Raw genomic sequence first — 72,089 nt, forward strand, 5'->3', positions numbered from 1 at the left:
CGGGGCTGTGTGCATACTCAATATGTTGTTAATACGCTTATCCTAAGAGATAAGTGTATGCCTTATGTGAATAATGTGAAATGTATGAATGATTGCTTGATGGTGCGTGAACGATCTTCGGATATTGCACGTACTGTCAGGTTGTAACGCTATGTATAAGGTGAGTATGATATGTATGCTTATGTGTATGAACGTGATAAAGTTAGTAAAATAAGGAAAGAAAGGTTGTATGGTTGTATGGTTACGAAAAGGGTACCGAGCCCTAATAATACTCGAGGTATGATGTATGGTTGTATGGTAACGAAGAGGGAATCGAACCCTACTAATATTCGAGAACTAGGGAACCGAACCCTACTAATATTCGAGGAAAGTGGGTACCGAGCCCTAATAATACTCGAGGAAAGAGGGTACCGAGCCCTAATAATACTCGAGGAAGGAGGGTACCAAGCCCTAATAATACTCGAGGAAGGAGGGTACCGAGCCCTAATAATACTCGAGGAATGTAGGGCGTAATGCTCTTTATAACGTAAAATATGAAAGCAAGTTAGTACAAAAGAAAGTATGAAAGTATGAATGAAAGAGTATAAGTTTGTGTGTATTGTATAATGTATGATCAACTAGAACTCACTCAGCGTAGCTGACTTTTAGTATGCACGCAGGTGAGTAGGATGAGGCAGCTCGCTTGAGGGGACACGTGGCACTGAATAAGAGGCTGGCATCGGAAGACTCAAGACGTTTACGTTAATGTTTTGTTTATTTTGAAAGACAAGTTGGTTGTTTAAGACAAGTTTTGGATTGCTATGAAATGTTTTATTAAAGTTATATTATTCCGCGAATGTTTTAATTAACTCTGATATTTAGAACTACGTTTATGAGTAAATCCAACACGAAAGTAGGGCTACCGGTAACAGGGCCTTACATTAATGCACGGCCGGGGATCTCTTCCGGTTCAATTTCCTTCTTTTTGACCTTGTAAAATATTCTAGAGAAAGCAGCTAACGGTCATACGTTAGACACATAACCAACAAATCATTGAACTAGAGAGAAAGCAGCTGACGGTTATTACCAGTTTCTCTCGAAGGTAGGTATAACCCCCTCGTCCCATGTGATGATCAAAAACATTCTTTGCTCGAGCTCCCTTTGATGAAGCCGATTTTTTCTTCAACCACACATTATAATCATTTCATTATATTTAAACAAAAAACATAAACCATATATAGTCGATCAATCTACGTTTGCGGAGTAGAGAATTTATACCTGAAACTGCTCTGATTGTGTGTACTCAACGAAGCGATCCAGTATTCTTGCCTGATCATCGTCATGTGTCCCTTGGGTATCGCCTTGAGCTTTAGAGGTTTACCGATGTTCGGCATTATGTATTTGGCATACATTTTTCTTCTGAAATCCCGAAGAAGGTGTCCGAGCCGATTCATCACAGAAGACCTGTGAGACGCCTCAATCTCAAAATATTTCTGCATAATATAATACAGTAAAGGTAAATTACATCTCAAAATATAAAATGCACAAATAAAAATAAATAATAACCATTATTTGTTCCCACAGTTTATCTCTAAGCTCCTTCATGACCTCCCTCCAACTTCGATGTCTCAAGCCAACTATTTCCCTTACAACATCCCCTAAGAAACTTGCAAACTTTGATCTGTTTTGGCCAGTGAACCTACCCAGATTATCAAACTCCACTGCCAGTCTAACACCACCAGAGTTTGCATAATCGGTACGTAGCTTAGGTAACCTCGTCAACCCCCTTGTAGATTTTTTCATAGTAGCAAAACTGTTGATAGGTTCGATAGCCATCGTCGCTATATCATCGTCTCCTTGACCGTCGTCGTCGTTGGCTTCCTCGCTGGAGTAGCCTTCAGTGTCGTCTGACTGAGCGTCGTCGTCGTCGTTGGCTTCCTCATCGGAGTATAAAACATGTTCTTCTTCGATTCTTTCATCTATAATCTTCATCTTCGATTGTTTTTTAATAATTTGGAGTGTAATTTGGAGTATAAATCACTGTCGTCTGATTTGTGGAGTATTTTTAATAATTTGGAGTGTAATTTGATTTTTGGAGTGTTAAATGTAATTTGGAGTTTTTGAATATTTAGAGCCAATATTTTGGAGCTTTTTGAGTTTTGCCTCCCTTTTAATTAAGAACCAATAGATTATTGGCATAGTTTTTACGGCAGAGAACCTGTGGCTGAAAATAGACACTTTGACAGAAGAGGGTTGGATAAGCGTGTTACTTGCGTATTAGGATATTTATATATGTTTATGTACATTAGCGTGTTACAAGCGTAATAGTGTTTTTTAACAAAGTGTTTTTTGTTTTATTTTTAGATTTAACCAAGTGTTTTTTGTTTTTTCGATTTGTTTTAAGATACTCCATAATTACCATTCATTAAAAGTTTTCATACAAAAGGCATCATTACAATACATTCCATGAAACAAAATAAGAGTGAATAACAAAATAGATGATACAAGAAACTATAAAAGTAAAGCATTTAAAAGCTAACCAACCAAAATCAACACAATAAACTAAAAAGTGTATCAATACAACCATACAAATATTATCCAGAGTGACCAAATCACAAATGTTCCAAAATTCACCAAATATTTCCCAAATGTTCCAAACATCACCAAATCACTAATCAACTTTTGAAACTAACAAAGTACCTTCATTGAAGTCATATTCAAATCTGCACTTATCAACAATCTGTAATTCATTTTCCTCCTTGAAATTTTTCCATTTTGGTAACCAATATCTGAATTTCAGTTCCGACACTTCACCATGAAGTTTCATTTTTTTTACGACCTTCGGGATTGACCAAAGTGATTAGCATTCCATCATAGGCATCAATCTTGGTAGCAATGTGACCCGGAAGACGCTGTGAAAAGCAAATTTCAAATATACTTGTAAATAAAAAAGAAATTTAAAAATTCAATTTACCAATTTCTTGGTGACGTTCATGTGGAAGATGATTTTAGAGTCATCATTTTACTCATCAAGATGAATTGGGTTTTTGGGAGGAACTACCTTGATTGCTTAATTGATAGTTGAGAAACAGTTGATTTGGACCAGGAAGGATAAATTCTATGTCATCTTCATGAAAGACATTAATATGAAATGTCTTATCTGATATAATTTCAAACACAGAAAAAGAACCACCTTTCAAGTTGGTTTGTTTAAAAACCTCAATCCATCCATCCTCTAGCCTACAACCCATTCCATCTCAAAGACATGAAACTTTAAACATATATCTATCTGGAGCAATAAGCTCGAAAAGCAAATTCATGTAATTGCCACCAAATTCTTGAATCACGTACCACTCAGGGAAATCCTATTAAACATGTTAATTAAAAGACAATTGAATTTGGAAACAATCATTAAAAACAGAAATTAAAACTTACCAAGTAATGGACGTGTCGGTTTCTGACTGGAATACATATCATAGTACCAGATTGATCATTTACATTTCTTTTGAAAGTAAACATATTCAACATAGATCTTGATTTAAGCTCAAAAACAACATATGTTCCAGCTTCTATACAACATTCTCTGATTAATTCAGTCCAACCGGTTCCAAAATAAAAGTCATCAAGTACTTTGATTATAACAACAGAAAACGTTCTACCACTTTGATCATAAATCAAACAACAGCCGGTATTCGATTTCATGTCAGCAAACATTGGTTGAACAACTTTAGGAATGAGCTATAAGTAACAAAAAAAATTGTTCTTAGAATGTATATGTTGCAAAACTTTAAAATGTTTCATAAAAAAAATTAACCAGATAACATTAACATACCATCCTACTCATGGAATCGTTGTCGATACCTACCAGGAACTTAACTCCATTATTGAGACGTGGCATTTTTATGTTCTTACCAGGATAAGTGATGTCTACGAATTACAGTAAATACGAATTACAGTAAAGCGAAGTATAAGTCGATTTAGGGTTTCGAAGTTAAAAGGGGTTTGAATTTTGGTTTTATTTATTTCTACATATTTAATTATATATATATTTTGGTTTTTTTTTATAACTTTTTAAAAATAGTATAAAAACATTTACTTTAAGTTTTTTTTTACTAACATTCCGGTATTAAATTTCGTTAAAAGTTGAGTTCGTTTAATAAATCGTATTTTTTAAATAAAATTAAAATTTTATCCATTATTGAAGTATTATCTTAACCATTAGTAAGATTTTCTGGATAAGATTTACAACTTCGTAATAGAGAAGCTCATAACATTCTAGTTTTATCACTATCATATGTAGTTTTGTATCATTATCATCTTCTAGGTTATCATCATCACCATATGTGTTATGATGATGATCAAAATCATAAAGTTATCATCGTTATCATGTATTATAGTGGTTACCATCATCATAATCATTGATCATCGTCACCATGAAACGACATCATCATCAGACGTGCGGGGAATCAACGTGGTCATTGTATAGGCTATCGTAGTCGGCGTTGATCATACGGGTAACATTTATCTCGCTATCAGTGTCGTCATCATATTCACACATCATCATCATCATCATCAGCATCATCATCCGATTGCCATGTACGGGATGTAGTCAGCATCGTATGGGTTATCGTAAACAAAACGCCCAATATTAGCGATCACTGTCGGCACCATCTTATGAATTGTTGTCGTCATCAAACGACATCATCAGTCGTACATGCTACCATCAGTATGACCATCGTATACGCTATCATGGTCGTCATCGATCATACGGGTTACATGTCATTAAACATCGGTGTCACCATCATCATCAACATATATATATATATATATATATATATATATCTGTGTGTGTGCGCGCGAGCGCGCCTGTGTGACGTATTTTCATATAGGTACATATAATTGGTCATCATCATATATATGTGTGATCATCATCATAGACGCCATGCTCGTCGTACGAGATACAGTCGCCATCGTATGGGTTGGCGTAAGCAAACCGTACCATATAGGTTAGCAGCATCATTATGATAACCACCACCAACCCAGGTTATTATATTAGCATTGTCTCGTCATAATTGGGCCAATCATCATGGTCATCATACGGGATAGCACCGTCATCATCTCATGTATTACACATCCGCAATCATACTACACACCACCTACTACCACCATCCACCGCCCACATTCGCCACAACGACCTCCAGCACCAACCACTAACCACACTCCACCACCACCCACCACAACCACCCACCTCACCACCACCACCCACCACCACCCACTAATATTATATATAAATATATATACATTTATTTATACCCATCCACCACCACCACCTACTACCCACCACCACGACCACTCACCCACCACCACCACCACACCTCCGCCACTGTCCACCACCATCATGACCACCGGAACCCACCACCACCCACTAATATTATATATATATATATATATATATATATATATATATATATATATATATATATATATATATATATATATATATATTTATATATATATATATATATATATATTTATACTATACAATACTAACCGTACGATTAAAATTTAAAATCACGCGCCTTCTTTTAAAATGGTCAAATAATTACCCTAACTCATCTACTTCTAGAACGGCGATAATTATTCCCAAAATTCAACCTCGTAAGTCAATATTCCTAAAAACCATCGACGATTCGCTTCTACTTTGAAGCACAAGCACAAGTCCGAGTGGTTTAATTATTCTGGAACGGAACCAAAATGAAGAACCCTAACTCATCTACTTCTGGAACGGAACCAAGGACGAAGCATAAGCACGATTGGTCTCAGAATAAAGATGGAACATGTGTTAATTTATGATTTTTTTAACGTTTTAGGTTTACTTAATCTTAAAATGTAAGCATTTGTTTGAATCTTCTTATGTATTAAAGCGTTTGATAAGCGTGTTGTTGTTGTAATACATATCTTTGTTTTTTTTAAATCTATGTATAATATTAAAGCATGTTATAAGCGTATTATTAGCGTGTTATGGCTTTGGTATGAGAATTTATCATTGTGATATTTGATAAGAGTTTTCCGTTTCCTTGTGATTCGTGTTGTTATCCCCTACCCCCGTGTTTTATTGTATGTATGTGATTCAGTTGTCGAAAAAACAAGACTGATAAAAGGAAGACTAAAAAAGTTGCTCCAGTGGGGAAAACAAAACATGTTGTGGAAGCAGACTCTGATTCAGACCTTGACACAAAAATCGACAGGTTGTTGTCAAAGCGAAAACAGGTGGAACACGGCACCTCTGGCCCGGACTTTCAACGTCCGAAAAAGAGAGCCATTAAAGAAAAGAAGTCAGCCGAGAGGGGAAAACCTTTTGTTGAATTTGTAGACAAAAAATTGAAGAATAGGTGTGCACCTATTAATATTGTTGATGCAGTGAAGGCAATGACCACTGCCCAAAAAACTTGTGTAGAAGAAATGGATTTCGGGTCAATGTTAAGACTTCAAGTAACCCAAACTCCAACAACTTTGGGATATTGGTTGCTCATGAACTATAATAACCGTTTAAATGAATTGAACATTGGGAGCGGTGTTATTAAGATAACACCACAAAAGTACATGAAGTGTTGGGGATACCAATGGGTAAGATTCCTGTTTTAGACAAGAGTAGACCAAGATTGGGGGAAGATATTACTACAGGTTTGTTCAAAAATCAATTCCCGACAAATTCAAGAATAAGTATAAAGCATGTGAAAGACAAACTGGCCGCGGATCAAGGAGTTGGTGAACTATTTAAGATTAATTTCCTTGTGTTGTTCAACACCTGTATAAGATTTGTGACAAAATCAACAACAGTCAATCAACGATTCATCACCGCAATTGATAAAACCTCGGATATTCCAAATATGGACTGGTGAAGCTATGTTATTGCAAACTTGAAAATGACAAAGGAAGAATGGAGATATATCAACAGTCAATACAACGGGCTGATCACCAAGAAATATTCTACTAGGGATTTGCACTGATAGGGTCGACGTACATAGAGGCAACAGAAACCACAGTGTCTGGCCTGTTTTAGCAGTCATTTACAACCTTCCACCTTGGATGTGTATGAAAAGAAAATTCATCATGCTTTCCTTATTAATATCCGGAGTTCCAGGAAACAGTATTGATGTGTTTTTATAGCCTTTAATTGACGATCTAGCATCTTTATTTGAGGTCGGGGAGCCAACATATGATGCATATAACCAAGAAATGTTTACACTACGTGCAGTTGTGTTATAGACGATTAATGATTATCCTGCTCTTGGTACACTATGTGGTTGCCCTTACAGTGGATTCAAAGGTTGTGTGGTGTGTTGGGGCGAAACTCAGTGTGTTCGACTTTATCACACAAATAAGCAGAGTTATGCTGCCCACAGAAGGTATTTATCACATGACCACCCTTTCAGAAAACAAACAAAGACGTTCAACGGAAAAGAGGAGATGAGAACCGCTAAAGAGCCTATGACAGGGGAAGAGATATACGACGAGGTCAAAAACATTAACAATGAATGGGGAAAGGGATCTGAATCCCTAAGTGGGAGTAAGAGGAAAAGGGATAACACAACGCCGCAGCCATATTGGAAGAAGTTCAACATATGGTACCAACAGCTCAGCTATTAGAAGTATTTACCTGTCCAACATTGTATTGATTTGATGCATGTTGAAAAGAATGTGGCAGAAAGTATTGTCGGGACGTTGCTGAACATACCCGGTAGGACAAAAAGACGGATTGGCAGCTAGAAAGGATTTGGAGTTTTTAGGGATTAAAAAGAAGTTGCAACCGAAAGCAAAAGGCAACAATACAGAAATGCCTGCAGCATGCTTCACATTTTTAGCGCAAGAAAAAGATATGTTTCTTGATACACTGTAAAAACTAAAGGCTCCACTAAGGTATTGTTCTAACTTCTCTAGTTTGGTGAATCTTAAAGAAAGGAAGCTACAATGCCTTAAATCACATGATTATCACATGCTTATGCAACAGTTTCTGCCCCTTGCAATACGGTCCATCATGCCAGATAGGCTTTGTTTTTTTTCAAGTCAATTTGTAGCAAAGAAATCATTGTAGAAGAGCTTGATAAGATGCAGGAAGAGCAAATAGTTACACTGTGCCTGTTGGAGAAGTACTTTCCTCCATCATTTTTTGATGTCATGGTTCACTTAACCGTGCACCTTGTAAAAGAGATAAAATTATGTGGGCCACCATGCTTTTGTTGGATGTATCCCTTTGAAAGGTGTATGAAGGTTATCAAAGGGCATATGTGAAACAAAACTTATCCGGAAGGGTGCATTGCTGAGGAGACATTGCGGAAGAAACAATCGAGTTTCTGAGCGAATACCAAAAAAACATCAAGAGTACGTTGGTATTCCACATGATAAGCATGATGATAATGGGGAGACAATTCCTGTCACAGGCGTTAAATCAGTTGAAGTTTCTCCTGATCTTTTCAAGAGAACACATTTCTATGTGCTGCAGAATACGCCTAAAATAGCGCCATATATCAAGTTAGTATTACTAACATATATACTCTAAATTATATATATTAATTCACAATATATTATATACTCCTACTTGCAGACAACACAATACCTCTTTGAAAAACCAAATGCATTGTAAACAACAAGCATTGCTGGAGAATGAGCATACTCTAAAGTTTGGTGACTGGTTACACGAAAAGGTAGATCAATTTATTAAGTCTTCTATAATTTTTAAAATTCTTTTATAGTTTCTGCAATGTAGGTGAAGAATCTAATCCTTGTAATGAAATTCAAGTTAAAAGAGAGCTATCGGGCTCCCCAGGTTCTTTATCGGAAACCGTAAAGTGGATTGCACACGGAGCACACCGCAACGTTTACAAATACGACTCATACGACATCAACAATTTTGAATTCCGTACAAAATCTCATGATGGTAGAGTTTACCAGAACAGCGGGGTTGGTGTAGAGGCGAATGACATGCGCATCAAAAAAGACGTGGTGACCTATGGGCAAAACTTTTATTTTGGGGTTTTGCAAGAGATATGGGTCCTAGATTATCGTACTAAAACAATTCCGGTCTTCATGTGCCAATGGGTTGACCATAAACATGTCAAACATGATATTCTTGGTTACACGTCAGTCGACCTAAACAAATTTGGCCACAAGGATGATCTGTTCATATTGGCCTCGCAAGCACGCCAGGTGTTTTATGTTCAAGATCAGCTGGATAGAAAAAAGCATGTTGTCCTCATGACTCCACCCAAGAATTATAGTCATTCGTATGACGAGGTCAATGAGGAATTTAGTACGGTAACTTTCCCTCATGAGGGTAATACATTTCCACTTGTACAACCAAATCAACTGCTTCGTAATGAGTCCCTGATTGATTACTGGAGGCCCGGGAAAAAGCCTAAAACTATTCGTAATGGAGATTGACACCGATGTCGGGGTTGTCGACCCAGCAGTTGTGTTCGTACGGCTAGTTAGATGTAAATAATGTATAAATTTAGTTGTGATACATGATATCACCATTCTTTACTTTGTACATATTAATTCAAACTAAAGAAATATTGGTTGTTTTTAATACTATTACTACTTATACGTACAGGCCGGTTTGTTGAATTCATTTCTTCTTCTAGCTATTTTGGTCAATTGGTGTCAAGTTCAAACATACATCATGTTACATCGATAAAAGTCACAATTGACTTGTAGTGTACCATAGTAAGATCAATAAAGTCATTACACTCATAACTGACTCGTGCTATATCAAAGTTACATTAATACAAAGAAAGCCCAAAAATGCATCATATTGTCTAGGGTGTTCATGGTTCGGTGACAGTCATCATTTCTCGTCTGATGGTTTTGTTTCTTGCACAACCTCTATTTGGTTATGTTTCAACATACTTTTCAACAGCTGGTTTCCTGCAAAACATTATCAACTCATTTTATAAAAAAGACAATTATGCCCTTCTTTTCATTAACCTGCATACCAAAATTGTACCCTCCAAACTTTGAAGAAGCCTTTGAACAAATAAAATTCAGTTTTGAAAAACCGCTTACAAACTCAATGCCATCACCAGTAACCTAATTTAAGATTTGATGATGGCATTGAGTTTTGGAAAGGATTTTATCAAAATCTAAGATCTTTGGGAAGTTTACGATCTGTGGAAACCTTAGATTTTTTTTGCTTGGCCAAGTTTGGAATTCACATAACATATATAAAAGTGTAATAAATTTCAGTCATTAGTTTTATTGCAGTCATTAAAGTCTATGTTGTTATATAGTTGGTTGTTGAGTGTATAAAACACTATAACTGCATCCTAATTACTACCTGTCAAAATGGTTACCACACGCTTTGGAAACGCACAGAAGCTAATTAATTTTGGAAATTAATTACATTTATACCTACTACCTGTCAAAAATATTGGAAATATATTTATGTAATGATAGCCTACATTCAAGTTAATTAAAATAAAAAAAAACTGGTATATCTTACTGTCTCAACTACCAAAAATTAAATTTTAGGTCTATTTTGTTATTCACTCACACTAACATCTATTTTAAAGTTAATTATAAAAAAACATCAACTACGCTTTAACCAAAATATAATAATAACATTTACAGTTAATACCAAAATATAATAATTACATTACATTAATATAGAAAAACTAATTACAAAAAACTAAATCCTAGCATCAGATTCCATATCTGAATCTACATCTGTCGGATTCTCAGCTTCTGGAGTCCGTGAGGGCATGATCCTCTCCCACATGTCGTCCGAGATGTAGGTGGAGTCCTTAAGCCTTCGGAGGTGAAGGTTCACCTGAGTATGGAATGCCCCATAAAGGGACACAGCCTTGAAGTCCTCCACGGAGTTCAAATCAATGTGTGCCACCTCGATTCCCAGGACTTCCATCACAAAGCTAAAATAATCAGCAGTCGTGTACCCAAGAAACCTAACCATTCGGTTAAGTTGTTGATACGTGAAGGTTTGAGGGTGGACATAGTTCACAAACCTCACCCTTTGATTCTTCCGGACGGCGCCAGAAGAAAAGTGGGAAACAATGGTGAAGAAGGTGGGGTCGTAGTAGATGGGGGCATGAGTATCTGGTTTACGATCGATCCATGTTGAAGCCATTTTTCGGAAATTAATCGGAAGAAGGTGATTGTGGATTGTGATTGTGATTTGCTGGATTGTGATTGTGATTGTGGATTGTGACTGGTATTTAAACACCGTCTGACGCCGACGGTACATCTCCTGACAATTTGAAATTTGCGGCACAAGAAACTGGAAAGACAATGATGACGTTAGCCACTCGTCAAATCAACGTGTGGCCATTAATTACGTTTGGACACACTTAAAAATATTTTATGTGACCATTTATCACTTATAGCCACACATAATAAGTGTATATGTGACAATAAAAAACTTAGAAAAAATAAAACAAAGATACTCTTTGGTCACACAACCTCTTATAAGTGACCATTAATTACATTTGGACACACTTAAAAGTATTTAAGTGTGACCATTTATCACTTATAGAACACATAATAAGTGTATCTGTGACAATAAAAAACTTGGAAAAAATAAAACTAAGATACTCTTTGGTCACACAACATCTTATAAGTGGCCATTAATTACATTTGGACACACTTAAAAATATTTAAGTGGGACCATTTATCACTTATAGTCACACATAATAAGTGTATCCGTTACAATAAAAAACTTATGAAAAATAAAACTAAACTACTCTTTGGTCACACAACCTCGTATAAGTGGCCATATATTTTAAGCGTTTTAGCCACATTACTAATATATACAATGGTTGTTCGTCATATTTCGCCACATTATTAAAAATGTGGCTAACAAATGTGACATTAGGTCACACAACATAATATAAGTGGCTATATCTTTTAACTTTTAGACACATCTCTTATCAATACAGTAGCCGTTCGTCACATTTGGCCACACTATTAAAACATGTGGCTAATTAAATGTCACAGTTTGTGGCTAATTAAATGTCACAGTTTGTGGCTAATGCATGTGTTTTTAGTCACATGTATCAAAGATCAAACAAACTATGACTGTAGGTCACATTTCGCCACACGTTTTTATAATGTGGCTAGATTTTGTCACAGTTTTTTTCAAAGTGTAGCGAAAAGTACCTGAGTAGGTATCGAATGGTCACATGAAGAATAACATGTGTGGCGAAAACATTCTGGAAGGTTTTCAAACATGGTCAAAGACCTTTTAGCCACACATTTAAGCCGAAGTGTGGCAAATCGCCCAGATCACATGTGTGGCTAAAAGTCGATTTTCACGTAGTGCCTGTTTTTATACTGTCACAAGACCATATTATACTTGAAATATATTATAAATTTTATACAATATAACTATTTTTTTATACTAACACAAAACCACAAAACATTGATTGTTATGCGAAAGTTAATTATTAGTGCCCTAGGAGATAGAAAGATAATTCACTAAGATCGAAAGATCATTCACTTGGATCAAAAGATCAATTACTCAAGGATTGTAGAATCATTCACTAGGGGATCGTAGAGATCATTCACACTTTAACAATTAGTTATGGCTTAGACTGAGAATATAAGAATAAGACTAATGGGTTGACTCTCTGATCATGGTTGGTCACTCAAATCACCATACATGTTATCAAGCGAGGCCCATAATAGTATTAGCCATATACGATTTATAGCTCAGGATTCGATACACACTCATGTAATATGATACTTGTAGTCCAAGCTAGATGTACGATGATCGAATCATACTTATGCACAAGATCATTACTGTTACTGAAGTTTTTTGGGAAACGATTACTTGTTACGACCCCTAAATTATTAATAACGAAAAACGCTTTCTAAATATGGTCTTTGGAATATCTGTGATATTTTCATGAAAAATGTATTTCTATTAATGGACAAAGAATTCCTACTAACGTTTTCAACAAGAATGTTTCCGTATTATGAACACGTAAACCTTTTTATTATTTTCTTGGAAAACCGTTTTACATTACAACTATAATACTTGTAAACTCACCAGTAGGGACGGAACTATAGGGGGTCAGGAGGGTCACTTGACCCTCCGGCCGGCCAAAATCTGTATTAGTAGAGGTATGCAGCTTGGTCGTTTTTTGTACTATGATCTTCAAAATATATTGAATTGGGTTGTTGAAACGAAGATAAAATAGAGAAATTGATTTGATCGGAAATTTGTTTTCCGACGAGGGTAGCGTGCAGAGTCTTTATTGTTTGGTGAAGAAGAAGGTGAACATATTAGTTCATATTTATTTAATTATTTACTAAACTTTAGGTTGTACAATGATGTGACTTTTCGTAAGGAAAAGAGTTGTGTGCTTTGACATTGAAATTTGGTATTTAATTGATTTTTACTTTATTTAAATTTTTTTTTGTATTATTTTATTATCTTTTTAATTGTCATTCAATTAATTACAAGATTTGAACTGATAAAAACATATATACACTAATATATAAATAATTTTGACCCCCCAATCAAATTGGCCTAGTTCCATCACTGCTCACCAACATATTATGTTGACGTTTTTTAGTATGTTTTTCAGGTTATTACTGAAGTCGTGGAATACAAGTACGAACCCCACATGCATCGTAGGATATCACCTTTTGAAGGATTTCATTGTTATAACATAAAGCGTTTTGAAATCTTATTACGTATTTTGAATAACTAATGTTTTTAAACATTTTACACAAATGGTATCGTGTATAAATTTGTGCTTCCGATAATCATAAGCTTACGGTGTAGATGACATCAGACGCCTGCGATTCCGCCTTGGCAGTGTGTGAAAAATTACAAAGTATCACAATAAAAACAAAAGGTATAACTACGTCTGGAAATTATAGCATGTCAATTTAGTCAAATCAAATTATACAACAAGTCAATTTGCGTCAACTCAAATGATAAAACGGGTCATACTGGTATTTGTCATACTTTTTCTTTAGCTAAAACGGTCTTTTATATAATATCTTTTTTTAAATAGTCAATTTTAAACCGAAACCATTTTACCAAACATATTATTAGGCGTGCAACAGAGTTATGATCAGAATCAAGAATTTAAGAAACACTATTTTCAAGTCCCGCAAAGAAAACGATTTTTTGTTCATTCTTAAACTGTTTCATTATAACTAATGTGATTACAGTCATTTGATTTGACTAAAGTTGACTCGTTAAAATTTTCAAATGTTGTTATACCTTTTTATTATTGTGATAATTTGTAATTGTATAATTGTAGTGGAACAATGAATCCCATGTCTCAAACTTTGAATACAACCTACTTAACGAGCCATATCTTTTGGGTAAAAAGCTGAAAAAGACTTCGTCAGCATTGAAGCTATATCAAACACGTATTTGTAAAGAAACATGTATCGTGCAAAGGATGAAAAATGTTATGCCAAGAGCCTGGGCCCAAGGCCTGTTGATATTAAAAAGTCATCCAGGTTTCTAGCTCTAGGATTATGAAATGGGAGGCACGCAATATTTTACACTTAGCATATTGTTTTGTGTAGTGGAGTTGGTTTTGACCTATTTTACTTGTTAGCGAGACAATCCATGTTATTTTTATCCAAGATCATTTGAAGTGCATAATAGCTGTCCTAAAGCATACAGAATAGGTGTTTCAAATATATTTGGCACGCTACTAACTTAAATTAATATGCTTGAAAAAGAGACCGGTTGGCCGAGCCAAGTAGCGGTTCAATATGGGTTCCGCTTAAAACTTGTGACCAAATTTAAAATTATAATATGTGTGTGTGTGTAAATGATCCAATACAATAATCATTTATCCTAAATTATGCACGTGACATTGTTGTGAGCATTAATTTCAAAAAACACGCTAACCCTAAAATCACAACTACGTGATATGTTCGTCATCCACCGCCTATGCCATCCTCTGCCAAAGTCCAGCAATTCCATACATTGTCCACCATCGCAACCACCATCCACCTTCATGAGCACCATCCTCTTCCGTCGCAACCATCAGTGTCTCTCTAATCGTTGTTAGCTACTCGACCGGGCCAGCTTGCACTTTTTTCAGGTTTAATAATTTAGTAGTGTACCAAATATGATTGAAACATCTATACCCAAATTTGTAGTACAACTATTGTAACAATTCAGATTTTTCTCATTTAATATGTTATCTGTTACCTGACCTGTTTTAATGTTCGGGAAATTTTTTATCCATAAATATTGCGTATATCTAGTATTTATTATTTTATTTTTATTTGTTATTATATTTATTTAATATATATAAACATATACAATTTTAACCCTAAACTAAATTTAACCCCATCTTGTATCCCTATCCATAGTTAAAGGACTAATTAGCAAAATCTGTAAATTATTATATCCTAACCCAATTACCCAACCCGCTTATCACATCCAAACCCGCAACTCGTGACCCGGTTTGATTGCTTGAACCTTATTTCTCGTTATAATCTTACAAATTGAATCATGCATCTTATTCTAATTGCTAAAAAGACCTCACAGACGCTCGTAATCAGGAAACAATAATCAAATTGATACGTATTGATCATCTTATTGAACCGTCTTAAGCAATTTCTTAATATACCACTTTAGAGTTTGTTATAATTCGATTAAACCTACATATATCACCCTCATAGCATCGCCGTCAAAACCCCTATAACCAATTAAATTAACATTGTTGTTTGATTCTTATTCTTGATCCACTTCTGGCCAGCTCCTTTTTGATCAATTTAGCTATCAATTAAACTGGGTTAGAGGTAATTAAGTATATGGGTTGATTCTTCTTTATGACAGGAACATTAACCCCAAGTTTAATCGGCCAAAAAATTAACGATTTGGCCGATTGAATTTCTTGAGTTCTTGTATGAACTAGGTTAATTGTTTGTGTGCATTTAAATTTTTGTTTTCAAATCTTACTTCTGTTAACCACCAGCCCAGTTGGCTAGTGCATTATGTTTAAGGTCCCGACCGCTGGAGAGCGCGGGTTCGAATCCACCGGCCCTATCTTTTTTTGAAAAAATTTTATTTATTGGTTAATTATTAATCATATAAAATCATTAATTAATATTATAAATATTATAAAAATATCATAAATAATCATTATTTTTACAAAAACCGACATATTAACTAATTTAATTTTCCGAACCTTGGTTAAAACCATATATATATGTATATGTATATATATATATATATTATATACATATGTGTGTGTGTATATTATATATACATATGTGTAAATAATAGTTATTAAAATTGATAAAGTTTTAATTTAAAATATATATTTAAAAATTTACCACGTCAATTAACATATTAAAATATAGTATAAGTTCAAGTATTTTATGAAAAAAATATATTATATATAAATATTATTATCTATTATTTATTATTTACAATATTAATTTAAAAGAGATCTTTATTAATAATAATAAAATGTAATAATTTATTATTTCACAAATACCGATCGACCTCGAATTAATATTTATATATATTATTTATTACAGCTATAAATTTATTAAGTAAAAGTATTTATATATTAACACCAATATAATTTTCATAACCGTTATAAAAAAACTTAAAATAACATATTTTAACTCTCCAATACCCGTTCATATTCTTTTTGTCCATCTATTAACTCGTAGTATTTCTCCGAGTATCATTCTTGCTTCGGATTTGTTCTTGCTGATTCTTAGCAAGCGTGACTTATGCTATTTATTTTCTTATCATATTCAAATATCCGCTTATTGATAAGGTGAGTATTCACTCCCCTTTTTACTTATTTTCAATACTTTTGGGGACATATGCGTATCGTATTATATTTATCTATTATTTACTATTCACGTTAGCAAACTGTTAACCTTATGTGTATACCAATTATTTGTCTAACTTGCTATATGTTTATTTGCTTAAGTGTCCGCATTCGGAGAGGTCCATCATAATCACAGTAATAGTATGATCATACGACCATCGTAGTAGCCAATGCCCACTTCGCAAGGCACGGTTTTACTGACACTCATTATTTGCTCATTAGCTTAATTGTTTATCTCACACGAACAGTTTTTGCGTTTTTATATTATATTGTATCTTAAATTAATTGGTGTTTTACTCACTCAAACTTGTGTTGACAAAACTATTTTATTTTATACGCATATACAGGTTATCGTTTGAACTGATATCAGGATTGGTGAAGATTTAGGATTGTTTATGTTAGAAGAAATATTATCAAGACAATAAATCAAGGATTAGTTTTAAATTTGAAACTTTGAATTATCTTGTTGCTTTTATTTTAAATGTTATGTACTTGGTTGTTTCGATTTATTTGAATAATTAATTAAATTCAAAAGATATTGTCACCTTTTAATTATTGCATGATAGTACCTGAGAGCTGTGACCAATCAGCTCACGTCCCGGCATTTTCGCATTAGGTTGAGGTGTGATAGCTATTATGCACTTTAAATGATCTTGAACAAACATAACCCTGATCATCCCGCTAACAAGTAAAATACGTCAAAATCAACTCCACTACACAGAACAATATGCAAAGTGTAAAAGATTGTGTACCTCCCATTCCCAATCCTTGAAAGTAGAGTTTAAAAGTTGGATGTCTTTTTTATATCGACAAGGCCCGAGCTCTTGGCTTAACTTTTTCTTATTTTGTGCAATACTGGTTTCTTCACAAAGACATGCTTGATATAGATCCAATGTTGATGGCATCTTCTTTAGCTTTCAGCCCATAAAACCTAGCTCGTTAAGCGAGTTGTTATTAGAGTGTGAGACCAGGGATTCGTCGTTCCACTACAAATATTCAATTACAAACTATCACAATAAAAACAAAAGGTATAACTACACCAGGAGATTATAATGAATCAATTTTAGTAGAATCACATAATACATCAAGTCAATTTGAGTCAACTCAAATGATAAAACGGGTCAGACTGGTATTTGTGATACTTTTTATTTAACTAAAACAATCTTTTTAATAACTATTTCTAAATAGTCAATTTTAACCCAAAGCCATTTTACCATTTAACATATTATTAGACATGGAACAGGGTTATAATCAGAATCAAGAATCTAAGAAACACTATTTTCAAGTTAATGACAACTAATGTAGGAGTTTAAGTTCAGCACACCAACCTAATGTGCACAAAATGGACCTGCAAAGAAAACGATTTAGGTGTCTTAAACTATTTCATTATAACTATTGTGATTACATAAACAATATGAAAATAAAAACCTAAATATTTCAATAAGATTCACATATTTTTTCTAGCCAAATAATAGAACACTTAGCTAACAAAATCAAACCTAAAAACTAAATTATTTAATATAACACCTACCGGAAACTAACACAAATGAAAAAGGAAATCAATCTAAATGTTAATTGTTATATGCAATGTATCGTTCACCTCTATTAACTCAACCAATTTCAACATGCCCTAAGAATCAACTATCCATAAAAACTAAATTATTTAATATATTTCTGCAAACCTAACAATTAAGATAACACTAGAATATTCATGCATACGAATAGCATATTTATCTTATCAAATATCAATAATACCTAATAGATAAAAAAACAAGGAGTACTTGTTTAATTGAATAAACCCATGGAACCAACACAATAGATGTTTACTTGAATAAACAAACCCAAGGATCCAGCACAAAACTGAACAAATTGAAAAACAAAGCATGAGCATTAATTGATACCTATGTTGCTAAATTGAAAATTAACTATTGTTCTAAAATCAAACAAAGATTCAGATATCAAATAGCATCTAGATATGTTAGGGTTCATACGACATAAACGAATTAGGGTTCATAATCGCACAAACCTGGTGGAAGAGGGAGATATTGGAAGATGAACATGGTGAACAAACCTGATTGCAAGGATGTGAGGTGTTAGAGCATCTCCAATGCATAACATTGGTTCTTGTTTCAAACCTCCAACTCAGCATCCACATTAGATTTCAAACCAACATATAAAAACCTTTATTTATTCTCCAATGATTATTAACTCGTTCTTATTTCAAACCGCCACCTCACTATCCATCTCAAACCTACTTTTCCCTTTATTAATCTATAACAATTTATATATTTTGTAACTAATTATTTTATATTTTGTATATGTTAAATAAATTAAACAGTGATAAACCATATTTTCAATTACTCTTTTAAAAAATTTTATCTTCTAAATTTTACTATGTAAAATGATTTTTTTATCATCTTCCTTTATACATTCAATTAAGAAGATTAATAAATTTGAAAAGAAAAAATATATACAAAGCACTTAACCATTCAATTCTTATTATTACTCACATCTCCCCACTCACCAGTCACCTCCTCTCTATTCTCTTCTTTTCTTTTTCTTCTTTTTCTTTGATAATTCTACAAAATGTCCTTCTCCAAACCGTTTTGGATTGTTGTCTCTCTCATCCATCTGGCAACCTCCAATGGTGAAGGTAAGTTCATGTGTTTAGTTTGAAATACAAAATGCTTGCCACATCACACCATTAGAGATGCCCTTAGTGTTGCGTTGAGTATGAATCGAAAACCGGTAAGAGTATATTCAGAGCGTGCAAATGAAAATTTAAGGATATAGAGTTTGATTGTGAAGAAGAAGAATATGAGGTATAAAAACTTGATTGAATGAGTCAATAGTCCGGGTATGGTGACCCACGAGACCCATGAAAATTAAAGCTTAAATGGGTTTAAACCGGGCTAAATCAATAAGAGCTCACCATTTAAAAATCGAGCAATCTGGTTGTTTGATAGGGGCGATCAGGGCGCGACACCTCTTCCTTTTTGATAGCCAATTATATAAATAGATAGATTATATCACATTATATAAATAACTAAATAAGTAATGAAAAGTTGCAATAAAAAGTGTTGTAGGAGATGCTTTTGATGTGTTTCTTTTGTTTGAGATCGTTATAATTCAAGGCACATGATCGATTAACACTTTACTATTGCAAGAGATAAAACTAACTCAAAAACTCATTACAATAATTCTTTGTTGATCACACATCTATATTCTCTAACCAAGCTCTATATATTTTTATGTAACTCTAACTTGATGACTAATACATTATCATATTAATCATATTACAGTTAGAAAACTAAGCCAACTTAATCGACATCTCAGCTTAGGTCCTTTACGGTTTGAAATTACCAACAATAGTCCATTTGGTGATGTTTTGAGTGTTTCTGGATTATAATCGCTTAAAGAAGTAATACATAAAACAATAATTAAGTATAAAGAACTAGTGATATACCCGGCACGTTGCGCCGGGCACCGGGCGATGATAAACCCAAACGTTATCGATCTTAGGCATTGAGGCGGTAAGTTGACACAAATTTAGTCGGTTTCTGTTATGTGCGTTTTGATACTGGAACTAAAAACCAAAAATAAAACAAGAACATATAAATTTTGAGGTGGATCAATTGAGTGGTGTCAGTCGGTAACACTCGGATGTTGGGAAGATCCAAGCATTTCCAATCCCAGAAGTTGAGGCGATAAGTCTACGCAAATTCGGCCGATTCTGTCACATTGGTTACGGTACCGAAATTAAACAAAATACAGTGAGTCTACGCAAATTCTTTCGGTTTCTGTTATGTTTGTCACGATGCCGGAACTAAAAACAAAAAAAAACAATATTCAAGGACCAATACGGTGCTGCTAAGTGGCCCTATCGGCACTTAACAGCACAAGAGGTTAAAATAAACTTTTTAAAAGATTTGATTCATAAATCATCTATGTTTAAAAGACAAAATTTGTAATTCTGTTTGTATAATAGTTAATTAAAGATAATCTTTGCTTTGTTAATATAATAGTTACTAAATAACGAAAAATGAAAAGGAAAAAGACGACAATCCTTATTAACAATAACAATTCACCTTACAAAAATTAGATACAAATAAATACATATAGACTGCCGTTTCCATTTAACATTAAACCCAAACACACGTACTTAACCCATGTTACATTCGGGAGGATATCCTTGAGGAAACCTTGTAGAATCCGAACAATAGTTATATACCATATAATTCTTTTGTACCCATTTCAACTTCTCTTGCTCACTACTATCCAACACTTCTGACAACCACGTGGTGTCGCCTGAGGCTGAGCCACCACCACAAGATGTCGAAGTGTCCGGCACCACCACACAAGCCTCCGCATTAAAGTTTCTATAGGAAGCAGTGAACGGTGCTTGACTCCAATCAGTCTTCACAAGCCCGCCCCTAGTCGCCCAGTCATCAGCATTCCATAAACTCGAGTATATCCTCATGGGTTGGTTTTTAGGAAATGGTACCCCGTTTGACTCTTCGTTCTTAAATTGTCGAATTGGCGTGCCATCTACTGAAAATCTGGTTACATCATTAGCAAAAAGCGTATATTTAGTGACATGTGACATGTTTCGGGTTGTTGATAACAATCTTATTTCCGAAAAAAACTTAAAAGAACATATGCAAAATGTATTAGACATGTTTCATTGGATTTAATAGAGAAATATATAATATTATTAATGATAGAACAACCGTAATTAAACTAGTATAGTAAATTAACACGAATATAATGTTATACTTAACAACTCATAAAATTTACTTTAATACGGATTTGAGACAAGAAAACTTACAAAATGAGTTGGGGATTCCAAAGAATAGAATATGTGTGGAAATCGGCAGTTGGGTCAAACCATAGATAAAATTGTTGCTCGCGGTTGCCTTTACCTTGGGTAAACACGTTTGTATGGACGATATACGGGTCTCCGCTCAAGTTACCCAAGAACTCAAAGTCTATCTCGTCCCAGTTTGATCCGGTTGAACTCAACTACAAACAATCATTAACTCATTATCGCACAAAATGAGACAAGAAAAAAAAATAGTAGTTTTAAGTTTTAACCCAACCATTTATTCATTTACACTTACATAATATGCAGTAACGGTACCAGCGGAGTTTCCTGGCACCAGCTTAAGTTGCATATCAATTTTCCCAAACAAGTACTCATTTCTCAACTGAAAACCCGAGCCAGAGAATTTGTCAAGGGAGAGAGTCAAGAGATTTCCGTTGTCAAGGATCTTCCCACGACCATCTCCCCATGTGACGTCGAAATCATTGTAGAAATTAGCCGAGACTAAAGACTTAACGAAAACACATATCGATAGTATTAATAATATAACATTCCTAGACGAAAACAAAGCCATATATGTTGTTAGAAGTGTTAAAACATATATTGTTGTGCTTTCTTATAAGCTATAACTATTTTTGATATTTATATAGATATTTTTTTGACCGGCAAAAGCAGGTTAATGGCAATAATAAACACACGAATGAAGTTATGAAACCTTCGAACGCGGTTTCTTAATGGGTGAAAAGTCAAATGCACTAAGTGGTTCCAGAAGGCGGCAGCGATTATATGGACCGGTCCCGGTTGGACATTTTCCAATGTTTGCCAACTTACCAAGGTAAAATGCTTAAATAAATTTTATTATATTTCTAGATTTTTTAATTAGATCTTTTGTTAAGGAAAGGATAAAAGGACAACATGGCTGAGTTTTTGTTTGTCATGGTTACTTGGTTAGGGTCGGCTAAAAAGTTTTATTGTTTAAAGACAGAATTACAAATTTTGTCCTTTAAAATAAGACGAATTACGGTTCGTATCCTTTTCTAAGTTTCCTTGCAGGCGGTGTACTTTAAACTTTTTTTTTCTACAAGTTATGTCCTTTACGCTAACTGGGTTAGAAAAACTCTGTTAAATCCCATCACGTGAGAAGCATGTGAGGGTAGTTTTGTCTTTTTGCCTACCCTGCAACTTCTTCTTCTTCTTTTTCTGTTTCACCAATGTGTTAATAGATCAGACACACTTTGTTCTACCACACCATCACCATAACCACTCCTCAAACACTATCACACGAAAACTGATGATATAATCAAATTAATCTTGCAGATACTTTATTCTAGCCCTCACCGTCATTAACCCTATAGTTAATTATGTTATAAGCCTCTGATTTATAGTGTTCTTCTACTCATATAGCCGGCCTACTTATTCTCCTAATAACCTTCGTATAATCATCAATACAGGTAAGTAAGCATTAAATCGTTTTTGAGCGTAGATCATTAACCCTATGGTTAATTGATCGTTTATAGTCAGGATTAAACGATTGATCGATCTAGGGTTAATGGTTTTCTGGGTTTGTGTCTGATCTATTAACACATGGGTCCTCACCAATGGGTTTGTGTTAATAGAAAACAAAAACGATGGGTCCTGCTTCTCGAATCTGCTTAACGATGAGTTTCTGGAGGAGGCGCGTGAGGTGTACGCGCCGGAGGTTATGAATCTGAAGAAGGAACGAGATGATGATAATGTTCAGAACCCGCGTACTCGGTGTCCTCGGATAAATCGAGAGATTCGGTTTCGTGCATCGTTGCCGACGGTTTCTACTTTCTAGAGATATGGTGGCCATGACTAATTTGGGATCTAATTTGGCCATGGATAAATATATCCTTCTGCTGCTGCTTCTGAACATCATCATCATCTCGTTCCTTCTTCAGATTCATAACCTCCGGCGCGTACACCTCACGCGCCTCCTCCAGAAACTCATCGTTAAGCAGATTCGAGAAGCAGGAGGTCAGAGTAGAACATAGAGAGAGAAGTGTTTGAGGAGTGGTTATGGTGATGGTGTGGTAGAACATAGAGAGAGAAGTGAGATGAGGCAGCTGGCGGCGATTGGGCGGAGGGTGGTGGTCCAGTGGCGGAAGAGGAGGAAGTGGGCGGAGGAGTAGATGGTTAAGAAGATGGAGAAGTGAAACCCTAGATTGTTAATTGATGAATCCAAAGTGTGTGTGTTAATAGATACAGAAACAGAAGAAGAAGAAGAAGAAGAAGAAGAAGAAGAAGTTGCAGGGTAGGCAAAAAGACAAAACTACCCTCACATGCTTCTCACGTGATGGGATTTAACAGAGTTTTTCTAACCCAGTTAGCGTAAAGGACATAACTTGTAGGAAAAAAAAGTTTAAAGTACACCGCCTGCAAGGAAACTTAGAAAAGGACACGAACCGTAATTCGTCTTATTTTAAAGGACAAAATTTGTAATTCTGTCTTGTTTAAAAGTAATTTTATAACTGGGTTGTTTCATAAAAAGCTACTTTTATGTATAAAAATCATAACACGTGGGAATATGATGACATCGTTTATACAGTTAGCCACCTCACATATACTATATTGTACTATGATTAGTCTAAATGTGAATCCATGTAGCTTAGGTTTTCTTAGCCAACAATCTTGGGTGTCGCAAGATGATTGGTTCGATTAAAAATAAATATGTCTATTTTGAAAAATAAAATAAAGTTAGCATGTCTATTTTGATAAAAAAAAATTTATGTTTATTGGCGAACCCACATACTCTGCTATATATACACTAACTCTACTGTTAAAATCATCACACTTATACTTTACGAGATTTATTTTAACCCAAAACATTTGGTTGGGAAATCTATCACTTCACTTTGGGACAACTATATAGGGGCAATTACAGAGGGATAAATGGGTATTAAGCCACATATTGTATTTCGGTTAGTCAAATTTCATATCTTTCTATGGATAGAAATTTAGTGCCCACCCCATTTCATTCAACGAGATGAGGGAGGGACCTTCCAATTAAATCTTATTAATTGAAATTGACTTTGAAACCAGTTTAAGCCAGTTGTAATCCAATACTAAGTTATATGTTGCAAATTTGATCTCGTCAACTTACCATGTAACATTGTAACATATCCATATTTGATTAGTTTCTAGCTTTTTACTAGGATCGATCCTTTAGTTTAACAAACTAATGTCCTACCCTTTAAATCAATATAACGTTGGTTACCATTTATCAGTAGTCGTAGTAAGAGCTAAAGAGAATTGATACCAGGTATTGAATAGAACATGAACGAACTTGTATTTGGCTAAACACCCAAACATCTTTATTGGGAAACTTCACAAAACTCAGTTGCAATAATAAACCCTACACGGTTTATATAGACTTAATGTTTGAGTCTAATTAGGATTCCTAAACAATCCGTCAATTAATTAAAATAAACCTAACAACCTAAACCGACATGTATTAGGAAGTATTATGATCCATATATAACTTGTGTCTTGCTCGCCAAGTTACTTGCATTGCACTCCAAGGCTTAATTAGAAATAGCCAACAAGAACTACTTCTAACCAAACAAATGTTGCTAAGTTGATGAAGCATTTTCAACAAGTTAACGATTTTTTTTTATTAATTGTATGATTATTAATAACATACGAAATAAAGAGGAGAGTGACGGTCAAAATGTGAAAATGGGAAAGGGGAGGGGGGGGGGGGGTTGTCACGTGGTCAATATATGATCAGACCGAGGAATGTTGGTGTGTTAGCACTTGGTGAAATTTAAAAATATTGGCTAGAATGAGTGCGGTTGTTACACGATTGGTCATGAAACGATCACATGATAGATTTTGAAACTGAGAGACAAGGGATGTGCTCCCAAATGCCTAAGTGTAATCTCATTATGCTAAATAACTCCCTATATAGTGGTTAGTGAGAATTTCGACTATATTATTATGGATGGGGTACTTTATCAATAACAATATTTGGCTTTTAAACATTGTCACGCAAAAATAGTTTTGATTCTATATGCGTTATTGCCATGATTTAAATGTAGTTTTTGGGTATATCAATAACATTTTCTTCACAATATGAAAGTGGTCATTCATATATATGTACCTCATAATCCACGAGTATTTGTTGCATTCATAACACTTGTACATAGACACCTTAAAACATGTTTCTTTCTTTCTTTTTTTTTTTTTTGGCTTTACGGCTTTAACCACATATATAGGATCAATCAAAAAATAAGTTATGGTAAAAAAAAAAAATAAAACAATATAAAAAAGGTAAGAAGAAAGAAGAGAACAACATATGCGTATGTTGTCAGTTTCTCAGGGTTAAAATTTTAAAAAATCAATGCACACTCATCCAAGTATTGCCTTGTTATGCAGTCATACCTTTTACTTTATCATAACTACCTTTTACAATAATTCACCAATACATCTTACTTACAAACACTCCTTTAAAGTGTTGTAGATATATTAGAACTTAGAAGATACATGTAACCATAACATGATTACATGAATATCACTAAAAATAGAAGGGTGTTCAATATACAGTGATGTCGATTAGGGTTTATGCAATCCTTTTCTATAAATGAATGAGCATGTACTCTCTTCTTCTTGATGCTAGTTCTCATATCTTGTATGCTATTACTCATATAGTCAGTCATATGTGCATTTTTGGTTGATTACATACAATCCAACCACCAATCAGAAATATGCTTAGAGTCATAGAAAGTCATCAACAACATACATGCTATATACACATGTGTGTTCACGATAAGGATAACAATGTTATGATGTACAAAAGTTACATTGATTTTGTTAAAACAATAACTAAACACAAATTTTAACATGCAACAAAGCACTACTTACTAAACCAAGAACCACATTCTTAAAACAAGATCTAAACACAAATTTATACAAGAAACAAAATAAACAATATCTAAACACAAATTCCTACATGAAACAAAACACTACTCACCAAACCAAGAATCACATGATATTTATGTTTATTCAAACATTTGTGCTACTCGGTAAACTACATATATTTTCTTTCATTAATGATGAAACTTAAACCCTCGTCCTTTAATTAAAAATGATTTGATAGGCTACGCTTTCAGGGGAGGAAGTTGCATGCGCCATGGAGGGCGTAGCTGGCCGACGTGGCATCACTTTCGCAGGCCACCGGTGATATCAAGCGCTAAACAAGTAAACAACGCGTCAGATGGGCCATGGAGATGCCAGAAGAGGAAAGGTGGCGGCGGCTTTAAATGTGGTTATGATATGAAGGGGTATAAAAAATCATAATGTCCTAAAAAGCAATGTTTTGAAACCCGGTTTATACCGATTATTATTATTATTTTATACATACATATATATACACACACACGCACACACGAATAGGGTGTGTATGTGTGTGTATTTAAGTTATTTGTGACGTCATCCGGGTCAACATCCGGTCCGACCTATGACCCAGTAAGATATCTGGATCTTTTATGTCCGGGTCTGAAAACAAAATCAAAAAGTTAATTCTAACACGTTTTAAATAACAATAAAACAATTATTATTATATCATCACTATAAACACGCTTTCAAAATTCTTAGCCGTTACCCTACACCACAATGTTCTTCCACCACCACCACCCCTCTCTTCTCTTCTTAACTCACTCCCGCCACTTCCACCGCCGCCACCACCACAACCACCGTCACAACCACACTCTCTCCCACCCAATCTACACCATCTGGTCCGCCAACACCAGCCTCGGCAAAACCCTAGTCTCCGCCGGCATCGCCGCCGCCACCATCCTCTCTCCACCGTCAAAACTCATCTACATCAAACCTCTTCAAACCGGCTTCCCAATAGACTCAGACTCCAATTTCATCTTCACCAAAATCCCCCAAATCCTCCAACGCCGTAACCCTAACCTTACCCTTACCGCCTCCAACCAAACCCTTAACTCCTCTTTTCCAGCCGCCAATTCCAACAAATTTGGCGCCAATAATAATAATGGATTTGGGGATTTTGGGAGTTATGAAGAGATGAAGGTTGGGGATGGGGATTTTGGGAGTGAGTTGGTGTGTAAGACGATGTACGCGTGGAACGAGGCAATATCGCCGCATTTGGCGAGCGAGAGGGAAGGGGCGGGGGTTGGGGATGAGGATGTGTTGATGATGTTGAAGAAGTGTTTGGAGATTGGAGTTGGAAGTGGTGGTGGGAGGGTTTTGAGTTTGGTGGAAACGGCGGGTGGTGTGGCGAGTCCGGGGTCGTCGGGTACGCTTCAGTGTGATTTGTATAGGTGAGTGTGTTGTTGGGTTATTGATTCTGTAAGTTGTGTAAGTAGTGACATTATGGTTTTAAGTTAGTTTTATCATTTTCGAATTATTGTGACCTTAATTAGGGGTGAGAAGAAAAACATTAATTGGTGATTAATTGCGGAAACAAAACTGAAAGAGCCCACCCAAATTAATAACCAGCAGTTCGGTTATACCTCATTCTCAAAACCGAAATGAACCAAACCGCACCAACAACCGAACCGAACGGCATTGAACTTGTTCGATTAACAAAACTTTTGGGCCAAAAAAATTAGACTTACATACATTTATAAGTGGTTACCAAATTAGGCCAAAAGTTAAAGTCCCAAATTCATTGATTTGCGCCAATTTTTTCAAGTCCAAATTTAAAACCGAAACCGGCCTATATTCAAACCGAACCCATACATAAAACCGAAAATGAAATAAACAGAAAACGATTCGGTTTTGTTTCGGTCTGAGCCCAAAACTGATCCAACCGACCCCTTTTAAGTATTCAATGATCAAAATTAAGTAATAATTTAATTACAGTCAAAGTAATCCATTTATAGTGGGTGTAAAAAGATAATAACTTCATAGTCCCGGACACTGCAAAACTATTTATTGCAACTTTAGATAAACTCATCAATATCATTACTTTTGCAGCACATACAAAGCTATTTATTTCTAATGAACTTTATGAAAAATATATGACTTAAATAAATCATTACTTATGGAGTTATTGGCCTACTTTAACATGTTTGTAGGCCACTTCGGTTACCTTCTATACTTGTGGGTGATGGAAGATTAGGGGGTATTTCAGGGACAATTTCAGCATATGAAAGTTTGACAATACGAGGTTATGATGTTGTTGCTGTTGTGTTGGAAGATCATGGCCTTGAAAATGAAGTACCATTGTTGTCTTATTTAAGAAACAGGTATGATCTTATTATATTCATTTCATACTCTTTGTTCTGTGTATCTTCATGGGTATTCAAGGTGGCCATTTTGACCCGTTACTTTTAAACGGGTCAGTCTACGTTATATATTATTTCTAACAGGTCAACTGATTAATATCACAAAGATTGGCTAAAACTGGGTAAAATGGTTTTGAAGTCGATAGCCATGTATTTTTTTATCCATAACTAAATCTAATTATTCAAGAAACTAGATTATTGTTAAATAAAATAAGTATTGTAGTCATATATGTAGGGGTGTAAGCGAGCCAAGTAGCTCGTGAGTTACTCGAGACGGGCTCGCCAAAAGCTCAAATTAAACGAGCTTGGTCCAAAAATAAAGCTTGGTTAATAAACGAGCTCGAACCATAGCTTCGCTTATCAAGCTTGCGAGCCTAAACAAGTCTATTGTTTGTTTAAGTTTTTATTTACTATATTAAATATTATTATGACATAGTAATTATTAGATATAAATTATGATAAAAATAACTAAGTAATATATATTATGTGATAAAAGTTGTAACCAAAGAATATATATAAATCAGTTTAAGTTTATATAAATTAGTTAAAATTGATCAACGAGCCAGGCTTGAGCTCTAGAAATGGAGCTTGAAACCAGCCAAGCTCGAGCTCTTGTAACTTAAACGAGCCAAGCTCGAGCCTTGTCAAGCTTCGGCTCGGCTTGGCTTGTTTACATCCCTGGTCATATGTTTTATATTCAATATTTGTTTTGACCCAAACCAGTTTTGACTTATTACCCAACCCACCCATTTTGAATCTATATTTTATTTCCCACGTTATTGATACCTGAACTTATATATAGTTCTATCTTGAATTTGTAAGGGTCCCGGTTCTTGTTCTTCCTTTTATATTCAATATTTGTTTTGACCCAAACCAGTTTTGACTTATTACCCAACCCACCCATTTTGAATCTATATTTTATTTCCCACGTTATTGATACCTGAACTTATATATAGTTCTATCTTGAATTTGTAAGGGTCCCGGTTCTTGTTCTTCCTTCTATCCCAAAAGATCCTTCAGACAACTTAATGGATTGGTTTGATGAGTCACAAAGCGCTTTCAACTCGTTAAAGGAGATAATGTTATCATCATATAACAGACGAATGGATCGACTACATGAAATGCCAAAAAAGGCTCAAGAAGTCTTTTGGTGGCCCTTTACTCAGCACAAACTTGTGCCACAAGAAAAGGTCACGGTTATTGATTCTCGATGCGGGGAAAACTTTGCAGTTCATAAGGTTTTATTCTAACATGTTATATTTTCATAATTCCTTTTGTTATTTTGGCGGGTTAATACTCTTTAGACGCTGGTTCGTGTATAGGTGAAGGGTGATGAGTGTATTACTCAAATGTTTGATGCTTGTGCAAGCTGGTGGACTCAGGGACCTAATGCTGCTTTACAGGTCATTCTATGATTTTGTGTATTATTGAAATATTTTTTATTAATTGTTGATACTTCTTATTGGTAATGGATATAACTTTTTTCAATGTATGTTTTTCAAATATTTTGTTCAACTGCAAAAGTTATATCAATGTTTTAGCAACTGCATAATGCACTAAGAGGTATCGCATAATGCCCTTGCACTTGCTTAACGTGTTATCCGGAAGATAGTTTCATAACCGCCGACCCACTATCTCATAAATCGTTAATGCGCAACGTACAAATCATTTATGTGGTTCTTGCTATTCTCAACATAAAACTGGTTCTGAAAAGACCGTGTCCCTGTATATATATATATATATCCTCTAAAATACAAGGGTTTCTTAGTTTAGTAGTAATTTGTTTTTCATGAGTTTGTATAATTATATTTGGTTGGTAAGTTATTCTTAATGGTGCTTACTTGTTTAGGTGGGTTCAGATTAAGCTAGCACGGGAAATGGGTTATACTGCTGCCAGATTCGGGCATGTAATGTTCCCTGAAAACGTTTATGAACCTGCACTCGAATGTGCTGAGCTTTTGCTTCGAGGTGTAGGAAAAGGTTAGTTTTTTTATGAACTAAAAATCACCATGGTAACTTAACTTATTGCAATTGGGTCAAACGTTCGGTCAATGTGAAAATGGGTTGGGTTAACCAAAATCTCTTTTTGTTCAAAGGCTTTTGGTGTGTGAGTTCGATTAAGAAGTTATATAATTTGAATAATAATGTAACTTATATATATTACTTTTGCAGGATGGGCGTCTCGAGTATATTTTTCAGATAACGGGTCAACAGCAATTGAAGTTGCTTTAAAGATGGCATTTAGGAAATTCTTGGCTGACAATAAATTGCTTTTGGATCTTCACCAGGATAACTCTGATGAAAGCAGTATTGAGCTCAAGGTATCTCTACTGTTATAGACGTATAGTTGATTTCTATATAATTTGCCCTTTTTTGTGCAACTTTTTTCATTTATGGTTTCTATAATTGACATATGTGTTATCAGATCTTGTGTACAACATAAGAGGTGTTTAAAATCCATCATCTGTTTTTTGCAACATGAAGTTTACAAGAATCTATATTTAATGTTTGGATAATTAGTTTGATGAATTGGTTATTTAAGTCTAAACTGATACTGATTATCTAAAACCAAAATATGTTTACGTTTTTTTCTCCTCATTATTTTAACCTAATGTGAGATTTTAATTTCCATCAAACAAACATTCTCCATCTTGTTTTCACAAAAATGTAATTTTTGTTCATTTCATCAGTTTTTTTTTATTAATCAAAAGCTATCCTAATATCCAACCATGTGACCATCTGATTATTACTTCAAACAGAAGCTCATCCAATACTATAATCTACTGCCTATTTTTATTTTAGTTCATTGGTTTAGATATATCCTTCAATGCATAAATCAACTTTATTTAGGTAAATCAACATTCTTTTGGCTTGCAGAACATTGACTGGGTTACTATAATTCATTTTACTGAAATTACATATATTTGACATATAACGTATTAGCTAATTATTAATTCATCTGTGATTAAAAAAAAATATTTATGTACATAGGTTATAATATGAAAGAATGTTGTGTCCGAAGAACCAAATCTTTTCATGTGGGTTAATTTTTGGGAATTCTAGCAATTATATGTATGTATCCTTACAAAGTCCATTATTATTCCAATATTTTGTATAAAAATGTATCATAAAACTTCCTTATCAGCAAAGCTCATTTTCAGCACTTGATTTTTTGTTAACCGACTAAAATCGTGTGACCAATAATCAAATTTCTTTCACTATAATACAGGTTGTAGCACTTAAAGGATCTTATCATGGAGATACATTGGGTGCTATGGACGCACAGGCTCCATCACCCTACACTGGTTTTCTCCAACAACCATGGTAGGTTAATCTTTTTTTATATGGGGTTTTTAATGTTTTTTTTCTTGCAAGTTCTTATTTAATTGCCTTGTTTAATCAAGTTGATGTTACATTGTACGATGTAAACTAGGTGTGTAACATGACCTCTATTTTGACTTCTGTTTTGACTACACTTTTAACTTTAAATGCCTCTTTAACTATCGACTTTAAGCAACATATGACAAAATCAACCATAATAATCAAATTCACAATATAACCTGCATACTAACTGATTCACTAACCAAAGCTGCATATTAAGGAAGCTGATTAGTTGCATCATTACACTAAAGAATTATTTACTTAAAAATATTTACAAATGTAATTTCAGTTTGATAAATGTTAATTTGTTGTATGCAAACTATTGAATGAGTCAATTGTTTAGATACATGCAAATTTGTTGATCAGTTATTTAATGCAAGTCAAGTTGGTTAAACAGTTATTTAATCTCTTAATCAGTTAGTCAGTTAATATGCAGCATTGTAATCATGTTAATCGTTTAGTTAGTCGGTTACTTAATCACTTAATAGGTTAGTTAATTCGTTAATCATGTTATTATGCAACTTCGTTAATCATTCAGTTAGTCAATTAATTAATCATGTTAATATACAACTTAGTAGGAGAGTTAATCATTTTAATATGCAAATGCAACTTAGCAGGTTAGTTAATCAGTTAATATGCAAGTTAGTGTGCAACTTGGTAGGTTAACTAATCATGTTAATATGCAAATGCAACTTACGTTGCCTTTGAAAAGAAGTGTTGCTTTCAACATCATGAAGGAGACCAAGACTCGTGGCATGATGTCAGCTCTGTCAAATACGCGTAAGAAATTATTGGCGGAGAATAAGGGGTTCTTGATGAAGGAGCTGTTCATGACAATGATGAAGGGAGTGACAGATCACATTAACAATTTAATATCAATTCTGTTCAAGTTAAACTCTGTGGGAATTAAATTTGATGATAAGACTCAAGCTCTACTGATGCTATCTTCTTTGCAAGGTAACTGGTTTGGGGCATTTGCGGTTGTTATAAGTTCTGTGGGGGCTGCTGGATTCGCATTTGAGGGGTAGGGACTTGGTTTTTTGGAGTATGTCAGACGTAAGAATTCAAGTGAGAGGGAATAGCAGGGACAATGTGAGCAAGGGTAGGAGTTTGTCTAAAACTCGAAAACCTGTGAATTGGTGGAGCTATAATGAGGTGGGATATGTTAAGAGTCAATGTCCAAAAAAGAAGGAATTCAACAGTTTTGTGGATGCTACTAGTGAGGATGTTATCGAGTATGATGCTCTAGTTTTCAGTGTGGAAAGTAGTTTGGACTCCTGGGTCATGGATTCACTAGCATCATTTCATGCAATGTACAACAGGAGATGATGAATTTAAAAGAGGGTGACTTTGGGAATGTTCGATTAGGTTACAGTGAGGTTCTTAAAATTACGGGCATGGAGAGATGTTTATATGAAAACTCCATTGGGAACTACATGGAACTTACAGAAAGTAGGGTGATTTTAGATTTGAGGGTGAAGCTTAAATTTCTCAGACAGTTAGATGAACAGGGATGCTTAATGAAAGGTGATCAATGGTAATCTGGTTATTGTTTCGGGAAAGAAACGAGGATCGACCTGCGGCCACAATTATACGTCCGACTTCTACCCAACCTAAAACACCTCTCACATCATGGATGCTTTAAGTTACCGAAAGTCGCTGATGATAATGAGGGACATGCTCAAATAGCGGGTGACAAAATAGCGACCATCCATGATGATTTGGAACCGACCGGCCTACATGTCATTCTGGTTAAATGGCAAATGTAAATCATTCCAATGAAGCTTCCTAAGTTGAAGCTGATTACACAGTTGATAATCCCATTTGAGATGCAATTCAGTAGCGACATTCTGTTTTAGCCCGCGACTGTTCTATGAAGCAGGTCAGGCTACAATTGAATGGCTTAATGCTTGGCGTGATAAATTCTTTGTTTTTTTCGACTTGAGGACAAGTCGATTTTCCAGGCCGGAAGTATTGATACGATCCCAGATCTTGGTCAAAACGGTTATCGAAAGCGGGGGAACATGAATACATGTATTGTTGAAGTTTAGGGCTAGTTATTATTCTAATAATTCTTATTTATATCTTTTGTTTTAGTTGATAGTGATGTCAATGATTATGTTAACAAAATTACTAGGTTAATTCCTTGTAACCGGAGATCAACCCATCTCGAATAGAGTCATTATCTTTTCATTTTCTATCTGTGATTTTGGTTTCTATCAGTATCTCTTTTGGTTTCTATTTGTAATTTCGGTTTCTATCACTAGTTACATTACAATAATAGTCTTAACATTTTGAGTAAAATTGCTTAGAAGGTTGTATTCATTAAAATTAGCCGTTATTTAACTTCCAACCTGTTTGACCATTTTGACCCATTTCATTTATTAAGCTAAAATATCACTTTGGTCCACCTATTTATAACCCGGGTGTTGCTAAAATTTAATTTTAATTTTGCAGGTATACTGGAAGAGGACTTTTTCTAGACCCACCATTTGTTTCCATGCAAGATGGAATCTGGAAAATAACCGTTCCTAAAAATATGCATTATGAAGATGTGATTTTGCAAGATATGTGTAAGTGAAACACTTATGAGTTATGACTTTGTAACGTTTTGAATATATTTTTTAAATTTTTTATTTGTTTAGTAACAATTTCTTTCCTTTTCATCAGCCTTTAACTCTCATGATCAAGTTTTTAATAAAAGCAGAGACGATTCAAATCTTGCTTCCGTTTATTCAACTTATATATCACAAGAATTTCTGTCAAGTTCAGGTTCAAGAAAACATACTCACGTGGGTGCGTTAATTATCGAACCAGGTAACTGAGTTTTTAAACTACTTTGTAGTTGTGAAATTTGATTATTGGGTGTTTGTAAACGAACCGATGAACATGAACGGAGTGTGTTCATGTTTGTTCATTTAACTTTAACTGAACAAACGCTTAAACGCGGTCAATTAAATGAACGGGGCTTTTTTATGTCCGTTTGTTAACAGTATAAACGAACAGTTCACGAATGTAAACGAACAAACATAACTGAGCGTGGATGAAAGAAAATAACTGAGCAAAAACTAGTTAAAAAGTAATGTGAAAACAATGTGTTGAGCCTAAAACGTTTTTTTTAAAATGCACCTTTGTAATGAATATATTAATGAACTTAAACAAACGTAACTAACAAGCATAAACGGATATAAATGAACATTAACGAATTTAAATTAACGAATATAAATGAGCGTATGAGACATGTGTTCATGTTCGATCGTTTAACTAAATGAACTAGTTTTTTTGTTCATGTTTGTTTGTTTATTAACAAAAGAACTTTCCGCCAGGGGGTCATGAAACGCTCAGTTCGTTTACGGGCCTAAGTTCACTTTATCAAATTTAAAGAAACATGATGCTGAAATAGTGTTTGGATGCGGTTTTGCTGTTTGAATCTTGAATAATTAGATTTTTTAGTGGCAATATCCATGTATTTTAGAAGTTAATATAGTTAAAAACATAAACATGACCAAATATGTTATTCTGAAATTTTTCAAAATTTTTTTTTGGTATTTTGATAGTTATCCAAGGGGCTGGTGGGATGCTGATGGTTGATCCGCTGTTCCAACGCATACTTGTAAAAGAATGTAAGAGTAGGAAAATTCCAGTTATATTTGATGAAGTTTTCACAGGCTATTGGCGGTTAGGAGTTGAGGTTAGTTGATTTTACTTTAGTGGGCCACACACATACACAAGTACACCTAAAGTTGACAAGATGGATGGGGCAAAACAGTTTTGAGTCAGAGTTAACTTTTTGCGCAGGTCAAAATTTGTCAAGTTGGGTCCTATTTGTTTTCCTATCATTTTTAGAAAATTAGCACTTTAAATATAATTACAAAGTTGTATTATTAAATTATCATTTTTTAATTTTTTGTAAGTTGAACTGTTTGACCCTTCAGAGTAAAAAATATCCAAATTGACTTGTATAAAAGTCTGGTAATAAATGACGGTTTTTACTTCTTTACAGTCTGCATCAGAGTTACTTTTCTGCAAACCCGATATAGCCTGTTTTGCAAAGTTAATGACAGGTGGCATGATACCATTGGCTGCTACATTAGCGACAAATGATGTTTTTGAATCATTTGTCGGTGATTCAAAGGTAAATAACTAAACAAATATTTTATTTTCCATATATTGTGCCTGTTTCTTTTAATATAAAAAGGCTAATTTGGTCTTTTTCATGACAGCTAAACGCCCTTCTTCACGGACACTCTTATTCAGCACACGCAGTGGGGTGTGCAACCGCTTGTAATTCTATCAAGTGGTTCAAAGATTCACAAACCAACCCCAATATTATGCCGGGACAAAATCTTTTGAGAGAGGTATATATAAACATGTCTCTTTGTTTAAAGGAATATTATAATTATATTTATAAATAATTGTTATTATAAATAGTTATTGATACATACATACATACATACATATATATATATATAGGTTTTGAATCTCTTAAGAACTCCAAAAAATTAGAAAACCTTACAGAACTTCCAAGTTCTAACAACCAATGATTTTGTTTATGTATTTTACGTATTTAATATTATTTGGGGGTAGTTTTGTCATATATTGTATGTAATTTTGTGATTACATATATGCAAATTACATATAATAAATGACAAAACTAATCTCCAATAATAATAAATATATCTGATAAATAAATAAATAAAATTATTGATTGTTAGAATATCTTAAAGTTCTTAAATTATCTGGAAGTTCTAAAATGATTGTGATTCTAAATAAATATTATAAGTAATTATTGTGTCATATATACAAGGCTTTACACATTTGAATACGTTTTGGATTATTTTTGGATACAACTGAACCGAATGCATATACATGGGTTGGAAATGTCACCACTAACGTGATAATAATAATAATTTTGGATTTAATAACGTTGCAGTTATGGGATCCAGAGTTAGTTAAGAAGATCTCATTTCATCCTGCGGTCCAAAGAGTGGTTTCATTGGGAACTCTCTTCGCTTTGGAGCTTAAAGTAGATGATCATGATGCCGGGTATGTGTCACTATGTTCAACATCTTTGCTTTTAAAGCTTAGGGAAGACGGTATTTACATGCGTCCATTGGGAAATGTGATCTACATGATGTGTGGGCCCTGCACATCCGATCGTGTTTGCTTGCAAATGTTGGAGAAACTATACACGAGGCTCGATGAGTTCAAGCAAGAAAAGATTCATAAGGGGGACGCAATATGTGATCTTGATCACAATTTAACAATACCATAGCATCTCCAAGGTTATTATTAGCTTTTTTAGATGCATCTAGTGGTGTAAAGTTCAAGTTTGTTTTGCTTGTTAGTTAAACGTTGTGAATTTAGTGATTAAAACCGTATTTGTTGGTGATAGTCTCCATACTCTTTTATCATTTATGATCAATCGCCTTTGTTTTGAGCTCTACACTTAAAACTCAAGCATGTGACGTTGGTAGTTTTTCCAGCTCGAGCTTTGGCAGGCTTGACTAGTTTATTAGTATACTTTTTATATTTTTATATTGGTATAAAATGCTGATAACTTTTATGTTTTTTTTTTCTTTTTATTATTATTTATTATATAGTTAAACCACATAATCTACTTTGTAATAAACTTTTTTATTGTCAATCAAGGATATTTAGTTGTAAATAAAGATAAAAGTATTTTGATAGGGCTAGTAAATTAACAAGATTCTTGCATTCTATTTTTTTTTCTATTAAACCCCATGTATACTAAAGTTTTTGTAGTTTAGTGGTGTCAGTTTATGTAGCAAAAATATCTCTCAGAAGTGATTGATAGTTAGTCTGATGTGGAAAATGAATTCTTATTTGAGTGTAGGTTTAGAGAGTGTATTAAAAAACCTATATGTATAAAGTTAAAAGAATTGTATCTCTTATAAGTATTTATGATGAGTATTGGTGAATATTGGATGCCTTGGACTGGCGAAGCTAGCTCTTTCACTTCACCGTGTGCTTTTTAAACATCTTAAATTTGAATAAAAATCAATTGGCACAAACTGAACATCAATTAGCATATATTTTTAAGGCATAAGCAGACATATGCAAGCGGATCCTGTAACTTGACGAATCTTGATAAGATTTAACATGAATTGAACTAAACCATAGCTTCCAAGCCTAACCGTTCGAACCATAGCAGAACCCAAGAGGCTAGGAAAAAAATATCGACGAGTGTAGGGAGACAGAAATCGTACCTGGTTGTGAGTGTAATCAGGCATAAATCGAGCGATGATGGTGGTGGTGTGCATTAGTCGGTCACCCAGAAGAGAAGAAGGAATGAATGATGTTTGGGCAATTAGGTCTTCTTCTCATTCATTTCCCATTCAGCGATGTTTTAAAACTGAATGGTTAAGAGCCTCATTCAGTATTCAGATGTGAGCTTGGAATGAAACAAACGGTCTTAAGTCTGAGCGAATCAGACTTCAATCCCATTCAAATCTCAAACAAACACACCCTCACACTTTTGAATCTAGTTATGTACATCGAGGATGAAGTAACATGGACGACGTGCGGCAATAGAGAGAGGCAGGGGTGGCAAGTGGTAAAGATAGAAGAGAAAGATGGCGGTGTGGAATAATGTGACTACACATATACATGTCACAAGAAAACAACTCATATTGATGAATAGTACTTTTACTGAGTGTATCAACATATGGTTTTTGATATGTATATAATAATAATAATAATAATAAACTGGACATTCTTGTATATTTCTTCAACTGTTTTAGTTTACGACTCTTTTCAACAACTGCTTTAACTTTTATTTATTTATTTATTTATATTTTATACTTTTTAAAACTATGTATAACTTTATTCTATTTTAAGACCTATAAACGAACCACTAAAACAATCCTGATAGGATTTTGAAATGAAAATATCCATATTATTCACTAAAAAGCTGGTTATCGGCTTCTTTTATTGTGTTACTTTTTTAAACGACCAACGAATCCTTCAATTAACTACCGGGCTAAATTCACCGCATTTGAATACAATGATTTTGAAATGAAAATACCTCTGCTAAACCACCGTTACTCAGACCAAATGACCACCACCACCGCTCTTCACCGTCGTTCGATATTTCTAGGTATCGACGTCGGCACCGGTAGCGCACGCGCAGGTCTTATCTCTCTCTCTCTCAAACATACAGACGCTTAATTTGAATATAACAGTGTTAGTTTAGGTTTACTGAATGAGTATTTCTGTTATACTCTTCAGTTACGGAAGATAATAATATGTATACATAACTCTAGTATTTGGAGGTCAACTGAGGTAATTAAATTCATGTCAACTTGAAGAATTCTGTTAGAAATTGTGATAGTTACTTATGAATTTTGTAGCTGAGTATGTGAATTGCTGGAGTGATGATGCTGAAAAAATATATAATTGAAATTGTAGGTATGGGTATATTTTGGTGAATAATTGTGTTACATTAGGAAAGATATACATACCTGTAACCTTTGGAAGTCAACTAAGGTGTGTTTGCATTCCAAAATTGATGCGAGTAGTTAAGGATTTTGTAGCTGAGTATGTGAATTAGTGGAGTGATAACTGATGATGCTGAAAATATATGTACATATATATGTCTGTGTATCTATATGTGCGGGTAATGTATGAATAGCTGAAATTGTTGGTATGAGCTTCCTGCGGGTTTAGTTTTGGTGAATATTTTCTACTTTAGTGTTAAATTAGGGAATATATACATGCCTGTAGCTTTGGAAGTCAACTAAGGTGTGTTTGTATTCCAAAAGTGACGTGAATTCTAAGAATTTTTTATGGAAATTCTGATAGTTGGTTGAGAATTTTGTAGTTAAGTGTGGATTGATGGAGTGTTGATTCTGAAAATATACGTACATACATATGTGTGTATCTATATCATTATTGTGTATGTGATGTATGCATCCTACTGAGTTCAGCATGCGTCAAAAGTCAAAACATACTACTGATACACCATTACTTGCTTATAATGTTTCTTGTTTACATTCTAATGCCATTCTATCTTCCTGTAATGGAAAATATGCCCACAATATGAATATGCAGCATGAAAGAAAATAAACAAAAAGAATAAAACATCTTATTTGCAGGATTAGAAACATTGACAGATGGTATTAAGTTATCCTTTATACCACATTAAAAGTTAGAACTGTTTGGAAGATTACCCAAATATATTGTTTGCTATCCAGCATCCGCTAACAAGTGAATTTTAAGTCTAATACTCCGTATAAACATTTGCTTATCCACTAGTATCTACATTTCCCCTTAATAAGGCAAAACGTACTATGAACCAAAATTTTAGTTATTAATCTGATTTTTTGCTGATTTGAAGAATTTTAAATTAGGATTTAAAACTCACCAAAAAGGGAGTATTTTATACTTTTATTTCTAGCAAACACAAGTAAGCACTATAACATTGTTACGTATTGCAGGCCTTTTTGATGAGGCTGGAAAACTTCTATGCTCTGCAAGCAGCCCGATACAAATTTGGAAAGAAGGTGACTGTGTCGAGGTGATACATAATAGTTTCTTTGGTAGGAATTTAGGCCATGAAAATATCATGCTTGTATGTTTAATAAATAATATATTCAGAGCTATAATGCTAGAAATAATATTACTTCATCACAAGACGCTTTAATAATTGGACACTGGCCTAATTGTTGTCTCAAAGTGCCTTGTTTATTTAATGTGGATTACTTCTGCTTTACGTGCACTGCGTAAATTAGTTTAACATTGTTAATAAACTTGTTGAAAATGTCACGTTTATTTATTTTGTTTTTGAATATTTTGTAATGCCAGCAATCTTCAACTGATATCTGGCTGGCGATCTGCACTGCTGTTAAAAGAGCTTTATCTCTTTCTGATGTTGCGGGTGAAGAATTAACCGGCATTGGTTTTGCAGCTACTTGTTCTCTTGGTTAGTTTACACTTTATACTAATTCTGTTAGCTGTGAAGTTAGTTATTACTGGTCGCAAGTTCAACCTATTCAGTAATGTATGGTTCACGATAAGTTTTATCTCTAATGTCTCGAACGTGAACCATAGTATCATACATAACTGAATATCTCTAATGTCGCAATTTCAACCTATTCAGTTATGTATGGTTCACTTTTTGGGCACAAAGTACGGTGGGTCAGTCTGACCGACCCGACCTATTTCAACAATTTAACCTGTCCAAATGTACTTGTTTGGCCCGTCAGCCAACTCGTGGTATACTGTTTAGCGAGCAAGGAACTGTTGGAGGAACTGAATTGGGTCAGGGGCATAATAGTCTTTTGCTGTCTTGTTTAGTCTTTCATGCAAAAGGTGTGTCGGGTCAATCTGAGTATCTGACACAACCCATTTATACTTATCCAAATATTTACCTGTTTTGATCTGTTACTTAACCTGCTCATCATGCCACATTTACCATTTATTTCATTATTTAATCTTTAATCTAATGCTCAGTTTGATTCTTTTTGTAGTTGCTGTGGATTCTGAAGGTCAACCTGTTTCAGTATCTTGGAGTGGTGATACTAGAAGAAATGTAATAGTATGGATGGATCATAGAGCAGTAAAGCAAGCTGAAAGAATAAATTCATTTAATTCACCTGTTTTACAATATTGTGGTGGTTCAATATCTCCTGAAATGCAGCCACCTAAGGTATTAAGTAGCTAAATATGATTTTACATTTCACATTTTAAATCAGATTTAAAGAAATATATGCTTCAGTATGCTTCCTCCTTTAGGACAGAGGTAAGGTTTGCCTACATATCACCCTTCCCAGACCCTACTAATGGCGTTGCTGTTTGTGGGAATTATGACTGGGTATGTTTGTTGGTTGTTTAAACCTAATTGTAAGTATGTGTAATTTTTTTAATATGTAACATTTAAAATCATGTAGTTTCTCTTCTTTTATTTAAGAAAGCAAACAATTTACTCTAAGGACGCATGAGGGTTTTATGGGCGAGGGCTTTTGTGTTTATCTACTAACGCAGGGTTTTGGCGCCTATAGCAGCAACATCTAAAATGGTATAACACCATTGTTGTATGAGCAGTGTGTTACACTATTTTTTTCAAAAATAATATCAAATAGCATACATGTGTGACATATTAAAGAGAAAAAAATTTGTCCGATTGGTATAGGTTTTTTTTTCTTTTCAAAAATAGTGAAGTATATAAAGATTATTTGAATTTTAAAAAAATGGTGGAACTAGTGGTTTTAATGAAAAGTCAACACAAGGGGCAAATCTCTCTTTTACCTTTTTAGCCTTAACACATTCCAATTAATTGTAGAACTATCATCGATTTAATCTTAGCTATTTAACTGATCTGATCAAAGGGCCCAGATTGTTTTTCTACTTTTTTAGGTTAACATTGTTTTGTATTTGATTATGACCCACTAGATGCTTAAGCATTTTAGTATTTCTATCTATATAAGGGATTAAGAGATAAAATAACCAAAAAGAACATTTTTGTATGAAAGGGAGAAATGTGTTCTGAAAATGAAGTAAAAGTCTCTTTAAGACGTGATTTAGGTTAAAATGAGGGGTAAATTGGTAATTTGATTTCTATAGTTTGTTTTATTGAATTAGTTATGAAATTGGCTATGAAAAACTGATTATTTAACACTTATTAATGCTATTATAGCTTTTGTGGGTGAAAGAGAATCTACAAGAATCTTGGTCAATGGCTTGGAGGTGGATGGACTTGAGTGATTGGTTGTCATACAAGTAAACTATACATCTTTCTTTTCTTCAAAATTCCAAAAATACCTTTGATATTCTCACTTAGACTTTATATGTTAAGTGTTCTCTTTTTATGTTTTTTATAGAGCAACAGGAGATGATACACGCAGTATGTGCACAACGGTTTGCAAATGGACATATTTAGGTCATGCACACATGCAACATGTTGATGAAAACAGCTCTCGGGACATGGAAGCGTGTGGATGGGATGATGACTTTTGGGAAGAGATCGGTCTACGTGACCTTGTTGATGGACATCATGCTAAAATAGGTATTTTAACGAACACGAATGGACTCATGGAGCATGTTCGTGTTTGTTCGTTTAGCTTTAATCCAACAAACGATTCGACATGAACAACTAAACGAATGAGGCTTTCTTGTTCATGTTCGTTTATGTTTGTTCTTCAATAAATGGTTCACAAACATAACGAACGAACATAACTAAACATAGATACAAACTTAACTGAGCTAAAACTGATTGAAACTAAGTGTGAAAAGCAATGTGTTGGTCCTAAAAAGTTACTAAAAATAGATTAAATTTAAATTGACCTAAAATTCTTAAATGAATATAGTAACGAACTTACACAAACGTAAACTAATGAACATAAATGAACGCAAACGAACGAACATAAACGGATTTGTATGAATTAATCGACCATTCACGAAGATACGGGCATATATGAACGAATGAGACATGTGCTCATGTTTCTTCGTGAAACTTAATGAACAAAATAGTTTGTTCATGTTTGTTCGTTTATAAACGAACTTCCCGTGGAACAACTCACTGAATTTTCAGTTCGTTTTCAGGTCTAGTCATATTCAGAGTACTTTAAATGAATATATTTACAAACGTAAACGAACAAACTTAAAAAAAATGTAAACTAATGAACATAAATGAATGTAAACCAAGGATATAAATGTGCGTTCATGTACTTGAATGAACAAACAAGAAACATGTTCATGCTCTGATGTTTGTTCATCATTTAACTAAATGAACAAAAGTTTTTGTTCATGTTTGTTTGTTTATTAAATAAACGAACTTCCCATCGGACAGTTCACAAACAGTTTACTGAACTTTCAGTTCGTTTACACGCCTAATAACTATGTTTTTGTTGCTTATGTTTAGATTTGATATACTTAAGAAACTTATATTAATCAGTCATGTTATATAGTTTCTACAAGGGGGTGTTTGTATATAATCTGAAAGTGATTATTTGATATTTAAAATCTAAGATTTAAACTCATTTTTTTCTTTTTAAATGACAGGAAGAAGTGTAGCTTTTCCCGGTCATGCTCTGGGCAGTGGTCTAACATCTGAAGCTGCGAAGGCAAGAAATTTTTAATGGAGAATTCACATTGATTTCAACTGCCGTTCTATTGAGGTTCATTAATTAATAAATTAATTAATTAAGCCAACAAATCTTTTAAATTAGGGGAATATGGAACATTTTTGTTTACACTTTTAAGGACTTTCAACGATGTTCTAGATTCTTTCCACTCTTATGATATGGCTACAATATTACAAATAATAGAGAATGGAAATATAAGTGGGTATGGGTTGGGTAACGGGTCAAAACTGGTACTTTTGGGTATGGGTTTGAAACGAGTCGGGTTGGGTTGGCGCTGATAACTTTTTCTTCATGATTATTAATATTGTTGTGTATACAACCAGTGTGTCAAATATATTAGTTATTTTTATCATAATTTTATATATAATAAAAATTATTACAAAAATGTGTATTTAATACATTAAATAAAAAATATATAAACGTGTATACACCAGTAGGCTCATTTACGCTCGCAAGCTTGCCCGAGCTCAAAAGGGAAACTCAACAAGCTTCTTTCAAGGCTCGCGCTCGTTTATTAAACAAGATTATTTTTTGGCTTGGGCTCGAGCGTGAGCTCGTTTAAACTTCGCTTGCTTCGATCTTTTAACGAGCTGATCTCGAGTAGCTCATGAGCTGGCTTGGCTTGTTTACACCCCTGCTCGACATCCCATTTGACTTGTTTAGATTGTTGGGCCGTGCGGTGTTATGTTCGGTCAAAACCCCACACAAATTAATATCATTTCATGTGTGGGTCAGGGCTATCTTTTCTCGTACTTGGGTTGACCTGCACCCGCCAACCGAAATTAGAACCCAAATTGTCAACCCCATCAAAAAACCATTTTGGGCTTCATTTGACCTACTTGACCCCTCTCAAAAGGGTCAAAATTGCCACCTGTATAAACTATGCTCAGTAGTAGATATTTTTTTCCTTTTTTTTCCAGGAATTGGGTCTTGTAACTGGGACTCCAGTAGGAACATCACTTATTGATGCTCATGCTGGCGGCGTTGGAGTGATGGAAAGCGTGCCTGAATCTGAAACTAATGGTTACACTTATTCATTTATCCCGTTTCCTGTAAATGCTTTATGTTTATTAAAATATTCTTGTTTTTTTATTATAATATGTTTTTTCAGAATCTGATGATGATGATGCTATATGCCGGCGTATGGTGTCGGTATGTGGAACTTCCACTTGTCATATGGCGGTTTCAAGGAGCAAATTGTTTATCCCAGGTGTCTGGGGACCATTTTGGTCTGGTATTTACACTTTTCATCCTTGTAACATTAGAAGTAACTGAGTAATATACATTTTAATTTTGAATTGACTAGGTGATATACTGATATATATTTTAATTTAGTTCTTTTTATTATGTTTAGCTATGGTTCCTGAGCTTTGGTTAAATGAAGGGGGTCAGAGTGCGACTGGTGCTCTTTTGGATTATATAATTGATAATCATGTTGCTTCTTCACATCTTGCAAACCGTGCTGCTTCCCAAAGTAAAAGTTGATTTTTTAATTGAAATTGTGACATTTCAAACAAAAAAGAAACTGTTTTATAGTTGATTCTCTTTTCGTGTTAATCTTTGCAGATATATCCCCTTTTCAAATGTTGAACGATTTACTAACACAAATGATGCGTGACACGGGAACTCCGTTTATTGCTGCTTTAACAGCTGATCTGCATGTTCTTCCTGATTTCCATGGTAACAGGTAAATATGGTAGTAAAACATACTACATAAAAAAAATTGTATATATATATATATATATATAGACGAGCCGATCTTGAGCTTAAGAGAGCTGAGCTCATCTCCATTTGCACCTCTACTTTTAGCCCGTTTTATTTTAAGTTAACTTTTTACAAAACATATCTAATATTAGGTATATGGTTTAGGTCTCCGGTTGCAGACCCGAATGCAAAAGGAATGGTGTCTGGTTTAACTCTCGATACAAGTGAAAGACAGTTGGCTCTTCAATACTTTGCCACTTTACAAGGCCTTGCATATGGGACACGTCATATCATTGAACATTGCAATGGGCATGGACACAAAGTAAGTGTGCTTTTTGTGTCTGTACAATGTTTTGATGGTTTTTAACTTTTTATATAAATTAAAACAGTACAAAATTAAAACGTATATGAACAGGTTACTTTCATGGTTTTTATGTATGTAACCTACGTATGTGTATGCTTGAAAAATATGAACCTTGATAAAAAAAAGTGGCTTTTTGTCTGTACAATGTTCACGCAATAGTTTAGTGTCATGTAATAATACTCACCCTATTAATTATTATTATACACACGCTGACACGTATACTGAAACAGACTCAGGTGGTTGTGATTGTTACCTAATATGCTGTCACCAATTCATTTTGCAGATTGATACATTGTTTGCTTCGGGTGGACTTTCAAAAAATTCATTGTTCATTTAAGAGCATGCTGATATCATAGGTCTCTCTCTCTCTCTCTCTATGGACCAGCCTTTACATACTAGTTCATGCATACTAAGTAGAGGGGTGAATTTTGATCCATTTAACCTAAATATAGGTCAATTATGACCCATTTACCTAAAAATGGGTCAATTCATGGTTGTTTTTTAATTTCCAATGAGCTAAATTGGTTGACCAGATCCGAAGTTTCCCAAAGTGCGTGTTAACAAAAACAATTTTCAGTCATTTTTTTTTCCAAAAATTAGATCATTATTTAAGAGTGTAGTTTTATAATTTTATTCATTACATTAATTACTCTATATAAATATTTATATAATTCGAAAGGGAAAGGGACCAAATAGCGTTGATGGGTTGACCTGACTGACTGGTACCTAAAATGAAACCAATTATTTACAAAAATAGTTAAAATATCTTGATAAAATGTGCTCTTAGTTAACCCAATCCATTTTGACCCATACAAAAATAACCATGTTGACTTGTCATCTATAACATTCAAAGGCCAACAAAAGTTTAATACTTATTTTCGACATATGGTGGTGCAGGTTGCCCTATAATTCTTCCTCGTGAAAGTGAGTCGGTTTTATTAGGTGCTGCTATTCTCGGTGCGGTTGCTTCAAAGAAACATCCTACTCTCAGACACGCCATGAAGGCCCTCAATGCACCTGGTCAGGTATGCATCCAAACAAGCTGGCCCGTTTTAGTACAGGCTGGCTGGGCCATTTTAAACCGGATTTGGTCATTTTTATATTTTTGTAATTACAGGTAATACATCCATCAAAAGACCCGAGGGTGAAAAGGTACCATGATGCTAAACACCGCATATTCAGGGACCTTTATGAACAGCAGCTCTCGCATCGATCAATAATGGCTGAAGCGTTGTCTTAAAACTCGAATACCCATCTTTGTTAATGGTTTTCTTGTGCCACTTTGCAAATTGAAAAATGGTTTTACCATGATAGTTTCAATTGTAGTTTCCGATGGTATAACCCAATGTAATTGACACCACGGGTATGTGAAGTTGATTGTGTTTTTTCTTCTACTCGGCCGAACACAATGGACGGACGGGCTAAGAGAGCTCATCTTGTTTAGCTCAAGCTTGGCTCACGTGTAAATTTTTACGCTCGGGGCCAGTTTGCTTATTATTCTTAGCTGGGGTTTGGCTGGAGCTTAGCCCCCGAGTCTTGTGGTTGACAGTTGTGTAGAGTTAGATGTATGATTAGAGGGTGCCATTGATCCCGTGTTCAAATGAGGCAAGCCCCACTTGTCACCAAAATGAAATAGGGGGTTTCAGGTTGGGTTAAGATGTTTTCTCATCTATGGTTTCCTCTTGATGGTGGTGGTCTCCTGTACTTGTGGAATGAAGATGAGCGGGTGGGTCAGTTACCCGTGAGTAATTCAAAGTAGCAACCTAGGTTGAACTTTTAACATGACCGTTTTTTTTTTGTTTTTTTTTTTTATAAAAGTAAACATTTTCCTAACTCAAATATTATTTGTTTGTAAATTACTAAGCTGTCAACTCTATTACTTTATTGAAATATTTTTATTATTTAACTTATTTTATGAATTAAATACTTTTCCAAAACCAAATATAAACATACCCCCTTGAATAAAATTAGCCTTTTTTTGGAACGGCAGTATTATAAAATTAGATAGATAGACACGAGTTTGGTGGGTCTTACGGGACAAGTAGTTGAGTATTTAGTCATTAAATGGCACAATTATTTATAACTTGGGTCCAATTTCATGACGGATTGTTATATTCAAACATCATGCCCTGATGTGTTAACAACTCTATATGGCTCTCACATGAGTCTATACGGGCCATATAGCCCATATACGAGCCGTATAGACTTCAAACACTTGACACTCTTCGGCACAAAATGACAAAATTTTGCACCTATATGGCTCGTATAACCCCCATGTGAGCCGTAAAGGCGCGCCTGGTGTCCAAATAACCTATGTGGTGGGGAAATAACTTATGCCTTTCATGACCAAGCCATTTTCACCAAACTCTCAATTGTAATGAATATGAATCACAATCATGGTATCTGATTTTGTTGCGTAAATTGGCTTTTATCATTATCGAATAACATATTTATCTCGAGAACTAATTTAATGAGCAGGTTAATTTAGGACACATTGAATGTGCCCAATACGTGTATGATAAATCTAAATATAAAGACCCAATGTGAATCAGCATTAGCAATCAACCTATAATTCTTTGGGGAGAGAAAGGTTCTAGAATTGGATCTTTAAGGTCGGCTAACGGCCTGACTCTTATCATTAACCAAATGTTGGTGGAGACTAAAGAATGAAAAGTCGGGTCTTTGGAATAAGGTAGCATCTTTAATTCAACATAACTCGAGAAAATAAAACCCAATCCCCCTCATGTATCAGGTAGGTGAAAAAAATATTTCAAGTATTGAATAAGAGTTATTTTAATCGTTCATTCGTATTCGTGATTATCTAAAGTGGAGGTGGGAAGAGGGAGAGATTTCATTTTGGCGTGACCAATGGGCGGATCATAGGTCGTTTTTTAGCTGTCTATGTCTTTATTAGATTTAGGATCTTCAAAAATCATGCAAGATGATTGACATATACAATATACATGGCAATTATGTAACTTGGTATTAGAATTAGAAGAGAGAATCGCAATAGGCTTTGAAAACCAAGGAATTACATAAGACTGCACAACCTTCTTGTCTAATGTGACAATTTCATATAAACTTATCAAAGGTTATGTATGGGAGACGACTCGGGTGAATTCGTGGTACCATCTCTCCAGCTAGATATTGAGTGAGCAACCTTCAATCCAAATTCCAACGTTGTAAGCTTTGTCAAAATGGGGTGTAAAAACCATAAGAACCAATGTATCACCTCAGCTAGATATTGAGTTGAGTAACCTTTTTAGTTAAAATAATAGTCAATTTCAGTTAATCATGAAACAAATTTTGGTACTTTATGAAATAAAATATTCCGTTGATCTTTTTTTTTGTTTTTTTTTCACAATAGATCCCACCTACAAATTTGTCGGCATCTATATGAAGTTTGATCGATCAAAATCTATATAAATGAAACAAAAACTAGTCATTGAGTCATAGTAACTTTAGTTCATGAATCCATATGTAATATTGAGTAATAGAGTGAATGGCTGCCAGGTACATAATCTCATCCCCCACTTGTTCTTCTAATTTTTTTTATTTTTTTTTTTTGGATTCCAACAGCTAATATTTATATATAATTTACTAATTTACTTACAAACTTTTAATTTAATAATTAAAATCAATTATCTTTTCACTAAAGAATTTTAAAGTAAATTCATGAAACATAAATAAGTATCATAAATATTCATTAGTTATACGCATGCTCTCAAAACTTCACATACTATATTCAATAATATGTTAGTTATGAAATAAGTTAATCATAAATTTCGAACTAAATCTTTGATGTCAGTTTTGAAGGAAATCGTTGTTTTCATAAGTTATGTCATGTTTATGTTCAAATTTCACATATGAAGGAACTTTAACAGTTTAACGTATAAAAAATTGTTGATAGACTTTAATATTTAATAAGGAAAAACTAAAAGTATGTTAGTTTTTTTTTAAAATAAATTAAATATATTTAACTAGTTGTATTTAGAATGACAACTTTCTTTTTTTTGTGTTTATGCCACCACACTCTCTAACTTGGAGAGTCTCGTTGCCTCACCCTGGCTAGACTATGTTATTCTTACCAGACTCATGCTAGCTTCAGAGTTTGGTTTGGGTGTTTCTTGGGAAACCATACCGCCGACTGCCATTTAACAGTCGTGCCGCTAGAGGAGCAGAACTCTCTCTAACGTAACACACGATGAGAAAAATCCGATGGGCTCTGACTTGTTTAACTTACTGACAGCTGTATTTCTAAAGCTCAGCTCAAGCTTGGCTCGTTTATTAGTTATTAATTCATTTAATTTATATATATATATATATATATATCTATAATTATTTTTGTTTTTTTATATATTTTTAATTTTTATTTATCATAATTGAATATATAATAATAGTGATGATTGAATAAATATATGTAAAGACTAGCCTCGTTTAGGCTTGCAAGCCAGCTTGAGCTCAATAAGTGAAACTTGGATTCGGGCTCAGACTCATTTATTAAATAAGCTTATTTAGAGGCTCGGCTCGGTCAAGCTTTTTGCGAGCTGATCTCGAGTAGTTCGTGAGCGGCTTGGCTCGTTTACACACCTAGATCAGACAGGCCTGTTAAACGCTTAATTTGAAGTTTTGAACTAACTTAAATTAGAGATCGCCTGAATGAGTATATCGTATATGATTTGTATAATTAAATTATAGTTGCCGTTTTGTTTGCACCTACCATATTTGATCTTGTTTAACTTTGCAGCTAGTAATGAAGGTGAAAGAGAAGCTTGAGAAAGATTATTACAGTCTCCCTACGGGTAAAAACGGAAAAGATGATGAAGAATTGATTCTTTGGTTTTTGAAGGACCGAAAGTTTTCAGTAGATGACGCCATTGCAAAATTGACCAAAACAATTGTGGGTAAATCTTCATTTTCTTAATAGCATGCTGATGAGATGTTTGATCCATTAAACATAATATATGTTTGTTTAATCCTTTGTTTTATTTTGATATTATATCTTCATTATATATTTAGAAATGGCGACGGTGTCAGAAATAACAGAAGAGTCATTAAAAAGAGTAGCTGCAACAGGGAAATCTTATATACATGATTCGCTTGATGTTAATGGGAGACCAGTATTGATAGTAGTTCCATCAAAACATATTCCAGATGTAAAGTTAATAATTTGTAGAGATAAATGTGATTTTGTTAATATAAAGTCTTAATCAGTGTTAATTGTGTCTTATTTTACATAATATGATATCGTACAGGAGTTTGACCGCTCAGAGGACGAGAGGTTATGTGTGTTCATGCTAGAGAAGGCACTAAGTAGACTCCCGGATGGGAAAGAAGAGATACTTGGAATATTTGATCTTCGCGGGTTTGGTTTAAAGAATTCGGATCTTAAATTCTTGACATTTTTGGTAAGTCATAAATTTCCGGGCTTGGTTCAGTTTTAGATAGGTTCGCTTTGTATACGAGCCGAGCACGAGCAAAGGAAAGCTCGATTGTTTTTTCTTAACACCGGCTATAGTTACATTTGTATAATTTGCTCTATATTATTTAGTTATTTTTTTATCATAATTTCCTCTCAGACTAACCTTTTTATTAGAAATAAGGGGATATTGGAAGCTGATGAATGTTTTTGTTGAATATTTGCAGTTTGACGTGTTATATTATTATTACCCGAGACGGCTGGGACAAGTATTATTTGTTGAAGCTCCTTTTGTATTTCAGCCAATTTGGCAGCTTGCAAAGCCCTTAGTAAAGCATTATGCTTCTCTGATATAATCGTCTTTCCATACAATTTAGTAAATAGTAAATGGGTAGGTCAGGCAACGGGTCAAACCTGTAATTTTTAAATTGGTCAGGTCCGGTTGACCAGGTACAGATTTATCCAAAATAATATAATTTTCTTGAAAAATAATGGTTTGGGAGGTTTATGCTTCCTTCTAAGTTTTTTTTTATACTGTTTGACCCGTTAGAGATATATTTTAAACGTAACTTAAATCAACACATTGTAAGTTAGTGGGTCATGTTTGCTTCTAAAGGTACGGTTTTGCTCGGCGGATGATGTGAGGAAGGAGTATTTTACAGAATCGACACTTCCAGCAAGCTTTAGGCGTTGACAGCATATTCCATTTTCTTCATTTATACAAAAAATCATTCCAGGTATTTATGCTATTTCTTAGTCTATTATCTAATGAGATATAAATTATAATCAAGTTATAAACGGGTTAAAACATGCCATACACAGGTTGATGAGTTTTAATAAATGGGTTCAACAGGTCGTAAACGGGTTATTGGTTGACCTTATCAACTTTAAAGAAAATCTTTTATTCAAATTTTTGATGGGTCGATCCGTTCAATTAAATGGTTAATCAGCGTCTAGTTAGACGGGTTAAAAGCCAACATAATTCGTTTACTGAACTGATTTACAGATGATAGCCATGAAAAAACGTGTTAGAAAGTATTAATACTCTTATCTTTGTAGGGTGTATTGGTGGAAGCTGAGCTGATGTGGAGCTTGAGCTAGCTAGAGGCTTGGTTGGGCTTAGTTTTTATTGGCTTCATCATGGCTTGGCTTGTATAGAGTTGTTTTGTGGGGGTTATTTAAGCAAAGTTAATTGTTTAAAGCTTTCTTTCTTATAAAAATAGTAAATTTAAAATTTTTGATCATGTGGTATCAAAATATATAAATCATTAATATGGTTGTAAAGTTATGTATTATATGTCATTACTCGTAATAATACTGGCGATGAGAACGTGTGAACCATGTGCGCGTAAAAATGATGGGCCCACTATATATAATCAGTAATAGACTAATAAGTGTGAAACATATAAAATACTACTGGTTATGCTAAAATTTCAAATAATCAAACATATTCAACCGCATTTAATACATATGTGTGAAGTTGAGGAGTACAAAAAAACCGGTTTGGGTTTAAAACCGGTTTCATCCAAACCGACCCAAACCGCCAGTTTCAGGACCGGTTCCCTTTCAAATCTATCAAACCGGTTTTAAAACCGAACAGGTTTGAGTAAAACCGGTTAAAACCGGTTTTATAAACCGAACCAAACCGGCGTGACCAGGTTGGCCTATTATGCTTCTAAACCGGTTTATAAACCGAACTGGTTTAAGTCAAACCGGTTTTGACTAGTCGTTGACCAAACCGGTTCGGTTTATAAACTGGTTTGGTTTGGGTTTAAAACCGGTTTTGTACACCTCTAGTGTGAAGTAATTAATAGTGTTGAAGGTCCCTTGAAGTCACAAGGCTAAGACCAGTATGAGGAAAGTCGTCATCGCTTGGACATATGACTAGCACAAAAGCAGTGTATTACCCATTATCTCTTGGACATTGATGAGCAAGTACATTACCCATATTTAATTATAGTTATGGTTAAGGGTATGGCTGTAAAATTCCCGCCTAGGCTCCAATTAATACACGATATTAGTTGCTAGTCCGTATCCCATTGATTAGTTGTTGATTGATCAAACTTGGTCAAATGTTTTATACATAAAATTTGGTATTTATTTGTATATTTCAAAAACTACATATAAATTCTAATCCAATTTGCGTTTAGCAAGTTCTACAACACGGCTAGGGATGTACATAAGTCTGCTCATCAGTTTTGGGCTTGAAGCTAACCAAAACTGATATTTCGGTCATTACAAGCCAGTTTTTCAGTTTTACATTTGATGAAATCTTTGGACATAAAATATTTTGAACCAAAACAATGAATTTGAGTCCAAAATTGTTGTTAACCACTTATTAATAAAAAAAATTTGACCATGAAATTTTGCACCAAAAATCCAATAACAAATATTCAAACAAGTTCAACGTAGTATGGTTTTACATATCCATGCGTTATAAAGTTCACTTTAGTTTTGAAGCCATGGGGGGAAACTTGTATTGCGGGCCGGAGTGGCTCCGTTTTTTACAGTCACCTCCGTTTTTTTTGCTTAGTAGTATAAATTTATGCGTTTTCATCCGAAAATTTATATACATAGTGTAAATTTACTCGTTTTCCTCCGAAAATTTTAAACCCATTAACCCTTGTTTATGAAAACCTTTATACATATTGAGTCCGGTCTAACCTGACATAACCGAAACCGACCCGTAAAAAAATGACCGTTAAGTTTACCACATAAACTTATTTCAAACAACATTATACACTTTTGAAGTTTGCAGATGGAAACCAGAACCACCACTCAACTAGCCAATCTGTTACAACTCAGCATCAACAATAAATCACACTCAACCGGAAAACTCATCCACGCTCACATCCTCCGCACCGGCTGCCTCACCGACACCTTCCTATCGAATCGGTTAATCGAATTATACCACAAATGTGGCCATTTAACCACTGCCCACCAACTGTTCGATCAAATGCCTCACAGAAACATTTTCTCTTGGCACGCAATACTAACCGCCCATTGCAAAACCAACAATCTAGACACCGCACACCAGCTGTTCGACCAAATGCCCGAACGAAACGCGGTTTCTTGGAACACTTTGATCAGTGCATTTGTTCATAACAGGTTGTATCACAAAGCATTGAGTATGTTTAATAATATGAATAAAGCAGGTTTCTTGCCCACTAATTTTACGTTAGCGAGTGTGTTCAGCGCGTGTGGCGCGGTGTTGGATTCGGATTACGGGTGCGTGTGTCATGGGTTGGTTAGTAAGATTGGGCTTGAAAGTAATGCTTATGTTGGGAATGCTTTGTTGAGTATGTACGCGAAATGTGGGCGTGTTGAAGATGCGCTTAAGGTGTTTGATGAGTTGCCGGAAGTTAATGAGGTTTCGTTTACGGCGATAATGGGGGCTTTACGGGATAGTGATCGTGTTGACTACGCGTTTGAGTTGTTTCGGTCGATGTGTAGAGGTGGAATACCAGTCGATGCGGTATCGGTTTCGAGTATTCTTGGTGTGTGTGCTAGAAGTGGGATTGGTCAACGGTTTCATGGTCAGCAAATTCATGGGCTTACGGTTAGACTCGGGTTTGAAAGCGATCTTCACTTGAGTAATTCTTTGCTAGATATGTATGCAAAACACGGGGATATGAATAGTGCCGAATTGATATTTGATAATTTGCAAGAGTTTAGTGTTGTTTCTTGGAATGTGATGATTGGCGGGTACGGTCAAACTCACCAAATTCAAAAGGCGATAGAGTTTATGCAAAAGATGCAAAGATTAGGATTTGAACCAGATGAGGTGACCTATATTAATATGCTTACCGCGTGTCTGAAAGCGGGTGATATTGAAACCGCTCATGAAATTTTTAACAAAATGGGTTCGCCAGGGTTGACTTCTTGGAATGCTTTGCTTTCTGGATATACCCAAATTGGAAAACATAAAGAGGCTATTAGGGTTTTTATAAAGATGCAGTTTTGTAATGTTAAAGGTGATGAAACTACTTTTGCGGTTATTGCAAGCTCGTGTGGTTCGTTAGGGCTTTCAGAGGGTGGAAAACAAGTTCATGCGGTTTCGATAAAGAATTATTTTGATGATGATGTTTATGTTGCTAGTGGGCTTATTGGGATGTATTCAAAGTGTAATAAAATAGAGGTTGCAAGATTAGTATTTGAAAGAATTAAAGATCAAGATGATATAGTTTGTTGGAATGCTATGATGGCCGGATTATCGTTTAATAATCTTGATAAAGACACATTCTTTTTGTTCAAAAACATGTTAGAAAACAATATGCTTCCGACCCAGTTCTCGTACGCGACCGTACTAAATTCCTGCTCGAAATTATCGTCTATTTCGCATGGTAAACAAGTTCACGCACGCGCTTTGAAAGATGAAGCTATAAACGATGTTATAGTTGGAAGTGCGGTTATCGATATGTACTGTAAATGTGGAGATGTAAACGAAGCAAGATTGTTTTTTGATGAAATGCTTGTTAAGAACGTTGTTACGTGGAACGAAATGATTCACGGGTATGCACAAAACGGGTTTGGAAATGAAGGCGTGGAACTTTTTGAACAAATCGTTAACGAATCAGGTCAAAAACCGGATGCTATAACATTTATTGCGGTTTTGACTGCGTGTAGTCATTCGGGGTTGATTGATTATGGGATTAACGTGTTTAACTCAATGCAAGAACATGGTGTGGAGCCGGTTTTGGATCATTACACGTGTTTGATTGATTTGTTGGGGCGTGCAGGTCGGTTTGATGAAATCGAGGTTGTTTTGGATAAGATACCGTGTTTAGATGATCCGGTTTTGTGGGAGGTGGTTTTGAGTTGTTGCAGAGTGCATTTGAATGTGGGTTTAGCGAAACGAGCTGCGGATGAGTTGGTACGTTTGGATCCGTTTAATTCTGCACCGTATGTGCTTTTGGCTAATATGTATACTTCTATGGGAAGATGGGATGATGTGCGGAAGATTAGGGAGTTAATGGTTGAGAAACAGGCGGTTAAAGGTACGGGCTATTGTTGGTTTGAAAATAAAGATGAGAGTTAGGTAGAATATGGTCAAAGTTAAGATGCGTAGGACGCTTATATGTAAAATTCATCTGGGTCGAAATTGGTCAAAGTTAGGATGTGTAGGAGGTTTATATGTAAAAGCACATCTGGGTCAAAAATGGTCATTTTTGGTTAAAGTTAGGATGTATAGAGGCTTATATGTTAAAACACATGTGGGTCAAAATGGTCAAACTTGGTCAAAGTTAGGATGTGTAGGAGGAGGCTTATATGTAAGAATACATATGGGTCAAAATTGGTTTAAGTTAGGATGTATAGGAGGGTTATATGTGAAAACAATCAGAAGGGTGACGAAGTTTTGAACCGTTTACTTAAAGAGATGAGAGAGATGAGAGAGATGCAGCTTCTGATTATACTTAAAGCTTTTTTGGTTGTACATAGAGCAACGCCTTTGTATGTGAAGCTCTCGACCTTAAATGTTGGACTTGGTGTTTAAATGCTATAAACACAAGGATACATATTGAATCAATCTTTAATGAATGAAGATACTGTTTGGAAGTTTCACTTTTGTATTTGTGCTTTATCTAGCTGGTTGTGTGGTTCCTTTGCAGTTTTGAAGTTATATGGTATTATTTGTTGGTGATGAATATATGGATGTTGATTATTGAATTACCTTTAAATGTTATTGCTTGAAATTGTGGATAGAAATGAGGATAATGCAATGCAACTATTTAACTTTATTATTAGTGGTGTACAAGTGTTTTTGACTTGTATTAAAGAGTTCAAGTAATGTTGACTGCTTGCAACTACAAACTAGCACAATAGAGTAACCCGGACTGTCAAACCATATGGGTTGTGCGATGGGTCAATGGGTTCGGGTCGACAATTTGCTCCAAGAACTTTGACAAAAATTGTATCCGGATTTGAAGGAGTCTCTTTAAGAAAAAAGTAACAAAATAGGTTCACCAGACTCCAGGAGTGGCGGTGATGGAGGCAGAAGTAGGTGGTGGTGCCGGACTGCCGGTGACATTCAATTGGAGGGAAATTATTAACTTTTTTACTATAAAGATAAACTAGCTCCTCGTTTTGGAAAGAAGGGTAAACTAGCTCCTCGTTTCGTTGGTCCTTTTAAAATTCTTGAACGTGTTGGGAAGGTAGCTTATCGACTCGAACTATCGGAAGAACTTGCCGGTGTTCATCCGACTTTTTATGTATCAAATCTTTAAAAGTGCCTAGCCGAGGGTAATCTTCATATAACTCTCGATGAAGTTCATGTTGATGAGTCTATGATTATGGTTGAACGACCCGTTGAGATTATGGATCGCAATGAGAAGAAAACCAAGCGTAGTCGAATTCGGTTAGTAAAAGTTCGATGGGAATCACGGCGTGGCGCGGAGTTTACTTGGGAACGAGAAGACGCAATGAAAGAGAAGTATCCACATTTGTTTGCATCGTCGTCTTCATCTTACTTTCGGAACGAAATTTCCTAAAGTAGTAGATACTGTGACATTCGTCAATTTCGGGTCCGAATAGTATTCGTTTTGTAAACTTTTATTATGTAAACCGACCCGTTTTATAAACCGACACTTTGGAAATAATCAAAATGATGAATTTTATGTTATGATATTGTATTACACTTGTTGGGTCTTGAAAACATTCAATTTGGTCTTTAAAACGCTTAAAAGTCACTTAAAACGAACTACGGGGACCAAAACTGCCATTTTTGAAAAATCAGGAAATAACCCCTTCGCGGGGCGCGACTGGGTGGTCGCGGGGCGCGAAGACAGGTCTGCAGCTGCACGTTTTTTTGGTTATTTTTATGCATACATGTGACCAAAACACCCCATTTTCATGCAAGACCCTTTATGCTTGACCATTTCAACTTACCCTATATATACACCACCCTTTCCATCCATTAATCTCTGCTACATCTCTCATTTCTCTCTCAAAACATCAAAGATTCAAAGGTTGTTCATAGTTGTTCTTGAGTGTTTGACTTCTAAAAGTCAAACTGAGTTTTATCTTTAATTCTAACTTTTTCATCTAACATTACTAACTCTTGAATATGGTGGTACAACATATATATAATACACACCCCTTGTTTCCTTTATTTGTTGCTTCACCGACTCCGGTTGGCTAAGTTTCGAATGTCATAAGGCAAGGCTTCATGGAGGACTTCGTGTTCTTGATATATATATACACACACATAACTTATTATACATATCACTTATGACTAACTTCTAACCCTTTTAGTTTGTTCATCTTATTTACAAGTTCCATGGTGTGGGTTTGTATAAGACTAACCTCGTTTTTTAACCGAAACTAGTCCAAACCGGAAACCGAACTTTTGTTTACTAGTTTTGTTAAAATAGTTGTTTAAACATGTTTATTGCTAGATTTGAGTTTCAAAAATCATTTTTACAAGTTCTTTGATATTAAGCATATGGAATCCATCTATGAACTCGTTGGGAGATGGAAACCGAACTAAACCGAAACTTTTGCTTAAAAGACTTGTAGTTAACTTTTTAGTTGTAAAATTTAAGTTTTCTTCATTTATAAACCAATATACAAGTTCTATGATATTTGGGCATGTAGAAACCATCTATGAATTATTTGTGAGATGGAGACCGAACCAAACCAAACTATACCAACTTTTACTCGCTTATGACATACAAGTGTGTTTTTAGCTATCAAGAGTTGTATATTTCTTTAAAAATAGTTTACAAACTGATTTTAATTATTTTCTTAAGTACTTGGAATTGTTGGATCCAACTTGATCTCATCACATAGTTTGGACCGACAAAACCGAACACTCGCTTAACGTGCGTTGCTAGTTCTAAACAATAGATCTACATACTTGGTTAAGTATTAGTATATTTTAATGAGTTATCTCATAACAATTAATATGTTGGGAAGTTGACTTTGGGTTTGACCATTTGTCAAGACCCGAACCGACAACCCGAACACTCGTTAAAAACCCGTTTTAGTATCTTTGTCCCAAAGGAACTTGCATTTTAGCATTTTTCCCACCTTATTACTTAACATTGGTTAAGTAAATATTAAGGTTAGATACTTTAACCCGGTTTCGAGCAAACTTACATTTTTAAAGGATTGTTATTATAAATTCTTAAAGAGTTACATTTTAAACCTTGAACTTTAATTGTTTACTTTTTGCAACAATTATTTTACTTAAAGATCTTCAAGACAACCATTCTAAATCCTAGATTTTATTGTCATTTAGGCCTTGCTCGTTAAACTTCATCCATCCGGTTATTTGTCTTTTACCGATCAAGTTTTATACTTGAATGTGAGTAACTTCATACCCCGTTTTCTATCCTTTTGTTTTGGGGTGACATTTCATACTTATTCAAATCAAATGCTTTATACTTGAGTCTTAAACCACAAACATTATTGTATACTTTACTTAAATAAATGCTCGATTTGGTGTTCTATGCTTACATGATTATATGCTTATGTGTGTACCGCTTTTGGAAGGTTGATTCATAAATCTGTGAACTATTTGGTATTCTCTCATAGCACGGTGCCGTTAATGTATTCTTATTAACGACCTCATGAAATCCGAATCTATTTGGTATTCTCTTATAGACGTGCCGCTAATGTATTCTTATTAGCGACCTCATATTATCCAAATTATTGTTATTTATTTGTGGTTTTGTATACAAGATTGTGGCGTTTCTTACTATATACATATTGTTCAAACTTATGAATTGCTCACCAACCTTTGTGTTGACAAACTTTATTTTATGAAATGTTACATGTTTGCATCTAGGTTGATTATGGAGTTCGGTGAAGACAACGTCACAAATACCGTTAGGATATTAGCAAAAATGAACAATATTTGATTTGCTATATTTTGCTATGTTTTGTTGTATTTGACTTATGATTATTTGGTTATGTGACATTTTCGATGTTGTGAAATGAAACGAGTTTGTTAAATATTGTCGCTTTAAATAGTGTCATGCGCTTATGGGCAATCGTTGAACCCCGGCATGTTCCGCCGCCTTTGATCGGGGTGTGACATTAATCAACTAATTATATATATATATATATATATATATATATACTATATATAATGCATGAAACATGGGCAAATTAAGACACCTACATTTTAAGTAATTCACAACTTGTAAAGCTTAAGGTACACATTCTATAGCATGTAAGATAGGGACAAACTTGTCCATTAGAAAATATACATGAAACAAGCTACAACATTGCCCCCTCATTTTTACTCAACTTTTGTAAATTTTAAAAATTATTACAACTTTGAAACTTCATCTTCACGTATGTATTCTTTTTTATTTTAATTGTAACCAACTTCCCACCAACGATTTTCCAACGGCCGTAACTTTTTCATACGTTAATACATTTTGTTTAAAATGACACCATAAAAACGAGCATTTTATTGTCTTTAATTTGGGTATGATATTGCTATAGTTTTTTTCAATTAAAAAAATTAACATGTTACATATAGGCGTTCACAATTCAGCTTTAACGGTTTATAATTTAAATAGTGAGCTAAACCATTGGTTTGATTTTTTTTCATTGAAAACGAAAACTAAAGCGTCGAAAATTTAAACTGAATCGTTACTAATGGTTTGGTTTCACGCATGCATTGAGTTTCAATAATAAGTTTACAGTCCGGTTCGGTTTTATATGGCCTATTTTTGGTATAAACCGTAAACTGAACTGTTTTCTATGGTTTGAACATTCATAAACCAGCTAATCAAAAGTGGCGATTGGTTTAAACGTTTTCAAGATTTCAAACGAATTTTGAACATCCGTAATTGTTACATGATTACTAGGATTTTGGTTTCCCGCAGCATCGCGCGGGCACCCGTCTAGTATATATATATAGGATGAGTATCATTACAGAACTGTTAAATTATATAAGAACTTGAAAGAACCCATGAAAACTAACATTTTTTATAAATTTTTTTGTATGTTAATGTTAGTTGAGTGTAGCTTTACCATTTTTTTATCTATATTTACAATTACAATTTTGAAAATTAGTTTTTATACATATCTATGTTTTGTTTTATACCTATGTAAATTTGTTAGTACAAAAATTTTACACATATGTAAACTTGTTATTTATATATGTAATAAAAAAAATTTATATAAAATATGATAAAACTACACTTAATTAATGTTATATAAAAAAAATTAAAAAAATGTTTGGTTGTGTAGAGTTTCTAAAAGTTCTTAACTTTTTTAGAGTTCATAAATGATACTAACCCTATATATATATATATATATATATATATATATATATATATATATATATATATATATATATATATAAATTACAAAATACACCCTCAACCTTACTTTACTCCCTACATGTTTCCACACTAAAGTTTAGGGACTAAAATGCAAGTTTTGCCAAATAATATCCAAATCCACCATCCAAACCCGCGTACCCTTATTCCATGACCCGTTTAAGTTTCGTGGACCGCAATTTTCGTAGTATAGATGGTAATTGGATCACAGATGACGTTAATCACGCTATAATCGGTTCACGACGCATTTAATTTGGAAAACGAATACTTTATAACGCGAATTTCTTATTTTACCTAGCGACCAAACCCGCTCATCAAAATACACGTAAACGACAACCATAATTCAATTGATCTTGCAGATAGGACCTCCTACACATCGCGAATCAAACCCTCAACATTAATTTGATTAACACAGCCGTTTTATACCCGTTGTTGATCCATCTAGTTCCGGCCACTGTTCGGGTCCATACGCCATCGTTACGTCCTCTTTTAAGGTAATTTAATACACTGCTGTGTCCGTCGTGATTCACTCGTCAATAGCCCAAACATTAATCAAGCTAAAAACTAACGAATTGTTCAATTGTAACAATTAGGGTTCAAACCAATTGGGGGTTCTCCTTGTGTTTCTATTTAACCAGTTATTATCATTTATAAAACAATTGAAAGTTTATCACAGTTGGTTTGGTGTGTGTGTTGAGTTAGGTGACCCGGCGGCCACCCGGGTTCAATCCGCAGCAGACCTTTTTTGGGTGTTTTGTTTTGTTTTTATTGTTTAATGGTTTTTAATGAATTATAGATATAATATAATTAGTATTAAATATCAAATAAATATTATTTTATTTAACCGACACTTTTAATTCACGTCTCCTCGTTGTTGGACGTCTTTGCAAACTCGTCATGTATGTATATATATGTATTATTATTAAACGAAGATATAACAAACAAACTTAAAACGCGTTAAATATATAGATATATATATATATATATGTTTTATTTAACCTCGCTAACAATCCAAAATACACTTTTTGTTTAAATATTATTATAACTATTTACTTAAAAACGTTTATGTTATAAGTATCGATTTAAAATATTATATATTTATACTATAATTACTCAAATATTATATTTCAAGTTATAGTTAAGCAAATCATTTTACGTAGTTTGTTTATTAAATTCTTTAATCAAATATAATTATTATAAGTATATTTTATATTTAAATTATTTATTTAAATTATGTATTTATAAGTCTAACCATATGATTTTCTTTATCAAGTATAAGTAATGGTAATTCTCTAAAACAATAAAAGTTATAATTCTTTAAATCGATAACAATGATAATGGCCTGCAATTATAATCCACATAGAATTGAATCGTTCAATCAATAATTATCCTAATCCCAAATATAATTCAAATCATACCGGAATCATAATTCATTAAATCATGTTATATATTTTTATAATTAATTCATATTACCCTTATCTAACTAGGAATCCTTTGCGGTATATCCCGAAGGGTTCATCTCTCTTATCATCATCATCGCTTATATTTCGTTCATCCGATAAGGTGAGTAATCACTCCCCTATTTTACTTGTTTTCAAATGTTTTGGGGACAATCACGTACCATTTATCGAATTATTTATCTTATTATTTCTCAAACGCAAACTGTGATCTTTGTGTTGTGTATCAATTGGAATGACTACATGTTACTTGTTATTTGCTTACTTGCTTACTTGAATCGCATTCGGAGAGGTCCAACATAATCTCATTATAGTATGATCATACGACCGTCGTAGTGGCCGGAGCCCGATCGCATTGGCAATGGTTTCACCGACACTCATTACTTGCTTAACACTTTCGTTGTTTATACTCACAGATAACAGTTTTGCTTATTTTTACTCTATTATTTATATCATTATATATTATCATTTTGTTTGTGTCAAAACTGGTGAATCTACTCACTCAACATGTGTTGTTGACAAATATATATATTTTGTACGCATTTGCAGGTTATAGATTGGATTGCTTATCGAACTGAAGCTCACATAGAGATGACTTTAGGATAAAACATATACCAAAATAGTTGGTTTTGTATTTGTAATTTTCTTTATTTTAGTTGTATATGAATTTTGATAATAAATAAATTAATTAGATATTGTCGCTTTATAATTTCATGATAGTAACCTTGTGAGCTGTGACAATCAGCTCACGCCCCGAAATTTCCGTCTTAGGTTGGGGTGTGACAGTTAGACCATGTGTAGTGAGTCTAATTCTATTTATAATTTGTCTCTAAATTCAAATCTAATACAAATTCTATTAGAAAATTGTAATTTAACACTAAATTTAGATCTTTAAGATTCTAAACATGATTGTAAGTGCTATTAATGAGTTTAAAATATTGTTAGTTAAGGTTGGCGGTAGTGGACGCCAAAGCCACACAAGCTGCTAAAGGCCCGCCAAATCAAAACAGTTCCCACACCCACACATATAAGCGTGAAAATGAACGAGTCTTTTTGGGCACCGACCGGTTAAAAAAGGGCTAAAGTGTGGAGGGGGGGGGGGGCGCATTTCTTAATCATATTTTTATATTAAAAAAACATTAGATAATAATTGTGTTATTTAAAAACTTCTATGCATACGTGGCAGTATAGTGGGACATGGATGTCCACAACCCGAAACTAACAGAGCAAGGGCTTACTCGTGCATGGCTCATTTACAAACCGAGCAAAACCTGAACCGGGGCAAAATCAAATTGAGCATTTTTTGCTCAAACCTCGAGCTATTTCCAAGCATTACTTATTTCTATTTTTACTTTAAAATTTCCAATAAGAAACAAGTTCGAAGTTGTAAATAGCGTATTTGTAAACAAATTAGTATTTTTTAGAAAAACGTGTAATAGATCGTAAATTCTCATAAGAAAGAAATTTAAAGCTAGATATAATAAACATTTAAACATACTTATAGTAACTTGAAATATTGAAACGAACATATAAAACTACGAAATTTTCGAAATTAGGAAACATTTAAATGGGTTTAAAAAGTGATATATTTATGTGTGTACGTATATAATTAATTCAAGCCAATTGAACAGAACCGAACGAACCAAGGGCACCTTTGCTCGTGCTTGACTTGTTTATTTTTCAAACGAGCGATGAGCGGTTGGAACAGCTAGGGGTGTTCTTCGGGTTATTTATTCGGGTTTCGGTTTGTTTGGGTCGGGTTGTTCGGGTTTGAGCTCAAAACAAATTGACCCAAGAACCGACCCAAATAAGTTCGGTTTGTTTGGGTTTCAGGTTAAACTGGTCAGGTTTCGGGTTTAACAAATTAAAAAAAATTATCCACCTTTAACAATATAAAAAAACCATATTTTAAGCCGTTATACAACCATATTCAACTATGAATTATAATATTTAGCCAAACCTGAAAATTATCATACAAGCATGCATTAGACGAGATGGAGTGTTGTAGCATGTGGATCAATGCTTGTGTAAATTGAAGAAACATGCCCAATACATATTGCTTTAAATACTATACTATTTAAGTTTTTGAATTGAAGATACATTCTCAACATGCTTTACGGTAATTAATACATTGGGATCTAATGTGACAGATCCAAATATTAATTGGAGTATTGAAAACAGTCGAACAAGAATACATATGGTCCCTATGTTACTTCATTGCTAAACTGCCCTATAAAAACCAGGATACATACATCGATGTATCATACTTCGGGTTATTCGGGTCAACCCGAATAAAGGTATTTCAACCCAAATACCGACCCGAATATTTTATCTCGAGTTCGGATTAGAAGTTTAATCGGTTCGGGTGAATTCGGATCGGGTTATTTGGATCTCGGGCCGCTTTGGTTCGGGTTCCTTATTCGGGTACACACCCGTGGGACAGCGTCAATAACCGGTGTAATAATAATATTTAAAAAATAAAATGTTAGTTGAGAATCCCTAGTTGTCTTTTTATAGAGAGCTATATGATGACGTCGTCCGTGTGGCCGTAACTGGAACAGTGTAATATATCAAATCCATACATGGCGTTTTTCTTCTTCTTCACTCAATATTATTATTATTATTATTATTATTATTATTATTATTATTATTATTATTATTATCTTCACCAATTCATCAGCGTAAGTGCTTCCAAATCCTTCCAATTCTAGGGTTTTATTCACAATTTTAGGTTACTTTTGTTTGATTTGTATCATTTCAAGTTAATTGCAGGATTTGTAGATGAAATATAGTGACCTGGAAGTGCGAATATAGGGTTTTTGTTAGTAATTTTAGGTTAGTTTTGTTTGATTCGTTTTATTTCAACTTAATCGCACGATTCGGAGATGAAATTTGGCAAATTGAGTACCTGTTTAGACACGTTAACACTTGTTTAGCAAAAAAAATAAGTAGACATAATTTTATAATTTTTTAAAAATTAAGTTAAAATTACGAGGTTAGGGGATACATAAAAGCTGAGTCGTTTTCATGTTTGACACTTGTGTTAATCGCGTCGTCTCTAACCTGTTAAAACACATGTGCCAGCCTTACCTGGAACTCTGAAATTAGGGTTTTATTCGGAATTTTAGGTTAGTTTCGTTTGATTTGTTTCATTTCAATTTAATCACACGATTCGGAGATGAAATTCGGTTATATGGAAGCCTGAAATTAGGGTTTTATTGTGAATTGGTCGTTAGTTTTGTTTGATTTTTTCATTTCGAAATAACCGCACGTTCAGGGATGAACTTTGGTGATCGGGAAGTCTGATATCAGGGTTTTTTATTAGGAATTTTAGGTTAGTTTTATAATTCGTTTCGGTTCAATTTGATCGCATGATTCGGAGATGAAATTTGGTGACCTGGAAGTAGGGCTGGCAAATTGGGTACATGTTTAGACACTATAAAACATGTTTAGCAAAAAAGTACACTATGTAAATTTATAATTTTTTTAAAATTAAGAGGTTAGGGGATACATACATCAAACATATAACTGCCACGCTCAAACCACCAAAGTCGAGTCGTTTTCATGTCTGACACTTGTGTTAATCGCGTTGTCTCTAACCTGTTAAACATGATTTGCCAGCCCTACCTGGAACTCTGAAATTAGGGATTTATTCGGAATTTTAGGTTAGTTTCGTTTGATTTGTTTCATTTCAATTTAATCGCATGATCCGGAGATGAAATTCGGTTATATGGAAGCCTGAAATTAGGGTTTTATTGGAATTTTCGATTAGTCTTGTTTGAATTATTTCGTTTCAAGTTAATCGCCCGATTCGGAGATGAAATTTGGTAATCTGGAGGTCTGAAATTACGGTTTAATTGGAAATTTCAGGTTAGCTTTGTTTGATTTCAACTTAAAAGGCACGATTCTAAGATGAAATTTGGTGATCTGCAAGTCTGAAATCAGGTTTTTATTTGGGAATCTTAGGTTACCTTAGTTTGATTTGTTTCATTTCAACTTAATCGCACGATTCGGAGATGAAATTTGTTGATCTGGAAGTCTGAAATTAGGGTATCGGGACAATTAAAAGGTGAAATGGACAGTCCTAGGTTAAAGTTCTTATGCAGTTTTAACGGCAGCATATTACCTCGTCCACAAGATGGTAAGCTTCGATACGTAGGTGGGGAGACTCGAATCGTGAGTGTTCCACGCGATATTAGTTATGAAGAACTCATGGAGAAGATGAAGAAGTTGTATGATGGAGCAACTGTTTTGAAATACCAGCAGCCTGATGAAGACCTTGATGCACTTGTGTCTGTTGTGAATGATGATGATGTTGTTAACATGATGGAGGAGTATGAAAAGTTGGGGTCGGGAGACGCGCTTACTCGCCTTCGATTGTTTCTGTTTTCGGGTACAGAACAAGATGATTCTATACATTTTGACAGGGATGAAGTGGATAATGAGAGGAGATATGTTGATGCTTTGAACAGTCATAATGATGATCTGATTGATGATGTTCATTCGATTGATCAGTATTACAATCAGTTGAATCTTGATGGAAGTGTTTATAATCAAACGAATTATGAGTCTCAATGGAGTCCTGGATATTACTCTCCAAGAACTCATGGAAGTGATTTCCCGAATTCGCCTCGGTATGATCAACACTTACCGTTTCAAGAAACCGTTGTTGGTTTTCCTGGTAATATACTTCATGGGGCTTATCAGGTTGGTCATATGTGTGTTGAATGTGCTCCTACGTGTTTATATAATAATATGAATATGTATCCAGATGGTAATCATGTGACATCACATTATGCTCATCATGTGTATGGTAATGAGGTGTTTCATGATCAAGGGATGACTATCGGTTTTCATAATGGTTATGGGCCTGGGCCCGTGCCTGCAAATGGTTTGTGGAGACATGGTCAAGCTGGTCAAATGCAAGAAAATGGTGCATATAATATAGGGTATGCTAGTCCTAGGGTTCCAGTTGGGGTGGATAATGTGAGTCAGCATCACTTATTAAATGAATCGGTCCAATTCATTCCTGCACCTGTCAGACTTACTCCTGACCCAGTTCAGTTTACTCCTGACCCGATTCAGTTGGCTTCCGTACCGGTCCAGTTTACTCCTGGCTTGCCAAACTGCTTAATTCCTATAGATCTTGTGAACACTTCAAATATAGAAGTAGGAAATAATTCCAGCAGTATAAAGTTGAATTCACCTGTGAAGCAAATAATTGGCGCTGACAAATGTGATGAAGAAAATGATCATGTTTTAAAAAATGAAGAAGTTTTGGATGAATCCGTAAAGAAAGCAGACCTAGAAGGTGCTGATGATGTGAAGGCTGCTTCTGCTGTTTTGAATAAAGTTGAAGCCAAAGAAGAAATGGTGCAGGAATTAGACATAGTGGTGAGTAAAGGGTACTTCTTAGAGTCAGGGGTGTTCAAAAACCGTTTAAACTGCCCGAACCGCCGTTCTGGAACTCAATCGGCTGGTTTGGCTGGGTTAGGATTGAACCGGTTTAGTTTATGGTTTGGAAAAATGGGATTCACGGTTTGCTTTTCTGTTGGAAACGATTGTTAAAACCGAACCGACTGAAGTATTGAAAAAATAAAAGATAATAGTTTTCTTAATCTTCATAGTTTTAATGAAAATAAAGTATTGTTTTCTTATACGAATCAATCAGTTATAATTATTTCTGATTTTAATATGTATATATAATTAAATTAACCGAATTCGTTGTATTATTATTATTATTATTATTATTATTATTTTTTCATAAACCCTTAATACTCAAAAGGTAAAATGTTCGATGTTTTTTTAAACCTACCATTTTACGGAACTTTCATAGTAGCAAACCACCAAAACCGGATCGTTTTCTCCGGTTTAGCTGGTCTGGCCAACCCACCTGGTTCAGTTAAGTGCTTTTTTTACTTACCGGTTCGGTCAGAATTTCTGTCAAAACCAGCAGAACCGGACCAAACACCTCTATTTGAGGTGGTAATTTCAACCCGTTTACATTTCAATACGTCGATGGGTTATTTAAATCTCAAATGGGTCAACCCAACTTGCCTAAGTTTTGAATCATATTATATATGAGCAATTTTGTTAACTTTTATTCAATCATTATGTTGAATCTTTTTCTTGTTATATAGGATGCGCCTGCAGATTTGGAGTTAGATTCTGACAGTGACACCCAAATCAAAACAAAGATTGAACCAACAAAGGCCGAGGAAGAAGCTTTTGCTAGGGGTTTACAGGTTCTTCATTACCCTCAGTCCTCACTTATAATAAATTTGCAAAAAATATGACTTCTCATAAATCATAATTCGTATTCACAATCTTCATTAGACTATTAAAAATGATGATCTGGAGGAAGTAAAGGAGTTAGGATCTGGTACATACGGAGCTGTTTATCATGGCAAATGGAAGGGTTCAGATGTAGCCATCAAAAGAATTAAAGCCAGTTGCTTTGCTGGCAAACCATCCGAGAGAGAACGTTTGGTATGATCACGTTAAATATATTAGTTACAAAGAACTGCATTTAAGTTGTTTAAATATATTATATGTACAGATTGCAGATTTCTGGAAGGAGGCTTTAATTTTAAGCTCATTGCATCACCCAAATGTGGTCTCGTTTTATGGTATTGTTCGTGACGGACCCAATGGCTCTTTGGCAACAGTAACTGAGTTCATGGTTAATGGATCTCTCAAACAGTTTTTACAGAAAAAAGACAGGTACTTGATTACTTATATATTAGTTATACCTGAATGTGATCAAACAGTAATGTCTTTTGTTTTCTCATTGTTTGAGGGGCATTTTAGGTATTTGACTTAACATTTTTTTAATGGAATTGTGTCCAATCAAACATTGTTATTAATAGATTGATTTGGTGACAGAACTATTGATCGGCGGAAGAGGCTTATCATAGCTATGGACGCGTCTTTTGGAATGGAATATTTGCATGGAAAGAATATAGTTCACTTTGATCTAAAATGTGAAAACCTACTTGTCAACATGAGAGATCCACATCGACCCATTTGCAAGGTATGTCAGTTAATTGTATTCATTTCAAACTTGTTATTTGATAACTTCATATATTTTCTTGGGTTCTATAAAAACATATTAAAAAGTTTAAAATGCTTTAATAAATATATGTTTGTTCGTGTGTGTAATCTGCATCCTTGTAGATAGGAGATCTTGGCCTGTCGAAGGTGAAACAACACACTTTAGTCTCTGGTGGCGTTAGAGGAACATTACCATGGATGGCACCCGAGCTGCTTAGCGGCAAAAATCATATGGTATCTGAAAAGGTACATCTTTAAATGAATGACTAAAATAACCCCATCATCCTGTTAGTTCTTTGGTAAATGTCATAAGAGACGATGCTTTTATATTTTGCATGAAAAGTCCCTCAACGTATTTTGGTATATTAAAGTCAATGAGCTTTTAAAAAGTACACGAATAAGTCTCTCAACCATAGTCACATAAATCGCTAAAACACCCACGAATTTCGTATTGGTACGTGATGTACCCAATCAGAGTTCGTCATCGTTCCGGTCGCCGGAGAAACCGCGTTCCCAATTTCAGTTACGTTCGATCCAAATAAACCCTAATTCGCGATTCAATTTCTGATGGTCGTCGCTTCAATTGAACATGTAATCACGATTCAATTTATGAAAATCGCTCCTACCGGGCGCGGTTTTTTATTTGTTTTTGCAGATTCTGTTTTGAATGTCTTATTATGTTTTGAACTTTTGATTTTGAACTTATTTTGTACTTTGTAACTTTGTTCTTGTATGGTAGTACCTTCACTATATTAGTAATGGAGATTTTGTTTTGAAGTTTGAAGTATTTCCAGATTTTGGTTGTATTAGTGTATTACAATGGCATAAGAATATATAAGACATATATCGAACCGGACTACTTGGTACACCGTACCAGTTCGTACCGAAATGAACCTACCCCCCTCCGTACCGAACTCGTCTAGCCGAGTGAACCGCGTACCCGTACCGGAGTGTACCGCGATTTATGTGACTATGCTCTCAACCAAGTTTGGTATATTGAAGTCCGTAAACTTGTCTAAAACGCATGTACTTGTGAAAACTTTTTAAAATTAATAACTTGTTATCCCTTAAATTGGTTTAAATATAATGAAGTGTTATGTCATTCAACATAAAAAATTGCTTACAAAAATGCATACACGTGTTTTGACCAACTTAAGAGGGCTACTAGTTATTATTGTAAATTTTCTTATCACAAGTAAATGTATTTTAGACCGTCCTTATACCAGAATCAGGTTGATCAAACATTTTTTTCACCAGACCATTTATTTATTTACTTTTTTGTTGCTTAATTCAGATTGATGTTTATTCATTCGGGATTGTCATGTGGGAATTGCTCACTGGCGATGAACCATATGGAGATATGCATTGTGCTTCCATTATTGGT

The 72,089-nt window shown here is 34.4% G+C and overlaps 6 protein-coding genes across 6 annotated transcripts in view; 5 read left to right on the plus strand and 1 right to left on the minus strand.

The window, feature by feature from the left end:
- Positions 1 to 20,870: 20,870 nt before the first annotated feature.
- Positions 20,871 to 22,463, minus strand: LOC143579960 (putative xyloglucan endotransglucosylase/hydrolase protein 23). The gene is made up of 3 exons (XM_077063126.1): positions 21,947 to 22,463; positions 21,655 to 21,848; positions 20,871 to 21,385 (listed from the first exon to the last, which is right to left on the minus strand). The coding sequence occupies exons 1-3, from the start codon at positions 22,220 to 22,222 to the stop codon at positions 20,989 to 20,991; spliced, it is 867 nt and encodes a 288-aa protein (XP_076919241.1). The 5' UTR covers positions 22,223 to 22,463; the 3' UTR covers positions 20,871 to 20,988.
- Positions 22,464 to 27,282: 4,819 nt separating this feature from the next.
- On the plus strand, positions 27,283 to 37,797 carry LOC143579959 (bifunctional dethiobiotin synthetase/7,8-diamino-pelargonic acid aminotransferase, mitochondrial-like). The gene is made up of 13 exons (XM_077063125.1): positions 27,283 to 27,956; positions 28,716 to 28,886; positions 29,902 to 30,163; positions 30,248 to 30,328; positions 30,785 to 30,905; positions 31,098 to 31,246; positions 32,155 to 32,249; positions 34,764 to 34,879; positions 34,977 to 35,123; positions 35,864 to 35,997; positions 36,310 to 36,441; positions 36,530 to 36,664; positions 37,240 to 37,797. Exons 1-13 carry the CDS (start codon positions 27,283 to 27,285, stop codon positions 37,579 to 37,581), a joined length of 2,559 nt encoding a protein of 852 aa, XP_076919240.1. The 3' UTR covers positions 37,582 to 37,797.
- Positions 37,798 to 39,355: 1,558 nt separating this feature from the next.
- LOC143579961 (uncharacterized) lies at positions 39,356 to 47,867 on the plus strand. The gene is made up of 15 exons (XM_077063127.1): positions 39,356 to 39,459; positions 40,766 to 40,845; positions 41,133 to 41,250; positions 41,798 to 41,976; positions 42,964 to 43,046; positions 43,148 to 43,332; positions 44,328 to 44,389; positions 45,331 to 45,433; positions 45,522 to 45,644; positions 45,765 to 45,884; positions 45,977 to 46,097; positions 46,280 to 46,436; positions 46,762 to 46,834; positions 47,376 to 47,503; positions 47,596 to 47,867. Exons 1-13 carry the CDS (start codon positions 39,384 to 39,386, stop codon positions 46,813 to 46,815), a joined length of 1,461 nt encoding a protein of 486 aa, XP_076919242.1. The 5' UTR covers positions 39,356 to 39,383; the 3' UTR covers positions 46,816 to 46,834; positions 47,376 to 47,503; positions 47,596 to 47,867.
- Positions 47,868 to 51,231: 3,364 nt separating this feature from the next.
- On the plus strand, positions 51,232 to 52,333 carry LOC143579965 (CRAL-TRIO domain-containing protein C3H8.02-like). Its single transcript, XM_077063130.1, has 4 exons — positions 51,232 to 51,382; positions 51,498 to 51,634; positions 51,734 to 51,886; positions 52,125 to 52,333. The coding sequence occupies exons 1-4, from the start codon at positions 51,232 to 51,234 to the stop codon at positions 52,251 to 52,253; spliced, it is 570 nt and encodes a 189-aa protein (XP_076919245.1). The 3' UTR covers positions 52,254 to 52,333.
- Positions 52,334 to 54,627: 2,294 nt separating this feature from the next.
- Positions 54,628 to 57,030, plus strand: LOC143579963 (pentatricopeptide repeat-containing protein At4g20770-like). Its single transcript, XM_077063129.1, has one exon. It carries the CDS (start codon positions 54,656 to 54,658, stop codon positions 56,933 to 56,935), a length of 2,280 nt encoding a protein of 759 aa, XP_076919244.1. The 5' UTR covers positions 54,628 to 54,655; the 3' UTR covers positions 56,936 to 57,030.
- Positions 57,031 to 66,298: 9,268 nt separating this feature from the next.
- Positions 66,299 to 72,089, plus strand: part of LOC143579962 (uncharacterized) — a 6,271-nt gene continuing 480 nt past the window's right edge. Inside the window, exons 1-8 of the mRNA XM_077063128.1 lie at positions 66,299 to 66,333; positions 67,523 to 69,046; positions 69,793 to 69,897; positions 69,989 to 70,141; positions 70,212 to 70,375; positions 70,538 to 70,685; positions 70,829 to 70,951; positions 72,000 to 72,087. Coding sequence (XP_076919243.1) covers positions 67,727 to 69,046; positions 69,793 to 69,897; positions 69,989 to 70,141; positions 70,212 to 70,375; positions 70,538 to 70,685; positions 70,829 to 70,951; positions 72,000 to 72,087 — 2,101 coding nt within the window. The 5' untranslated portion in view covers positions 66,299 to 66,333; positions 67,523 to 67,726. The remainder of the gene's footprint in view (positions 66,334 to 67,522; positions 69,047 to 69,792; positions 69,898 to 69,988; positions 70,142 to 70,211; positions 70,376 to 70,537; positions 70,686 to 70,828; positions 70,952 to 71,999; positions 72,088 to 72,089) is intronic.

The sequence above is a fragment of the Bidens hawaiensis genome, unplaced genomic scaffold, assembly GCF_021521415.1.
Source record: "Bidens hawaiensis isolate Kalapana, Puna unplaced genomic scaffold, B.hawaiensis_p1.1 tig00030180_1, whole genome shotgun sequence".
Classification (NCBI taxonomy): Eukaryota; Viridiplantae; Streptophyta; class Magnoliopsida; order Asterales; family Asteraceae; genus Bidens; species Bidens hawaiensis.

Excerpts from the sequence above, each read along its gene's own strand:
- LOC143579965 (XM_077063130.1), top strand. The coding sequence starts at position 51,232 with ATGAAGGTGAAAGAGAAGCTTGAGAAAGATTATTACAGTCTCCCTACG. Across the intron at positions 51,383-51,497 it reads ATTGACCAAAACAATTGTGG|AAATGGCGACGGTGTCAGAA; the intron begins GTAAATCTTCAT and ends TTATATATTTAG. Across the intron at positions 51,635-51,733 it reads CATCAAAACATATTCCAGAT|GAGTTTGACCGCTCAGAGGA; the intron begins GTAAAGTTAATA and ends GATATCGTACAG.
- LOC143579961 (XM_077063127.1), top strand. The coding sequence starts at position 39,384 with ATGACCACCACCACCGCTCTTCACCGTCGTTCGATATTTCTAGGTATC. Across the intron at positions 43,047-43,147 it reads AGTGATTGGTTGTCATACAA|AGCAACAGGAGATGATACAC; the intron begins GTAAACTATACA and ends TGTTTTTTATAG. Across the intron at positions 46,437-46,761 it reads GCAATGGGCATGGACACAAA|ATTGATACATTGTTTGCTTC; the intron begins GTAAGTGTGCTT and ends TTCATTTTGCAG.
- LOC143579960 (XM_077063126.1), bottom strand. The coding sequence starts at position 22,222 with ATGGCTTTGTTTTCGTCTAGGAATGTTATATTATTAATACTATCGATA. Across the intron at positions 21,849-21,946 it reads GTACCGTTACTGCATATTAT|TTGAGTTCAACCGGATCAAA; the intron begins GTAAGTGTAAAT and ends GATTGTTTGTAG. Across the intron at positions 21,386-21,654 it reads TGGAATCCCCAACTCATTTT|ATTTTCAGTAGATGGCACGC; the intron begins GTAAGTTTTCTT and ends TGATGTAACCAG.
- LOC143579963 (XM_077063129.1), top strand. The coding sequence starts at position 54,656 with ATGGAAACCAGAACCACCACTCAACTAGCCAATCTGTTACAACTCAGC.
- LOC143579959 (XM_077063125.1), top strand. The coding sequence starts at position 27,283 with ATGTTCTTCCACCACCACCACCCCTCTCTTCTCTTCTTAACTCACTCC. Across the intron at positions 30,164-30,247 it reads AAAACTTTGCAGTTCATAAG|GTGAAGGGTGATGAGTGTAT; the intron begins GTTTTATTCTAA and ends GTTCGTGTATAG. Across the intron at positions 31,247-32,154 it reads AAAGCAGTATTGAGCTCAAG|GTTGTAGCACTTAAAGGATC; the intron begins GTATCTCTACTG and ends ACTATAATACAG.